The sequence below is a fragment of the Hetaerina americana genome, unplaced genomic scaffold (genome assembly GCF_022747635.1).
Source record: "Hetaerina americana unplaced genomic scaffold, ioHetAmer1.1.p SCAF_31, whole genome shotgun sequence".
Taxonomy (NCBI): domain Eukaryota; kingdom Metazoa; phylum Arthropoda; class Insecta; order Odonata; family Calopterygidae; genus Hetaerina; species Hetaerina americana.
Genome location: NW_027286886.1, coordinates 3,973,558 through 4,045,646, shown reverse-complemented (window position 1 = coordinate 4,045,646; position 72,089 = coordinate 3,973,558). Strand labels below are relative to the sequence as shown.

Genomic DNA, 72,089 nt, shown 5'->3' with positions numbered 1-72,089 from the left:
ACTCAATGAAATGTCGTTTTATATCTGTCTCCCCCCTTGCATCAAATATCAAGGGGACGGAGGGAGAGGACAATGGAACACAAACAGCTTCAGCGGCGTCATTTATGGAAGAAACCACTTCACCAATCATTTTTAAGGACAGTATAAGGGAAATGAACTTTAACAATAGATTATAAAATAGTGCAGAAGTAGGTAATCAAGTTCTTTCCAGCAAATTAACAAGCTAATTGAATGGTTGAGAAGGGTATTTTAACAAATTATATATATATATATATATATATATATATATATACTACGTGCACTACTGTTTCTTCTGAGGAAGGCAGAGCTAAATTCCGTCGAAATTATTGAGAAATAACGTGTGAGTGTTCTTTTTATGTGCTCTTATATTATTTGCTGCTGTCCAAGTATATATATATATATATATATATATATATATATATATATATATATATATATATACATTCAAACACGAAATCCCGCCAAACGGCGAATAAATACTCATATATACAGAAACATATATAAGGAAAAGGGATAGGAACACGTATAAAGGACGAACACAATAGAGGTGGGGAAGGCGGAATCGAACGGATCACAAGAGTAAAAATATTGTGATCCGTTCGATTCCGCCTTCCCCACCTCTATTGTGTTCGTCCTTTATACGTGTTCCTATCCCTTTTCCTTATATATGTTTCTGTATACATGAGTATATATATATATACATACATATATACATATATGCATATATACATATATAAAGGTTCTCCTTTGACATCGAAATACACTATGAGCTGCACAAATAGCGAAATCTCATATTATCTCATTCTTATATTTTACTCAACTCCCTTTTTCTTAATTTCCTTCCTTTACCAGGATAAAATGCAGCTCCTACGATGATGTGCAATTGTGGCTTTGAATGCTCCTGCTGCTCTCAAGCTAAAAATACCTTGCGCAATTCGGCGGAAACGTAAGAGCGATAACATAAAAAAATAAAATATATCTTGGACGTCCCTGTGGAAACCATGACTCCCCGCACCTTACATTCCGCTTTTCACGTCATGAAAGAGGTGCTGGTTTTTTAAAAATCAATCCGACTATTTTATTCGTATGATCCAACTATTTATATTAATATCTATAAAATCGTTCACTATGTCTTTTCGGAATTTTTAACTTTTACCATTCACTAAATTTTATCAGTTAAGAACATCCAATTTTTCATCCAAGTACAATATGGAAGGGCATCATACTTTGACAAAATGATGTCATAAACCTAGATTTATGTGAAGTGTACTTTAAGCCAGGCATTTGTGACATTAAATTATGTCACTATTGGAAGTAAGCTTAATTTCGGTAGTCTATAGAGGTCGCTCGCTGAATTTAAGGGATCAATTAGTGTAAAACAAGGTCAGCATTGCTGGTTCTGAGTATGTTTTTTAGTTCTCAAGCTATCCTGCTGCGTGCCATTCTCTTTCGTGTTCCTGCAATGTTTCTCGAAATGACTTATTCCAAAATCTACTTCAGTTTTGCATTAATCTGTAATGTTCCATGATATAATTGCTTCCGTTACAATAGTCAGTCGATTGTACAACTTCAGAATGCGTCCAATTAGTTTCTTCCATCTTTTCTCTTCTGGTAATTCATAGGAAATTCCTATTCCGCTTTGTAATTCTTCTCCGTGAATAATACAGTGTGTTCCATTCATTTTCAACATTTTTCTGTGAAACGGCATTTTAATCTTTTTTAATTCCCGTATAATAATAGCGGTATATTCTCTATGACCATAGCTAACCACTCATATATTATATTTGGATGAACCGCTCTCTGATTTCAAGTATGCGCTGTTAGCCGTTAGCAGTTGTTTCTCTAGGCAGAAATCCTTTGTCAATTCAGCTTACTGTTACCCTCTTGACTTCTCTCCCCTCGACCGTGAGCTTGCTGCCAACAGAGCAGGGTATTTTTATGCAATAGCTTTGGGATGTAAAAAAATAGGATTGGGAAAATGCAAATGTATGTAAAACGAATATCCCTCCGCAATCATCACCTTCTCGTAACACCTTGTACACGGATTCCATTTTTCCAGCACATATCACAAGTGAGGCAAGTTAAGCTTTGACCAGAAACAGTGAACGGTTTTTGAAAGTACTGAAAATACTGGGCTCGGTGGGGTTGCTTCCTTTTGCTGCCCAGCATGCACTTGCTAAGGTCCATCTCTATAGTTTTATGGGAAAAATCTCCATTGGCCCCAGTGCTTCGGCTCCTGAGCATTAATTCAATAATCTCGACGATTTACGTAGCCGTCACCTTCTCCATTCAACTTAGGGTTCTCTTCAGGTCTCCTGTACACTCCGCAGGGATATTTACATCGTTTTGCCATGCTTATGATTTTTTCTATATCTTTTAGAAGCCCTTTATCTTGTTAAATGGCTTCTCGAGGAGCACAGAAAACCAAGGAAGATAAGGAACAGTTCTCCGTTATTCCTTTCTTAATTTTAGTTTTCTCTCTACTTGCACCACCACCTTTCATCAATGCCGCCTGCATTCTCTATAGTGCGTGCATCAATCTGCTGTATCGTAGTTCATGGAAAACTGCTTTTAGATGTTTAGCAATATTCTCCCTTATCATAGAAGTTCGTCGCTTGTGAATTGAACCAGTTGACGACGGCGGTCCTAGTTCCTCGTCGTCATCAAACCATTATCCTTCGACTCACTGTTTCAGGTGCAAGGTCGGAATTGTCAATAGCTGTCGAGAAACGCTTGCTCACTCTATATTAATTGCTCTTTGTATTGGTGGGCTAGCATTTTCGATACCCACCTTGGACACAATATGTTATATCTGAGATTTTCCCAAACAATCATGTAAATAGCGGTGCGTCCAATAAGAGGGCATTTATCAGCCAGAGTACTAATCGTCAATCCGATCGCAGTTATTTGCCCACTTATTGAACACTTTCATCACTCTGAATACTGGGCCAGCCACTTAGATCTTCGTCATACGCATTTATGGGGCTATTTTTGAAGTCTCGACAGCATTACCTAACCTCTCCTTCACTTATTACTGTCATGTTATCAACTAGGCACAGCTCTTAATGAATCTGTTCAGCTGGTGATACTTTTGCAACCATGCGCACCATGAGCAACCATGCGCACAACGTTTTTCCGATACGCATATGTACAAATATAATAAAACAACCCTTGATTTTCGAATTTGCCTAGTATCTTGGTCAGCAAATAGCTTATAATCAATGCTCTCCTTTTCAATGGTTTCTTCCTAACTGCATTTCTTATACTAACTCTGAATTTCAAATCTCCATAATTTTGTCATGTATCATATGATCGATTGTAGGTTGCTCTGACTTCCCCACCTCTCATTATGCCTACTTCAATACCATCCTTGGCTCGGTCTCGTTTCATCCTGCTCATCAAGTTCTTGAATTGAACATGGCCCTTCCATCGTACTAGAATGGGGACACAATTAAAATCCCCTCCCGCCATTGGTATTTATTCCGATTCCTTGCCACCCGTAGGAAAAATGAAATTTGAAACCTGTCATGATAATCGGCTCTGCTGTTAATCTATTTAATCTCATTTCCATTCTATCTATTCCATTTTACAGCGAGGTTAGTAACACGTTTTCAACATCAGCACAAAAGAGACAAGCTTCTAGTTTATATTAGGTATATAACTCCGTGGGTGATTCCCAGGCTAGGTCATCTAATAATCTATAAACGCTACTAATTTTATCGTAATATCGTTTTTTAAATCCAGCTCTCCTTTGCTACAGACGATATAATTCGGTGATTAAACCGACTTTGTGAGGAATCCATATTTTAAAACAGCATATTTTAAGTGAGGCCTATCAAATGAAAAGACAACATTGCTCTTTGTTCCTAGAATCACTTTTACACAGTGTTCTTTTGAATAATACTAATTTTCTTACAGTTTGTTTTCTGATTACCGGTATGTTTCCCTATGCAGAGGTCGTAGTAAGAGTTATATCTAAAGTCTTGTTCCAAACGAAATGCAAATGTATGCTGGGCTTAAATGTTCACTTTTTAAGTCACGCGTTTAAAGTGGGCTCCTGACCATAGCATCTACTCCGGGGCGCTCCCGCGACATTCCCTACTCAAATAAAAGAACCGCGAAACTCAATATTAGATTCATGAATTAAGAGAGGAAATATGTATTTCCATATTCATGAATAATGTGAAGTAATTGAACTGGTACTTTTCGGGCGGTCGAGATTTTCATTTTTCATTTCGTTACTACTCATAATTTTTTCAACTTAATTTAGGAATTAGTTGAAATAATTTATTTTATACTATTTCAATTTTATATTTTTCAAACTAGGGTTTTGACGTTTTCGGATAAAATTTTGTGTTGGCATATTTGAAATTATAGTTTCACAATTTTAGTTTAAATCTTTAGTGCTAGGATTTTTTCTTTTCAATTTAATTTATCTTTGCGAGTAGCGCTTACATTTTTGATTTATCATACTAGTGTACAGGATACTTCCTACTTGCTCCCGTGATTTCCCCTTGAAGCGCTAGGGGGAAGCGCTGGATTTGCACGCATTTCTCGTAGCGCTTGCTCCAAGCGCTACGAGAAATGCGTGAAATTGTTGTATTGCTCACATTCTTAGGGTTTGAGTGCCCTTCACTTGGGCCCTGGTATTTGGGACACCCTTCGTAAGGTGGCCGACCCCTCCGATGTAGCCTTCAAGGTCACGGAGATGTCGTTTGGGACACGGGTTAGAGTGCGGCCGTATTGGTAAGTGATAAGCGATCGGCAAAAACAAAAGCCCTGACGTCATCTGAAGTGGCCAATGGCTTTAAGCAACCGCTCACGGCTGAGTGACGCGGAGCGCAGATCGCTCGGGATCTTTTGTTTTCATCGAACAGGATTCTGTTTTCTGATCGCGGTGTCACTCAGTGAATTTCGTGTTACGAAGGTGGAAATATGGTTGACACGAAGCTGTTGATAAGGTGCGTACAAAGTCGGCCATTGTTATGGCAAGATAATCAAAAGAATTTTACGAACCCCAGCTCCACAATAAAGCACTTGAATCAAGTTGGGGAGGTTTACGCTATTTCTGACTCGGAAACGATTTTAAAGTGCGCATACACGGGTGCGTCATTGGACAAAAGAGTGTATAAATCAATCCACTGAGTCTCTTTTAAACCTGAAGTCATCACGTAAACAGGGAGGAGGCTCAATTAGTCAAAACATTGTGAAAATATTTTTAAAAATGTTATTCGGTAAACGAACTATTTTATCACACCAAGGTGGTTGCTAGAGTTGAGGATTTTTTTTTAATTTTGACTCTTAAATGCTAAACATTATCGTGAGAAAAGGTGGGAGAGGAAATGATAAATTAAAATAAAAACAATAATGTGGTAATTAAAAACTCATTGCTCGATATTCCTGGTCTTCCTGGCAGAAGAATTCGCTGCGTCAATACTCGCAGCCTTCGGAATTGAGACTGCTCTATAAAATCATGTCCTTCCACACTCTACGGTGTTATAATTAAATTTCATGAATTTATGGCATAAACCACTGCACAAATTATAATAAATTAAATAATCATAAGTCTTTATATTCGTCAAGAAACTCAGAGCCAACGTCAGAGACGGTGACATAAAATAAGCGTAGTTACTAATGTGTTTGCGCGATCTGGGCAAGTCCAGATCATAAATGCAAAATAAATTTTTCGTTAAATGCGTGGTGCTTAAGAATCATTGAACTATTTCCAACAATTTCTCAAAGCGCTGATCAAGTTTCGAAAAACTGGGGGAGTTACCGTAACAGTACCGTTTGACTGAGTCATCCCCTTGATGCGCATTGTAAAGCAACAGTTTTATCTGGTAACAAATTATTTGCCTTGACCGAGATCCGGTCCGGCCGATTGGAATATATTCATCTATGTAATTAGCTTTTTCATGAACCGCCGATTAAGCATGCTAAATAATATGTCTTAACTGTGATTATTAAGGTGTGTATTTTAATACTTCATAAGTTTTTAATTATGTTATAGTTTAATATTATTACGTCTGGAAGAGACCAAGTGAGTCCGAGACCTATAGAAAGGTAGATGACGCCGGAACGTTTTTATAAAACTGAAAGAAATAGTTAAGACCAAATATTTTATTGATAAAAACGGCATCTTTCAAATAAAATAAGAGAATAAACTCACAGAGAGATGGATTTGTGTTCCCCTTCATTCAATTCTCGTTCACAATAAAATACTAAGGTGAATCATCCCGGTAATTTTGATAGAAAAGTCTAGTTGCCACCTGGTATCCTTTTCTGGAAATGTTATCATCTGGTCTTTCTTTCCTGATATTTCCCCAGATGTATAATCAAAGGTTGCCTTCCCAATACCCTCTGCGACACGCCTTAGAGCAGAATGTACGTATACTTATCTTAACAGTATCACAGGACGCGTTTGGTTGTTATCTAAAAATTTAAAGGACTTCGGGAAATGCCACAATAGATACTTTAACGGAATTATCTGCTAACGTGCACCTAAATACAGGTATTTCACAGTGTAAAAATTATTCGGCTTGACTGGGATTCGAACCCGAATCCCATAATATCCGGGTTCGAATCCAGGTCAAGGTGAATGGTTTTTAATCCGTGAAATTCCTGCATATAAATTAAGAGGTAATAAGATAAAATAAAATGCAGTCAACAAATTGAAGTTTGGTTTGATAGGCAATGTTAATGCTCACATAATACGAAGTAGAGCTCATCTAATCGTGCTAATGCCTAAAGCGAGTAAAATGCACACATCAGTGCATGGGGTCAGTTCATTTCCCTATGCCCCTTATGGTCTCCTTAAGTTCTAGAAGAAGTATATAACTCAGAAAAATGTATATTGTACCACTAGTCCTGATGATGTTTATTGTGTAAACGAAACTAGTCGACGAGTAAAGTCTATTCTGTAGAAAAGCAAAGATAAAATTGTGTTTTTTTCTCCTAAGTCCTTAAGTTCTGTTACACGTTAGTTCTGGCACAAGTTGGTTGAAGCTAAGGGTGCCCATTGGAGTGCCAAGGAATCAAACCTGGGACCTCCGGTCAGTAGCCCAGAGCCCTACTCATATAACTAACCCCATCCCCAGTAAGAAGATAAATAATTGAAAATTGAAATTTGTTTTTTTCACCCTGTTTTTCCCAGGCACTACCGATTTCGACGCATTGACATCATCGTTAGGTTTCATGCAAGTTCGTTCAAATGCCTATAGATGGAGGCAGGCGGAGGGGATTGCGGATAGGTGGAAGGCTATGGGCGATGAAGGCCATTGGTAGTTGGCCGGGTGGAGGCGAGGGCAGTCGAAGGGTGGCGGTTTGGACGGCGGCCTCTCTGCGCCCCCCTCACCCTCCCTTCACCCCCCCATCCCCACCCACCATCTCCCCATCCAATTGCAAACAGTTTTCCCCATAAACACTCAAAAAATCTTCTACTCCTCAACTTAAAAACCATCCCCTGGCCCCAAGTTTACACTCATAAATGAAGTCATCCAAGTTAAAAAATAAAACCCAAAAATGGCGACTATGTGCCTAAACTTGCTCGATTGTGAATAAATTGAGCGAAGTTACAGAATGCTTTCCACTTCCTCAAAATGGAATTTCAGGAGAGTTGTGCCCGTAATCATCGCGAACTGGCTGGAATATTTTTCAGAAATAAAAAAGATTAAATGAAATGGAAGGGAGCAAGAAGCAACGTGGTTAAAAATGAAATCAAAAGAAATAGTGTAGCCAGAAATGCTGATGTTTTCAATGTTTTCTTCGATAATTTTTTCAGCTCTAATGATTTTCTGTTGTCTTGATATCAGTCAGTAATATTAGCCGAGCCATCCATTGATGTAAATTTACCTTGGCATATAAGTATTAAGTTCTATTAATTTATCAAGCGACGAAGAAAACCACCGTCGAGGAAAACAAAAGCCCCAAATTTTCGCTACCTGATCACCAAATGGAAGCCAAGTTTCAACTGCCCCCTTAATAGGTTTTTTAATTCCACTTGTACTGAAAAAAGTAACAGGCATACCGAGTTTTAATTGAGTATTTAAAATAAATGAGTCGCACACAAAAGCTATCATCAAATTTTGGCAATTGACTGTCAGGGTACTGGAAAGTGGGACTGCTGGGTATAGTGAGCGAATGAACTGTACAGAAAGAATTACGTTTAATTTGAAAATTGCTATGAACTCGAAGCGTGAACTATTTATTGAGTGATCGATTTTCATTCGCGGAACTGAAAAGTTACTCGCTCATGAGGCCCTTTAATAGTGAAATGATCTTGGGGAATCTGAAAATTGTCTTCCAAACGTGCTTTAGCGCGCACAGGCGTGATAGATAGCTCCGTTGATCCCAAACAGAAATTAAGCAGAAATAAAATATTATTTGCTACCACGATTTCAAATTGGAAATTCAAGGGAAATAATGCTCATTAGATTTGTCAAATATTTGGAGCCAACACTGAATTTACGGTTGTAATATTTTTATTCATTCCGATGTAGCAATTTTTAGAATTTTCTATTTGAATTAGAGCATTGGGAGAGTATTTGATTTTGAATCGGTCTCCGGTACCGTAAACCCTCGCGATAAGATAAGGCCAGTAAGCCTATTCCGTTATCTGGATCTGCATGTATAATCTAAAGTTCGAAGAAACTGTAACCATAAAAACCATAAAAATTGCCCCGAAGTTTGGCTATGGTAGTTGAGGGAGGATCTCACCCCAATACTTTACATCCTACGCAAAATTCACACACCCCGAGCTCCTTTCCCTGCGCCACCATTTGGTTTACCACGAATTTTTGGAATCCAGAAAATCTTGGGAATACTGAGAGAATCAACGTAAACGGAGAATCGGCGATTAGAACAGGAGTCCCTGAAAGTTTCGAGCACAACACACTCGACGAACTAGGCTTCCACATTCCACACCACCAGAGATCTCACTACCCAAGCCAAACGATTTTCATTTGCTTGAAAAATTTTCCCTCCCTGCTGGAATTCTTTCCATCCATTCCAGCGAAAACTTCTTTTTACGTTTTGAAGAATCCCTTCCTCACAAACCTCTTGGAGTTGAGTTCAAAAAGAAATATAAAAAACCAATAATCCCAGAGCATTATTATTTTTATCCATACAAACTATACATTTTGATTTATAGCATCACCAGGTTATATCATCGCTAATTTTATCAAGTCGACTATTTTTTAATTGTTATTCAATTTTGACACCAAGGTACTAAATTTCGCTAATTGGGTCAATAACTGGACATTTGCAAATAGATTTGGAGCATTTTAGTTTATCTATTCATTCATTTGTCCAAGGACCAGATAGGGCAGAAGCAAAATTTCAAATTTAGTATAGGACACGTGAAATGGGAATAAGAAACATTTGCAACAAGAAAGGTGAAAATTTAACATTCTCTTCGGCACGAGCTTACACGGAGATCGGTATGCGGTGCGGTGGCTAACGTACAGACTTCCCACTATGAGGGCCCGGGTCCAAATCCTGGAGACAATAAATATTTTTCAGTAGTACCCCACCACCCTTCCTTTTCCATCCATCCATATTGGCGGAAATGACCTTAGCTGTCGGTCGCCTCCCCAAGAAAACAACAAAACTGCAACAAGCTTACACTTGAACGATGTAAGAAGCAATGAAGTTTCCATTGATCCACCAAGTATATTGTTGTACAAAATGAGACCCAAATTACGGGACCCTAGGTATGAACAGTTAGTGCGTAAATTGGAAATACGCAAGTTGCTAAGATCACCAGTTCTATAATTATATACATTAGCATTACTAGGCACTTTTGCAATATTATCTGTTACAGACACAATTGCAGTAAAAATATAAATACATGGAAGTGGTAATATATTGAACTTTCCGAAAAGGTGAAAACTTGGAGCATCATGCTTGACGTTGGCTATCAAACATAAAATTTTATTTTGCAGCTTAAACACAGGAACAGTTTGAGGGTAAAAACCTCAAAGCAATATGTTAGTATTGCTTTGAGGGAGTATTTGCTTTTAAATTTGGAGTAAAAAAGACCATGATAAATTGAGAGAGGAACGTTACCAGAACCAGTGAAACGAATACTGCGAATAAGAAAACACAATGAGTTAGGTCTCTTCAAAAGAATGTCAATATAAGAATCCCAATAATTTAGGAATTTAAACTAATGCCGAAATTTGGCAGACTCAGCCAAAAGCAAAGTTTTTTCATTAATATTTAATACTAGGATGGGTGGTTTTTTTTGTGAGCCAATCTCATCACTTTTCTGCAACGACTTTTGGAAGATTGTGACGAGCCAAAGAATTGATTTTTTTGGGTGACTAGACTGCAATATTAGGTAATGATACCCCGAATACCCATTGCAATGCATATATATTAAAGGTAGTAGAGCAAAAATATTTTAAAACTCTAATGAAGTCCGTTTTATATCGTAAGTTTTGTATTCAAGCCAATGCCTTAAAAATTTCAATTCCTCGTCAAAGCTACTCTCAACCAAATTCCAGTTCATGTGCTTTTAAAAAGGCTCTACAATGACCGCAGTTTGTGTGTCCTAATTTGTACACCCTCCTTCCTTACTCCTCCCATTCCCCTTATCCTCCCCCTTCCAAACAATACTATTCTTGCCTATTTAAGGAACCACCAAGTGGAGACGTTGTGCAAGGGGGGGGGGGAAGGAGTGTACTTGGCGGGTTTCGGGGTTTTACGAGAGGAGCCAGAGTTCGTTTTTCTGTCTAGAGCAACAAAAGGCATAGTTTTGAAACATCCGTTTCCACCGCTCAATATAGCAGGTGTGACTCACGCCTGCGAGGGATCCAAAGGAAAGTCTGCTGCTGGAAAGTCTGCCAAAGGAAAACGATCCCACTTCACCAGGAAGTGGTATTCTCCCCCAAACCCTTATTTGTACATTACTCTCCCGTTCCTTCCATATTCCCTCGCGATCCCTCCGCGGTGGCCAGTCCCACGACGATATGAACCGAGGGCACTTCTGAATGACAATCAATGAATCGAATCTCTTTCACCTTTTGTCTACTTGTTTCCATTTACCTCGGATATTTTCGGTTTATTCGACTGAAAAAAAGAAATAGCAATGACTACACCACGCCTCTCCCAGCATCGCTAACCCCCTGTCTGTGAACGTGCCTTCGAGTATTTCAAGCCTCTTCTCGGTTTTAGCTTCGTGGAGCAGTAGGGTCATAATAAAGAACAGGAAACGGAATTTTTAGAGCAAGCGCACATTCTCTAAACCATATAACATCCTCGGACCGCACTGCGTTAGCAAAACACTTGAAGAAGAAGAACTTTATGTCTTTTACTTCGGTTTTGGCTCTGCCTCTTCGAGTGGAGTGGAGTGGATAACTACTCCATGCTGTCGTCCAAGACGTTATGGGGAGGCCTCCGGAACGATTCCTCTTCTCGCCCTCGTCCGCCTGCCCTTGTCTGAGTAGACGCCTTCTCACCCCAGTCGAGTGATATATTTAATCGATATTCAATCGAAGGGAAACAAGACAACACGTCTAGATGTGGCACAAATTATTAGTTGATTAACGAAATAATTTATATAAATACGCAGAGCAAATTTCTTATTGCCAATATCATAAAATATGATTTAAAAAACATTTTTTAACCTTTCATAATGAGTAAAAATATTTAAGTTTTTAGAATGCAACGGAGAATTCTGCGACCGATGGGAAACTCATGGCATCCTCAAATTTAAGAGAGTTAGATTAACATGCTTGATTTGCAGGGAACTGATGGTAGTACGTATTTAAAATATAGCTCACATTTATCAATTGCTTAGCTGATCATTCCTATAATTGCACAGAAAATTTAACGGTAACCATCTTATATAAATTAATTAAGTAAAAGATGATCCAATAGGCCTCCTCATTTTCCAATTTTTACAGAATCCTCTTGATATTAGACGCGCGACTAAGTTTTGATTATTAATGAACAATTCTTACACATTCAGTAAAAATGCAATAACGAGAAAGGCAATAAACTATAGCATTGAGTTTTCATCCTCTTAGAAACGAACAACATGAAATGAGGAACGACATGATAAAAGTAACACCGTTATATATGGAACAGAAATCATAACGAAAACATAGTTATAAAAATGTAACTAATAATTAACCGTATTACTTCGCATCTTTATAATTTTCCTTCCAATTTGTATAGTCATTCTGCCATGCACATCAACGGGATAACAAATGTCGACAACGGCAACGCAGACTTTGCTACGGGAAAAGAAAACAGCTGAGTGATATGCTCATCCATCTTTAAATAAATTCGGTCATTAGAAGTTCGTGGAAATGCTTTGAAATTTATTGCTGGGAAGCTTATTTAAAACCAAAGTTAAAAAAGAAAGGTTGACCCAATCTATTCTCTATAGTTATCAAACCCCCAAAGAATAAATGGTTCTCAATCTGGTTTGAAGGCAATGTCAGCAATCGCATATTCGAAATAATCACCGAAGAAGAATTATATGTGTCCTTTTAGACCCATTATATTTAAGTAGACCTTTTTGATCAGTGTAAAGATGATGTGGGTCCCGAGACGATAAGTGGAATTAATGCACCGAGGTGTAGTAATTTAGAAGGGGATTATCGGACAGGTGACTCAAAATTTTAATAAAAGAACCAAAGAAAATTTTGACGTTTTCACAAACAATTGTGAATTTAAGATCTAATTTTGCTGTACACATTTTAAACTGTTACCACGCGAGTTTTTTTAATGTGGGAATTTTACATTTGACTAAAAATTTACATGATCTTAACTTCCTAGAATATTTCAAAATTTTTAAAAAGACTTAATGACACTTGAATGGCCATTATTAAGAAATACTCTCTCCTTGTTTCCTCCTCTCTTTTTTACCCCTTCTTTTTCCTCTCCTCCTTTTTGAGTTTAAGAACTACTATTCCCTTTGACACCTCGGTGAAAGTGTGAATTCATTTAAACTCGGGTCATTCGACATTTTGACTTTGTTTTTGATCTCCAATCTCCCATCGATAAATGTCATACTTTATTAAAAATTTGACCGCTGACTGTAGATTACCATTTAAAAAGGAAATAGTTAAAAATTTTTTAATGCTATTCGTTGAGACTTCTGTAAAACATAAATTAAGCGAAAGGTAACTACGGCCGCATGAATATTATGGGAAGAGTCAACCCCAGCCGTACTCTTATAAATGGGCAAAGGATGGACGAGGGAAAGTGGAGAGGATATACTATATGTAGTAAATCAATATTTTTTTATTTTATTTTTAATTTCAGTTATTTATTTATTGATTTACTACATATATGCTCTCTAAATTCCCTCACCCATCCTTTGCCCATTTATAAGAGTACGGCTGGGGTTGACTCTTCCCATAATATAAATTATGTAGCACACGTTTTTAAGCTGACAAATGTTCATCTTTACGCAAAGTATCCAAAGCGTTCATTATCCAAATTTGCTGTTTTTTCCCGTAATAATAACATGTAAGCATAATTTGATGCGGAATACGCTTTCATTTTTCGCAAATTTTCCTTTATGTTTTCTCGATTAAGTGACATAACATAAGCTAGCATATTGGTACATGATTAGTTTAAACGTGGAGAACATCTGGTAAAAAAATGGGTGTCAACTTACAATTTTTTCTGAGGAATAAGTATAAAGTTAAGAGTTAAAAAGTTTTCTTCTGAGATAACTTTCTTCAATCCGTAAGGTGTTAAGTACCAAAAGGCAGTATGAGACGTAAAATTGGGACGTAAAATTTGATAATGGTTACGTACGTTATCTACACGTATACTTTTTCACCCCGCATTATTCCCTGGCCGGGGCTTACGGAGTACTGTGAATATTTGGTAGAAGAAATATGAATTACAGGATCGGAAAATTCACCCATTATAGTAAAAGTTAGCCTTCTAGTGGTAGATGGTGGGTTTCACCGCAGGTAGAGCTGGACTAATTTTTACTGTTCTGTTCTAATGTGCATTTAGTGCGTGGATACCTTTGTCACGACATTTACAAATACGTCGGAGATGGTAATAGTACTTAAAATCTCTCAAAGGGAAAGAATTTAACCATCAGGAGGACTCGATCACTGGGCAAAGGATTTACATGTCGTGTGCTTCGCTTGAGCGGCCGAAGAATTTGTCCGGAATTTTCCTACATTTTATTATTTTTATTTTCTTTTAATTCACGGAGTAAAAATTTGCATTGGCAAAGAAAGACTCGCTCCGTGAGAAACAGATAATCCGAGATTGAAGTGGTTATGACTCAAGGCCAGTACTCCTTCATGACTGCCACACTGGTTTATACTAACGATCCACAGAGAATTAAAAATTAAAAACTGGCAATTTTCCACAAAATAGTATTTTGTGGAAAATTGCCAATTTTTAATTAAATATGATATTCAACCATATCACGCCTGAAACGTCTCTTTTGATCCATACCGAGTTGTGCTCATTCTGCAATGACCGAAGGTGCTTGACAATCTCATTGTATTACCATCAATCTCATGAATGTATTACTAGATAGACTACAAGAGTCTTGAAACATTTATCAAAAAACGAGTCGTTTGAATGTCCAAATCTATGACTCAATAATGAAAGTAGCATCATTGGTTAATTACAGCATAGCAATTCCCTTTCCTCATATCCCCTCAGAATGATGTTGGAATGTTCTAAAACATATTCTGGCAAATTTTCGGCATTTCAGAGGCTTTAAAGAGCCTCCTTTGCTCTGTCACCTCTTTCTCATTGTTTCTTGGTACCGTCTAGGTATTTTCCGAAACGTGTTGTTTTAATAAACATTACAGCCAAGGATTTAGCTTGGGGTTTTTCTAAATTCATTAATATTACTTCCTGGTTTGTCCTATCCAGGAATATATATTCCATTGTATAGGATTTCTATGAGGTGGAAAAGTGTAACGTAAGGCAGCCTGATACGAACTCAGAAGGTTCAAGAGCTCAGATAGTGTAACGGACATGTTGGGTATTCTGAAATAGGAGAATTGGCAAAATAGGAGAATGAGAAGTTGGTTAGGGGCAATGTATAGAATAGTTTAAAATGGCAAGGCATGGGAAAATTAAAGGTGGGAAAATATAAAAAAAAATTTGGAAAAATTATTAGAATTTTAAAATATAAATAAGAACACAAAGAACAAATAGAAAAAGTTTTAATTTTTTAATACGTAGAAGTATTGCGGAATGGGACCAGCAACACGGAGAGTTACTTGTGCCTTTTTCATCAAATATCAGAAATTTTGAGAACAGGTGTTGAGTAGCCACTGGGCAAACGACCGTGTGATAAACTCTGCAAAGGCTGTGGGCGATATTGCTGTGTATGTGATGTGGGCGGAGGGAAAAGTTGCTCGGTGATAGTGAGTGATATGTGGCGGTGAGCTCTTTTGGACAGTGTGTGATGTTGGTCGGGGTATGATGCTGGACAGTGCGTGATTTTGGATGCGGTGTAATACTGGGCCACGAGTTGTATTACTTTGGGTTACGCCGTGTTTGCTATTCCTTTGTATTTTCCTTGATTACCCATGTAGCGGCTTTGATTTGATTTTCTTAATGATTGTGTCAATAATTGATTTTTTAATAATCGCTTTTATTATTTCTGTACGAAATCAATCACGATTCCATGAACATGTGTACCACCTGAAAATTCCCTTATGCACATGTTTTAATTAATAATAACAACTTCCGGATATGTCGCCTAACCCTCCAGTCCACCCACATTTTCCACAATATATCCATTAATTTTGCCCACTCTGCGTAGTCAAATGCCTTCTCGTAAACCACACCAAGAATACTGATTATATTCTATACCCCTTCCTACTCATGCTTTCAGCACTCCAATGGCATCACGGGTTCCTCTCTCCTTTCTAAATCCAAACTGATCTTCGTCTAGGTTGTGCACTATTTTGTAGATTTTATAATATTGATTTTTAGAATTACCTCTGCTGCATGTGAAATTAAACGTCTTATCCTATAGTCATCACATGCAGTTGCCTTGCGCTTTTTCGGGATAGGGATCAAAATATGTATAAAGGACCAATTACTTCCTCATAAATATTGCGGTTATGTTTAAATTATTTACTCCTTCAATTTTACCTCAAGTTTTTAGGTATTCTGAGGGAATATTATCTACTTCTGTGGCCTTGTTGCACTGTCGACTTTATCTCCTTTATAGTTTTTTTTCCTATCTCGCTGTCTAGTATTCCTGAACCAAGGCTATTCTTGTCTATATCACAATTCTATTCTATTTCTAAATTTGCAGATGAATCATGCGGCACAGGTGCGATTAGCAGAGGAAGAATCGGGATGGGCAGTGGTTGGCAGGGGAGCGCGGTAGCGTACGGTGCGGGGAAATATTAAGGGTAACATGGGAAGGGTTGGAGCTGAGAATAAAAGTGGGTGGTGAGATGATGTAGTCATTTAAGTTTGCAGAATATCGAATAATAGTGAGCCAGACGGCCAAGGTATGGCATTATTATTGAATGCTTTACAGGAATAGTTAGAGAGACATGGAATGAGAATTGGGTAGTAGTAATATTTTGGGGGAGGCGACCGACAGCTGAGGTCATTTGCGCCGTAGGGGATGGACAGGAAAGGATGAAGAGTGGAGAGAAACCCGGCGTCGGCATTAGCCTACTCTTTACGAAAGGGGCCAAGGGGTCCGCAGCTTAACGTCCCATCCGACGGATGGCGTACTCACTCGAAGTGCCCTCCACAAAGCACCTCGAGTAGGGCTCGAGATACCTCTGAAAAATATTCAACACCACCGGGATTTGAACCCGGGCCTTCGGTGAGGTGGGAAGCTTGTACGATAACCACCGCACCATCTCGATCCCCATGAGAATTGACCCCAAGAAAGCAAAATACATGGGATTTACGAGAAGTAGTAAAGCTAAGTTAAGCAATGTGACTAGCAAAGAAGGAGGCAATAAACTAGAGTAATTAGGGCAGTTAATTTATTTTGGCAGTATTCTACTGTAAAAGGGGCAAATTCATGGGGGGACAGAATAAGAGAATAATTACGAAGCAACAGAGAAATTTGCAAGAGGAAGAGAATTGATGGCTGGTACACTGACTCAAGATATGACGAAAATATTAATACAAATTTTAATATGAAACATGATTTATGATGAGAGACTTGATCTTCGAGGCAAGAGGATGTGCGCAGATTGGAGACTTCCGAGATTTTTGTGTGGTGGAGAATGGAGATTGGGTTGCAAGAAGGCAAGCATAAATTGTAAAGAATTGAAGAAATAAATAGAAAGTTCCCTCAATACGTGGAAATAAATAATAGTTAGGTGCCGTTCAAAATCTACCTTCAAAAATTGAACAAGGATAACTTCGTTGGTTGTATACTACCGATCTATGTACATTATAAAATAGTCTATTATATCATTTATGTATTTTTGTAGAACTTTCATTAAACATAGTAAATACATTTTAGTGCAGTTTTAGGTTTTCATCAAACTTACAAGGATATGCCATTAGTCCCCGTAAAACATGTTGTTTGAAATATTTGTCCCTGTCTCTTAAAGGTTTTCCAAAACTTTTATCTTGAATACTTAACCACATAAAACCACATAACTTGATGTGAATAACTATTATATTAGAGTATTTCCGTATGTTTTCTCTCTTCTCCGTTGTACCATTCTACCCTAATCTTGTGTGCTTCGTTAATATGGGAGAAAACATACGATCTCACGAGCATTGTCCAGCTGGCAGCATTCTTAATGTAATTTTCAGGCCTTCGTAATTATTTACATATTTTCAAAGTATATTTCCCATTACCAATTACATTGCTCACACTTCATTAAACATCTCCACCAATCAGTAAGCATAGAAAGGAAATCAACGTTGTTTTCCATATTACAGTCTCACGTTCAGCTATCATGCTATTCACTGTAATCAGTGGTTGACTAAGCACCAGTCCTCAGCAAGGTCCTGATCAATGTATATTTTTGTTGGTCACAATGCCATGGTTTCATTTGGATCGCATGCCGTTCTACCATCCAAAGCCGTATCAGCCTTCCCTCCCGCCAAACCTCAACCCTCTACTCCGTCCAAAAAGCAAGATGCCCTTCTAGCCGAGTTCGACTGCCATCGTATCGCTCTTCAGCCTACTCGGTCAGAAGCCTTCCAAAATCTTTACGAGGTCGCGCTTGCAATTTTACATTTTTGCCGGCAGCACTCGAACTGTACGTCCTAGGCGTGAGAATGTTGATTTGCCTTCGCGTTATGACTTGATACTTTAATTCTTCTAGCAAGCCATGCTTCTCGCGGGAAAACCAGGGAGAGCTGCAGCTCCGTAGCTCTTATGGAACACTAGCTATCCTGTCACCATATTATTAATTATCGTCTTAACGATTTTATAATATAATATTTGTGAAGGCTCCTCGATAAAAGAAAACTTTTTCGCTCACGAAGCTATCAGGTCAAAAATACATCACCGGTTTCATGATATTTCACATTAAACGTGGCAATATTGCTGGATCACTTAAAAGCAATAAGCTTCTCATTTGGCGCTCAAAGTTTATGAAGAATGGAGCATGTCTCACTCGCACTGATTCGAGAAGTTAACCATTCTTTCCAAGTAATAGTAATCATGATTTGAGTTCTTGTGAACTTAATGAACTTCAATAAATTGAATATTTTCCAAAACATAAAAGCGTGTTTCCATGGCAATACTTGTCAAATGAATGATTTTTTTTACACTCTGAAATTGTTGCCTTGTATGGCAATACTTTGTTTTTAGTGACGCTTTCTTGATTAAAAGCCGATGAAGGACTGAACATCATGGGCAAAAATAAGGGAGCCATTACGCACCTTAGTAGTGATGCGATGAACCTGATAAGTATTTTTTACCACGCTGTTTGATACATTCGCAAACTTATGCGAACTATGGCCAGGTTTCTGTTACAGAAACAGTTATTTGCATTCGGCCGCACTCACCTTTTTTAAATTCCTTTAAAATAACTTGATGAAAGTAGTAAGGTCATTAAAAGAATAATTTCTTGATACATTCGATATTTTCAGGCTTAAAATTGTGGAAATCCATTATCACTGAAGTATAAATACCAATGTATCTTTCCACTAAATTTTTTATTCTGTACAACTAGTTACGATACATCGGCGTCACCCTCAGGTACTTCCTGTGCCATCCCAAAGTACGTCATCCTAAGGTATGGATGACGCGAATGCGTCAAAACTAGTTGTACCGAATAAAAAAGTAAGTGTAAAGACACATTGGCATTTTTTACTTCAGGAATGTTTTTCTAGTAAAGAAGCTTTTGCAAGACGTTGATGATGGGTTCCATAAGTAAAAATTTAAGAAAAAGCTAGTGAAAATTTAAGAAAGAAAGCGTGGTTTTGTGTCGATCAGAAACTTAGTCGTTGAGACAAGAGAATAGGCGTGGAGTTGGAGGCCTTATAGATGTGTGTGGAGAAAGATGAATGAAAATGAAAATCAATAAATAAAGTCCAGGAGAAAGAGACAGCTGTTGGAGTAATTGAAAGAAGGCAGGGCAAGTGGATGTAGGAGATGCTGAGGGGTAATAGAATGCTGAGGACAGTATTAGAGAATGATGGGAAAGCGATGTATAGGGAGGAAAAGAACAAATATTTTGGATGGATTTAAGAGGGGTGGAAAGTATTCGGAACTAAAGAATCAATTATTGCTATACGCTGACAACTCGAGGGCTTTTCTATCGCAGCGCACATTTAAAAAGTTTGCACTGAGCAAAGTAGAAGAGCCACAGTCTGTACACTATCACAGCAGGATGCGTACTGAGTGTAGGGATGTTTAGATACAAAGATGGTGGCTCTAATCCTGCTCTTAGCTACCCTAGGCCGAAGCGTTAGTTACTTTCTGGTCAGCCCTCGTATATGCGTGGTTTCTATAACAAGCATCGGAAACATTTTCGGAAAAATAGATTTATTTGCAGATATAGCTACAATGCCTCAAAATTCTTCAATGTATATCCCTTGAGCTTTGAAACACTTAAACCAGCGACTTTTTCACGACTCGAAAGCTCCCTGGTAGGCGGATTCTGGAAGGTCCTTAGGGTACGCGTGCAAACTTCTTTGATGGCATTTAGGGTCCCACGGTAGTGTCCATCGAGGGAGGATTTCACTTTTGGGAATAGTAAATAGCGTTCTGGTGCCAAGTCAGTGCCCACTTCATTGCTTTGCAGAAGGTCTTTGCCACCAGACACTCGACTCTGCTTTTGGTCGTCCGTCAAGACCCGCGGGAGGAGTTTAGTGCAGATCTTTCGCATCGCCAAACTTTCGATGATAATGGTGTGCACTGTCACCTTATCAATGCCAGTACGATCTGCAATCATGCGCACACTTAATCGATGGTCTGAGTTCAGCACTTCACGCACCTGACAGGAAAAAATTGTTACTTTTTTATGCAAACCTTGAAGGGAGAGGTTTAAAGATATTTCGTGTGGTTTTGGTAAGGGCTTCGAAGTACCATAGTAAGTTGCGTCTGGTTCTATTGGAAGCCTAACCTAACCGGAAGAGTACTACTAATATTAATGTGCGCCTTTAAATGGAAATTTTGAAGGAATCGCGAATGAGTTCTGCTTTAAATACCGCGACAACATATTTTTCTCCAGCCTGGGATGCCTTCGTCGAGGAGGATGTTTACCCATCTGTGGATGTCGGTCGGTTACAAAGTTCATACATGTCGTAGAGATTGGGTTGTTCGGTGAAGCTTCCTCATACAACTATCTTTTACCCCCACTCACAACTACCATTATTTGGTCTCAATAGTGTTTAAGTCCAAAAAGCGTTCACATAACTTTTGCCGATTCAGATTGTATCTCGGAATTGCACCGCGGAATTATATGCATTCATGTCACCGTATCAATTTTTCTTCTGATTCCGTGAATTGGAATATCCACTATAAATAAATGGTAATGGAACACATCATTTTCTCGTGATTGATTACTATCAGACGAGAAACATGGGTAATCATTGAGAATGAAACAATGAAATCAACTGGTCAGATTTTGTATGGAGGGTGCTATGGTCTATTACATTACTAGAGAAGGGAGGAATGAGATATTGATTTTCAGTTTACACGGTGGTTAGATCGAGAATCTATAGAAGATAGATAGTTCTCTGATAAAACATTTCATATTGATAGCAAAGGGGGAAAATCAGCTGCGAGAAACATATTGTGTAGATAAACACTCGTGAGAAAGAACGACGGCTGATTTTTTTCCAATTTTTAATATGAGCGAGATAAATTGCAGGGTTGTACACATGAGAAAGAACGTCATTTCTAAAGGTAGGCGAATGAACCTGTATGCTCGTATGTGACGTGATCCGTGCTAACAATAATGTGAAAAACTACAAACATTCCACTAACAAAGCAATTGACTATTATATGGAACCAACCACTAGCCAAGGGGAAAATTCGGCTGCAGCATAAGATAATTAAGAAAAAAGGAAGCATTTTAAGATACATAGGTGCCAGAAGAGAATGATCAGGTTGTCTAAAATTATAAATGAAAAATATGGAGAAATGTATTTGCTTAAATTATTGATTTAACATTTGTTATTGTTTTGAGCTGGTCATTTCTGTTTATGGTTGCTCAAATAAAACATTTCTCACGGATAATTATCATATGTTATTCTGCAGAATAAGTACTTTTTTTAGACTTTTTCAGCAAATCTGCCAAAATCAAACAATTTCTGCAATATTAATGGTCATTATTGCAGACACAAAATTTTCAGGTGAACTATAAGTTTATTTTCACACTCTATGATTATTTAATTCCTCTTTTCCTAGAAAAAAGCGTTTTACATCTCATATTTTAGTTATTTAGCATGTATACAGCAACAGTACCTTGGAGATTCACGGAAACCCTTGGAGTGACTTAGCTAGTGCCACGGGATGCGTGTTAAAACAGGAAGGGACTGAATTTTTCACGTAAGAGACAAAAGTAATTATATAATTCTCCGAATGAAAAGGTGAATGATATTTAGTTATCTGATTTGCCTTTCTTTTGGCTGATATAAAGGGTAAAAAATAACCAACTAAACAATACGCTATATCTTCTAAAACCTTATACTTGTATATAATATATGCGTACTGAATTTATAGCCTGTTACTCAACAACGTTTTTGGTACACAAGAAGGGAAATGAAATAACCATTGATTGTTTTAACCTTAAATAGAACACGCTTCCATTGAAATTATTGTAGTTTAAACGCAAAATTATTTATTAAATGCTACATATTTACCGTGTTGAAACCTTTGAAAAAATATCGCGAGGAGATTTGAAAGTTAATCAATCATACAGAGAAGCTCTCGAAAATGTTTGGGGGCTGTTAGCAAAACGTTATGATCAAATCTTTGAGATATATTATTCTCCACTTCACATGAATCTTTCCGCCGGAAGCTCTTAAGATATAAGCAATTGACTGACCATAAATACGACCAAATGACCCGCAGTAAAACCCTGAATTCAAACACATGTATCCTTAAGTCACTTTATCAAAAGTCTAATTTTATAACACGCATCTGACATAGGGAAAATACAAGCCCATATTTAGCCCATAGCCTTGTAGCCCATATTTTGATCAGGATTTCCTGGGAAGCATTGAAAACACTTTGGAATTCGTATGCATTTGAGAAACTTGCTTAAATACAGCTGATACTTTCTGAAAACAAATTCTTGAGTTCAATAACTGACGATAGTCTATAGAATGTATCAAGATATGCATTGCAAATGTTCACTACACACAGTGGTATTAACAATTTTGAATGGCTGCTAGTAATTGAACATTCTCCCCTGGTGTAAAGTTTTAAATAAGAAGGCTTGATAAATTGCATTTGTTTGCATCGGTCTGCATCGGTTGAATTGCAATTCATATGTTTTACATGTTATTTAAGACTTGTATGACTTAGCTCAACAAGGTGGGAAGTTGCTCTAGCGGATGTTACCATTCACTCGTACTTTGACGTTAGCCCGGTGAGTAACGCTCCCGCGCGCTAATTTTAATTTCGCTGGTTCGATTCTTCACGCAGGCACGGATGCAATCGAGAATCTTTCTTAGGGAATCATGAAGATAATTGAAGGTATATCTGGATTTCAGGAGTATATGCACGTGTGCGCAGTACTTTCGAAGGTAAATAATATAAAACTAAGGATGTGAATTAATGTGTACCTGTAGTTAGCGCAGTGATTATTAGGGGAGTCGACCGATAGCTAAGGTGGTTTGCACCATTAAGGATAGATGGGTGATATGGTAGAGGTAGGATTTTAAAGGAATAGGAGATAGATAGATACGAGATTCGTAGATTGATAGAGATCTTTATTTGGGCGAAATTGAGACGAAATGACCCAATTCTTCGATTTAACCCATTGTCGTATACATACTATATTAGGCATAAAATTTATAAATACATTCATGCATACACATAAAAACATACAGACAAACATACATTATGCACAGATTTGCACATCAAAGTTTTCACATTTGCACATCATAGGAGAAGGATGGAAAGAAACCCAGTAAGAATTTTTTTAACAAAAGTCACACAACGTCCCATCCGACGAACGGCATACTCCACTTGAAGCTCAGCTCAGCTTTGTATGCCGCGGATTCTTGTGTTCTTCACTAAAACGTGTACTCCACGATAGGGATTCGATTGGTATTGATTGATCTTTCATTTCCAGGAACTAAGTTACGGACATCGATATCGGAAGGCACACACGCACACACACAAACACACACACAGACACACATACACACACAAATACACACACACGTGTGTATGTTTGTGTGTGCACCTTGTACTAAAGTCTCAAAGGTGTAACTAATATTGAAAACGAAGGAGCGAGATGACGATAGGCAACAAAATTATGCAAAAATACATAAACAAGTTTTCCAAATACGTGTGAGTGTTCTTTTTTGTTTATATATTTTTGTTGGCTATCGGTTGGTATTTCGAAAACTTTGGGATATGTGTGATCTCAGGAGTTCCTTTATTCCGCAGAGGTCTTGTCACTGAAAATTTCGGAATACATGTAAGTGTCCTTTATTATATGTTTTTCTATATTTTTGTTGGCAAACGTCATCTCGCTCTATCGTTTGATATATATATATATATATATATATATATATATATATATATATATATATATATATATATAGAGAGAGAGAGAGAGAGAGAGAGAGAGAGAGAGAGAGAGAGAGAAAGAAAACCATAAATACAGTAATCAACCCGAAGGTCGCTTTGGTAGGTGATGGTAGAGTTCACCCTGTACTAAGCCCGACGGCGTGTGAAATTCACACATCAGGGTAGGGGGGCCAGTTCCTTACCCTGTGCTGGTTATGGTTTCCCAGGAAGACCTGGTACCCGAAAAATCACATAGCTTGGGTGGAGCTGCAGGTGCCCAGAATGCCTTGCCCGGGAATCGAACCCGTGACCCTCCGGTCAGCAGTCCAACACTCTACCCACTGGACTAATATAAATATCCAAAATAGCCAAACTATCATAAACTTCTAAAACAGAAGTACGTGCATGCATCTTTAAATTTTACGTCTTAATTCAATTGAATTTCTACAATCTGCAGGTACATAGAAAAAATGTGGCATTTGAAAGTTTGGGTGGAATGCTGAGGTATGGAGTACCTAAATATAGTATAAATATTGCACTCTGCCAGGTTTTTCCATGTTTCAAAACTCATTCTGAGCGATGGGCGTCTTCCTAGCGGTTTCTGACCAGTGGTATGAATAAATAAATCCAATGTCATTGATTGACCTGGTGCTACTTAGGGCCTGAAGTATAATAAGTTATTTTTGTAGAACTAAATCCCAAGGGTCACCATACATAGGTTTTTGGCCATCTAGGTAATTTTTTAAGAATTCTCATTTTCATCTTCACAGGGAATGAAATACCTCCAGAATTGGAGCACCGTAGATTCGGAAATGAAGTGTTGCTAACTAAATCAGGAGGTATTTCGGTCTTTTAGGTTCCATTTCATTTATCATTTTAATCTATTCTGAAGGTTTGGAAATGGAAGCAGGGACTTAGAAGTATGAATTTCATCTGAGCGCCCAAAAAATAAATTGGACCTCAAATAATCACCAGTGCGTGCACAAGATTTTATTCATGTTGTTCAATAACTGAATTAATCCAGAGTAAATTGTTCATTTTGCCAAATGAAAATACTCATACGTGCCACAATTGGAATTGGACAATGGATTGTTATAGTATGGTATTTTGCGATCCACAGCATCTATACGTTATTTTCACGCCTTTATTCACATTTTAGGGGAATAAATTGCTTCAATGAATATCCGATAATGGCCGATGCTGAATATTTGTTTCTTCCAAATGCAATCCGGTAAGTGCCATTTATTATGGTTATGGCATGAATTTGATAAAAGTATTACAAAACACATTGTATATCAGCAAATAATACCGTATCTATTGTATATATACCGTATTTATTGTATATTGTATATATGTATATATACAGGTATATTATATATATATATATATATATATATATATAACGTAGAAATATAGTTATGAATGACTGACTGTGATAATGGCCAACACCGCTGCAACAAGTTAGGTCTGAGGACATTCTTCTATAAGGTGCCCGACTGAAAGCAATATCATCGACAAAGTTTCCGTGCTTTATCGTATTTTTAACGCTTCAAAAATTAATATATTGGGGCCCTTAGTATACAGTATATTTTTAATTTAACATGCTCCTATCCACGGAACTTTTTTGCAATTTTCGCTACCATTTTTCAAGTATATAATTCACGTGTACAAAAAAATATTCCGCTTTCACCTTCACGTGACCCCTAGTTTAAATAATTTTCATTTTATAAGGTTGGGAATAATTTTCCTCTCGATGATTTTTCTTGCAGTTCTCGAAGTGACCGTCAGCATTTTCAATCAGCGATTTGTTTCAAAATCCACTGCAAACATCAAATCCGTGGCAATGTAATGAATGTCATTTAATATCTGATGAAATATTTCTCTTGTTTTCATACGTGCAACCTCCGTTATGTTCTCGATTCTGACACACAGTGGAAAAGGTAACGGAGTGTTTCCCAGTCTGTCTCACATCCGAAACGTGGTGAATGTGAATAAGTGATGGACATGAAATCATCCAATTTATATTGCGCCGTTCCATATAGGTGCAGTTGGAAGAAATATATCACACATGGACAAGGGGTCTCCGCATTAAAAATGGAAAGCTTTTCGGACCAAATGTCGGGTAACAAACATCGCGACCTAGCGACGGGACATTTTGATTGACAGTGATTTCACCGTCATGCGAATTCTACTCAACTTGCTCCTGCATAATTTTATCACTTCTTGTCTCTGCCTGGGCGCGCATAGAACATCCTGCATTATTTCACGAACTACCTCGTCGGTGGGAAAACTTCACCACCTGATTTATCGACGAGTAGCGACGAGAGAGGCAGTAGCTCCATTACTTAAGCCATCGTTGGGCAAGGGTTTGGGTTTGGGTGGGAGGATTGGGGGAGAGGGGGAGAGAGAGAGAGAGGGAAATGATATTTTGAAAAAAATCACAAGCATTTTAATCGGAATGCCCTGCAGGAGTGGGCCCAGGAGGAATCATCTAAAGGTCGGAGTGGGGGCCCACGAGCATGGGGTTGGGGCAGAGAGAGATGGGACTCCTCTGGGGGAATCGGGGGTGTGTATGAGGTCGGGAAGGGGGAGCTCAAGGGGAGGAGAGGGGTCGTGGGCGGAGGCGGGGAAGAATACGGCCCTACCAGCCCCGCCGTTCGATAACTGAGAAATGTAGGCCAGCGTCGCTAGAGCCTCCTAGCGACAGCGCTGGAAACCTCCACGCACGATGTATTCCGCGGTGCTCATGAAAAGCGGGGGGGGGGAGCTATCCCCCCTACTCCACGCTCCCTCCCGCTCCTCGCCCCTCCCGTAGCGACTCCGGGCCCGAGCCTTCGCCCCTCCCGCCCCTGTCCCGCAGCGCAGCCTCGCCTCTCCCTCCCCGCAGCTCTCCCTCCCTCCCTCGCCCTCTCCCCCTCGCACCGGAGGACTAATAGTGTGGAGCCCCATATTCCCTATTCAGCGAGCCGACTCCGCAGCGATCTCAAGTCCCGAGCCCCACTCCGACGGGTCCCGCACCTTCTCTCGCCCGAGCAAGCACCGAGCCGTCGGCCAAGCTGGCTGCTGAGAGCACACCACCGGCTCAAGAGGAGAGCGGACAGAAAGGTGATCCGTCTCTCCGGAGGCGAGAACGGTGGTCCCAAAACACACGTAACCCTCGCTACCCCACCCCCACCCCCTCCAAACCCTGACGACTCTTAAGACGACGGAAGACATCCCGAGAGGTCCCGGAGCAGCCTCTCGGGCGATGGACGATTGGTGGTCACCATCTGCCCTCACGGACGCAACTGACGAAACCCCTTTCTGCTAATTGGGCCGGGAGCACAAAGAATACAGTGACACGTGAATTTGACGACCACAAAGGGACCATCTCCCACCTGAGCGCTCAAGGACGTAAGCTCTCGCCGTGACAGGCGCAGATCATTTTTGCCCCCGGGCCCGAAATCCCGGCCGGGACGTGCCGTCCTTTTGTGGACCCCTCCCCCCAACCCCTCTACCACAACCAATTCCTCCTACTCCTCTCGAAAATGTTACGCTTGGTGTCTCCCGGTACGCCAAAACGATAATAAACTTCTCCGTATCTAGAGAATCTCACGTGTGGAACTCTCCCGAACGCGAACAGATCTCAAATTCGTGTGTTTTTTTCCGTTCCCTTCTTTATTTATGACATTTATTTTCTCCCGTTCGTCTGCCGACTCGTTTCCGGATGCAAATTTTCCGCGAGAACGCCGCAGGGGTGGGTGACGGTGGGAATGGAAACATAATGGCCTCACCAATGTCACGGTCGTGGGGGTTGGGAAACGGTCGGGGAAACGGGATGGACTCGGTTTCAGTTCTCAGTCCAAGTATCCCCAGACATTAGGTATTTCTGCGAGGATTTCGAGTCGATCGCCTCCCCGACGGGGGTTGCCTCGCTCTCGCCCTCTCACCACACTCGCGATGCAGTGTTTCCGAACCAAACTCCGAGGACCACAAACCAGTCCCGCGTCTTGGGAAATTTTAAGCGATCGTCCTCCGGCGGAGTCACTTATCATCGTTTGTGCCGAGGTCCTTAAGGATTGATTTTTTTATATTCCCGACTTTAACTGACTACTGATTTCGAGGAGGGTGTGCAAAAGTATTGGCAAAACCCTGCCGAAAAATACGGCTTTCGACTCATCCTCCAACACCTCCAGTCTGTTGACAAACAATGCCGAGGTCACTTTTCACTTGAATGCCCTTCCCTTCCACCCCTCACCTTTAAGCTGGCTTCGTTATGCGCTGCGCGTCATGCCAATCCGCGGACAGTTATTCTAAAATTGTTGTTGGTACCCCTCTGGGTCTGCATTAATTCCTCGCCTGTTGCACATAATGATAATGTACAGTGCGTTATGCATGCCTCGACCTGAGGTTACGTTTCTAGCATTCTCCAGTCACTAAATCCGACGTGGAACAAAGTATTGGCTGACCAAAGACAAGACTCCACCAATTTAACCCAGCGGATAGAATAGTAATTAATGGCCCCTCGGTCGAAATATGGTCGTCTAGGAGTCATAGCTCTTCGCAATTTCATGCCTGAGGGATCTCAAAATAATTAATGCACGTCAATGGAGGCAAAAATCTACGAAACTCCAAGCAGTATACGTGTGAATGGTAATAATTGCTTGAAAATTCCATCCCTCCGAGAGAGCAAGTTGAAAGACAGGATCCATTACACTCGAAGCCATGATTAATGGAAACAAGGGGTACGATACGAAAATATATTTCACCATTTTTGCTTTGGGACGTTCCAGTTCTTCGCTCACACCATTCGACCGTCATATTTTGGTTTTAGTATTTTCCACTCTAGGGAATCCCGTTTCCGTGACAAGGATTTTTAAGTCCGCGCATGTACGAAAACTCCGGGCGTTCTTGTATGTTGAGCATTTCAAAGCTCGCGAAACTTCGCACACTTTTAAATAGGGAATCGGAGTTTTCCGAATCGTACTGATCACGGAAATTCGCACGTATGACGTTTTCCTCGTGTGTGTGTATGTTTGCATATATAAATATATATATATATATATATATAAAAGGACACATTTTAGATTGTTTGAGCTTTCGGCCTTCTCTGACGCCTTCTTCTGACCTGAAGAAGGCCAAAAGCTCAAACAATCTAAAATGTGTCCTTTTACGTGTTATCTATGTTATTTGTGTTCTATTGTGCCGTCCAAATGCGTTATATATACTATATATGTATATATATATATATTTATATATATATATATATATATATATATATATATATATATATATATATATATATATATATAGTGATCGCTCCCACAAATTATTAGGCGTTTTGGTCCTTTCCCGTCATCTCCCTTATCTTGGATTTGATTATTTTTTTTGCCTCGAGATTGCATCACCGGAATTCTCTCACCTGACCGCCCGTCTAATTATCTGCATACGCCGTGGGTCTCGCTGCGTCCGATCGATTACAAATTCCTTCGCCCCACGCATCGTGTCCCCCTCCCCTCGCTAATTCTCCAACTGGGATGCGATCCCTCAACGGCACGCGCGCATTTCCGCAACCCTTCCCCCGCTATCTGCTTTTCCTCTCCCCCAACCCCCCGCCTCGCCTAATACTCCTGGGGAGGTGGGGGCAATTTGGTCAGTTGCTTTCATCGACCTTCTTGGTAGCAATCACACACTTTGACCGCTGACTCATGTGAGACGACAGATGAGTTACATATATGATAGTTCACTTCCATTCCCTTTTCTCCTCTTCTTGGGTGAAATAAAATGGTGATTAAACCAACGCTGCAATGCGAGGTCCGTCGAAAAAGGAACCGTTCTCATATTTTCCAACTCAGGGTAGTGATGCTAGGGCGGCACCACTGTGAACAGTGGAAGGAGACGGCCTAATGTGCGCGCTTGATTTATTTCTCCCCCTTCGAGTGAGCCAGTCGCTGCCAACGAGCGAGGTGCTGTCATTCGAGCTTGTCGCTTTCCGATTTCTCTCAAGATGTTTGAACGAGTTGTTTATGCTGGGTCATACCCGTACACCCGTGACTCATCTCCATTACAGGAACTCCTGAACACTACCAACACTGATCCCGAGTTTCATAACTGGACGACCCAACAAAATCAACTCGTTCAGTCGTCTTGAGAGAAATCGAAATGCGATGAGCATGTATGACAGCACCTCGCTCGGCGACCAGCAGGCAGCGACTGACCCACACGAAGGCGGTGAAAAAACTCAAGCATGCACATTAAGCAGTATCATTCCAGCGTGCACAGTAGAATTCGACAGCTCTAGCCCCATCATCAAAACTGGGCGCGGGAAAACACAAGGTTGGATAGTTTTTCAACAGGCCTCGTATATTTCAACGTTTGGTTTGGCCTTACTCATCATTTAAACGGAAAATATGTATGTGTTAAATAAATGGCTATATTTACTCAATGCTTGCATATTGGTGAGCAATATTTGAAATGAATTGGCGGAAGTAAGGATTACTAAACGGAGAAAAATGCTGTCGTTCGTTATTGTGTTGCAATGGAAAGACATGAGTTACTCCGTTCATCGGTGAGCTATCGGCTTCTTTAAACTTTACTCGCTGCCAGCAGTTAAGGTGACAATTACAAATCAATATACTGTTTTTCCTCGACAAACGCGCACTACCTGCCTTAATTTCCATGGGCTCAACTCTGACGTGGGACTAAAGCACTGAGACTTGTGACTGACCGGACGAGGAATCCATTTTAAAAACAATATTTTGTGGAGGAAATGTGAACTTCTCTTTATGAAAATGTTCCTTTCTGGGTCTCCAATTTTCTATTCCCGACGACCTTACCCTGAAAGTTTATTTTTTCCTCACCGCCTCTTTTTGTATTTGTGATATGTTTTTTGTCGATGCCACAATCAAAATTTCGTATTCTGATCCAGGGCCCGGCATCTAGAGGGGGAAGAGGAGCTCTCTTTCCATCTCCGTGGTGGACAGCGTGTTTAAAGCTGCAAGCACATGTGGATTTGTGACTGAATTCATTGAACAACATGAAACCATATTTTTTTAAATTTGGTCTTGGTCAGTATTAATTACTATGATTTCTTATATAATCTATTTGTATTATTCGTATCATTTTCATTAAGTTTATTCAGTTTTCGCCTCATTGTGTTTTTTTCGAGCCACCATCATGAACGCAATACATTTCGGAGGAAATTTAAACATTTTAATAATTTAATTTCAAATTAAAATGCACAGTACTGAAATGCTTAATTTCTGCTCATATATTCAGTTTTCACACACGGAAAAATCAAATTCTTTAAATAGTTAGGTATTCGATGCACTTTCTATTTAGCTAAAATTTTGTAAATAACCTACATGATTTTATTTAAGTTAGATACTTAGATTTTAAGGCTTTGTTTGATTTCCATCCACTTCTTTACACATTCTATAGTCAGACATCCATAATTTTTGAGGCGCCATAATTTAGCGGTGCTTAGTGTCTAATAGTTGCCTATAATTCATAGGAAGGTAACTTTTCATTCAATTCGTAGCCTACCCCTTCTACTTGTACGTATGAATTCAGGATAAAAATTCGTACTGGGTGATTTACGTAATAATTCCACCGATATAAAACCCGGTTTAATTCTCGAAAATCAATGGATTGTACTTATTTTTGAAGGCTTCGTGTGCATATGAGTGTGTCCTGTAATATTTCACAAAGATATTCCTGCCAAGACGATTGGCGGTTTGGAAGTACGTGATTCAATAGTATCGTCCCGATAAACCCTCTGAAAATGGCGGGTGAGGTTTTTGACGGATTAATGTATTTGACGTCACCTGTCGATCGTATTCAATTTCGATGGGAGATGATGGGAAGAGGGAAGATTGATGTATATTAATGCCTCCGGATAATGATTTTATCCTTTTCCATTTCATGTCTAGTTTTTCCACATTTCTCTCCAGTCCAACTTCCCTTGGAAGCCTGAAAACATGTTCCCTTTTCATCGGGAGCAGTGGTTTCACTCGACGGCCACTACTCTTGTTTGTCCCACGGCTTGATTTATGTTAGGCTATAGCTACTCTTTCTGCCACTATCAACATTTTAATGCCCTCTCCACACTTTCGTCTCGTTTTATGACATGCATCTGTGGTTGGAGTAAATTTTAAGTACTAGAAAAAAAACAACAATCAGATCCTTTGTTACTATGCAAACTGTATAGTAAAAAAATATTTTTTTGGGGAGCACTGATGTCATAGAATTTATGACCGCCGAATCGAGTGTCACTTCCTAGTTTTGACCGATTTATTTTACTACACTGGCGCTATGAAGTTAGAAGAGGATTTGGGCGGGTAGATGGTGTGGGACTTTAGTGCTGAGGTATTTAACGCTGAATGAAGCCGAGGGAAATATTTCATTTCATACTCTCTCTCTCTCCACTCACACACACACACACACACACACACACACACACATACAAAGACGTTGATTTTAGAATATTTTTCATTTAAAATTTGGATGGAGTGGGCTGATTTATGTACTTGTCTCGTAAGAGGTACGAGTAACGTTCCCTCGTAAATGGTCACCCCATGGAAAATTCGCATACATAGTAAAGGCCGTTAATCGTATGGCATCTCAACCTCAATCAAACGAGTATTTTCTTTTCATTTAGTCTATTTTACTTATAATAATTTTCATAAAATCATTTCTTTTCTATTCGGCATGACTTTTAGTTTATTTTTCATTTCCCGTAGAACATCTCAAACTTTATGCAAATTAATATATCCACATGTGTATATTTATCACGACTCATGCACTCATTACATTTATTCATTCAACTTAATAATTTTAGTGCGGTGGGGTAATTATCTCAATAGTGTCATCAATTCGCTTCCAGGTATCATAGTCTGGTTTTTTATCAAATTCATTCGTCTTTCATGTATTGCCGGACTTCAGTCGCATCTCGTCTATTTTCGAAAATAGACAGCAATATCAATGCAACAATTTCAGAATGTAAAAATCATTCGCCCGACCCTGGATGATTTTGATGAATATTTTTTTATGAATGGTTTTGGCGAAAGATTTTCACACTCGGAAATTGTTGCATTGAAATGAATATTAGCGGATGACTCCGTTAAAAGTCACTGTTGCGGCATCTCCCGCAGTTTCTTTGGAATTAGACAGAAATATGTTGAAACTCGGGAACATGGAGCACAGAGAATGCTTTCTTAAGGAAGAAATAGAGGGAGTCATTTATGTCTGTGGGAATGTATATTGAAATATTTAGCAACTAGCTTGCATTAGGCAAGCGGGGAATTGCTTTGATAATTTAATCTGCAATAAACTCAATTTAGTTGAATAATGAAGGCGGCAGAGTAATATTAGGTTTTAATGCATGTTTTTTTTCAGTTTTATTTGTTCGTGGAAATCATGTTGGTTTTTAAAGTGAGCGGATTTCTCATCTTAAGGTTCACCAGGGCCTTTAATACTCTTTAAATCATCCCAATTAATTGCAAAAAATATAACATCACCCTAATTAACGCTGCATGCCTTGATAAACAAATAGGGAAAAACGATATGATCATTTGAGGTCCTTATTCCAGAAGATATTTTCTCCTGTATTGCGAGAAAGGTGGGAATCAGAAGCGGGATTCGAACTTGGGACCATAAGATTGGTCGCTATATCAGACGCTTCCATAAATGAAGCATATATTGTCATAGCTGATGTTTTTACACTTAGCTGCATCATTTTTACATTTATAAAGTCTAATATTTTATCACTTGCCAAATGGTAGGTAATTCGCCTTCATTAATGTAATCGAATGGATGTTATGACGTATTCTATGAATTGTTTGTAAAATAAAAAGGACCACGGATCAAAAAATGACGCATCAATCAACATTTGTCTAGTAGTAATCCGGATATTACGAAGTTAAATTAGAGTTAAATGTATACACTATCTTACGAGTTATTCTAATGATTCACTTCCCTTTACCGGTAGCAGTGAACCCGAGTACTGCGTATTTTTTCTGATTCTCGATTTTCCTGCCCTCGTGAATGAAGCCACTTACACCGTAGTTACCATAATTTCCAACACTCATATTTTATTTTCGCGACAATCTTTGGATGACTGAGCGAATTTCATCCTACGAGCTTCCTCCATTCTTTCGCACCTTCCACGGTGGACATCGGTAGCTTGCCGATTATTCTTAACCATTCGCCAACAAATCTCTCTATATGCTAGCCGCATCGGTCGATTAAGGAGTGTACCAGGCCGTCACTGAAACACCCCAGAAGGCCAGAGTGTGCCTGCAATCCAACACAGAGCAGCGTTGGCAAACAATTCTCAAAGACCAATTTTAGCTAGCATTACCCAACTGTGGCGCCTTCTCGAAGGATCCGCGTTTTCCTGCGATAGGCCCAATGCCGACACCCGTTGGACTTGTTTTATTTAAGGCAAGGCGTTTAAAGTCGAAGGAGCCCGGCCAATGCAAGCCGATTTCGTGTCGACCGGCGCTCGGGAAGAGAGGGGATGGGATTGGCCAGGTGTGCGTGTGTGCACTCGAGGCACGCTCGTCGACCCCATGAAGGCGAACGCCTTGCACCTTTAAACGGCCGATTGAGTTTCTTCTCTCGCTTCTGCGTGGTGTTGGGTCGCGGGGGTCTGGGGGGGGGGCGGAGGAAAGGGTAGACGGGGGGTGGGTAGGGGGTAGAAGAGACGGAAGGGAAACGTGCGTGGTGTGTGGGTGGTGAGGTGCGAGGATTTTAAGGTTATGTCTTTAACCATCGAAACCTTTTTACGGGCACGGGGATTCCCGTCGTCACCCCATGCAGCCTGCCTCTCCCCTCTCGCCGCGGAAATGTTAGCATGCAGCCCGTGAGGCTGAGCGTGGGAGAGTGTTCGTGCACTGCTGCTCCACGTAACCCGGTGCGAGATTCATGTTCCAGAGTCCGTTCAGTCCTAGAAGGTGAGTTTGCGCAGGTAAAAAAAATGGCGATATATCATCGATTTTTTTGTGAACGAAATGTTCAGGTATGTATGTATATATATATGTATATATATATATATATATGTATATATATATATATATATATATATATATATATATATATATATATATATATATATATATATATATATATATATATATATATAACCTTTACCTCCGAGATGTCACGCGCATGAAAATATATTCCTTTGACAGCGAAATACTTGAGCCGAAGAACACCGTGCGTTCACTGGAATGAAACTTGGCACTTCGTGAGGGCAAGCGGGCCAATTTATTTTCGCTAACGCACTTACCTTCCAAAAAGGCTTCATGGGCTCCATTGCTACTGGGAGGGCTTCATTGCTTTTGTACGGACGGTAAAAGGAATCATGAAAAGGAAACATTATTCGAGACAATATTTAGCTGTAAAATTGAACCGTGATGGTTTCCTTAAAAAATTATACATGAGGCCCTAATTTTTTCTGATAATAAATACCCTAAGGTTAACACCATTTTTAGGGCAGGCAGGACAAGATTAAAGATTGAATTGCAAACAAGTACATTTGTTTGTCCGTATAATTTTAATGTAGCACAAGCAATCCCGAGTCGCCCAGAACTGGAGTGTAAAAAAGGAAACTTTCTGAAAAGCTACGATATCATCAATGAAAAAGGAAGGGATATCCAATGCCTTGAACTCAAAACTAGGGTAAGCCAAAAAATAATCCCAGGCATTGGGCAGCTAATCAAATGAGCTGGTTTCCGATATGATATCTTATTGCTCTTCTCCAGTCTTCTTTTATGCAACTCCAATATCTCTCGAGTCATCATTGATGATTTAATCGGTAATATTCCGTGGCAGAGATGTCTCAGATTTTCTGTCGATGAAACGCTAAAGCAATCCCTTGGGCGAGCGGGAGTCAGGCGTGGCGTGAATAGAGCATACCCTCGGAAGTTGTGGGCCCTTCGGGCACCAGAAGGCCATCCGCGACCGAACGTCTAACTATATTTTCCAACGGACGGATTTTCCAGTTTCCAGTCTTGAGATAAGTACTAAGTTGTATCCTGCCCTGCCGAGAAAATCCCAGTGTCGTCATGAGCCATTCTCTTGACGAAAGTAGCCAGAGGGTCAACAATTTAGTATCCCATCCGACCGACGCCGTACTCCCCTTTAATTGTTCACCAAGTGTCACTCAATTATGACAGGATACCACTGAAAAAATGAGTCACTCTCGAGTTTCAATCTTAAAACCACGAGGTGGGAAGCCAGTATTTACTGCACTATCCAACGCACCAAATCTTACCCGAATATCATTCTCGTTATTATCAAAATTGTAATATTACCAGAACCGTTGCGACGTGTTAAAATGCAAGATGTTTCTCTCATCGTGGGCATTTACATTTATTTACCCGGTAAAGGAAAACGTCAGTGAACGTATTATCGTAGTTAATCACGGTTGTGGGTTTCAAGAACTTAACCTTGTTTTCCAAAAGGGTAATAATTTTTTTCTTGCGGTTATGAACTGTGCGAGAGAATACGAGGGCTTCCGTCTATCAGCTACGGTTTCATTGCTTCTATTACTTAATCCGGGTGGTCTTCTCCGCCGACGCAATGAGAAGCTTTTGTGCAAGGGATTCCACGAGTCTTTTGCTACAAAGGAGCCTCAAAATGTCCGGATTTGCTCGTGAATGAAAATGATTGGCATTTGATGTTTCTATAAAAGCTGGCCTTTGATCTCAAATCGTAATTTATTTCGTTAACATTGCCCAAACTACGAGTCTAAAAAATATTGACTGGTTGAGGTCCTTTGAATTTTATCAAACTCCGTATTAATACCTGAAGAGGACCCCGATTATTTTTAGCATATTTTTATGGGTGGCCCTACTTTCACGTTTTTTCATAGGTTAAGCCTCAACTCTGTGTATCACTCCAAGGACTAGTTCATAGCAGCTTTCCAGAGACCATTTCCCTGCCAATTCATTCCATCGTTAATAGCTCCTTGTACCGGCATTATCCATTAAGTGCTTCCGTTTGTCAACGACCTTTCCCCAGAATTCTTCCCTTCCCCATGTTTCCTTCTATTTTGAACATCAGTAAAATTTCGTACCTCAGGATATGTCCCATTAATTTTCCTCTCCTTCATTCACCCTTCATTTGTTACGCTGTCCATCCATTTATTCTGAGCATCCTACCATAGTAACATAGTTCCATCGCCGCCAATTTTTTTTCTCTAATTCTCCCATTGTTGAGGTCTCACATCCATAGAAATTGAACTCCATAATAGAGTATAGTTAAATAAATCAATGTTCATTCAAGGGGACGTCCTAAGATTCAATATTAATAAGCCATCGAACGTACGAGAATGTCATTAATTCAAATGCCTGTTTAGCTAACCGGTAAAAATCAAAATTGGGATTTTGAACTACGTCTGCAAGCCTTATATTTTCCTCAAACGTTAATTATTGTAATCCCTACTACATATATTTCTAGCTTGGTCAGCCATCAACTACTACTTGAATTTCTCATTTTTTCGAATGCTTACTGCTCACTTACGCAAGAAGGTATCAATGTGTTCGAGGCGTATTTCCATGATCGATGATGAAGAATAGACGTATTTCAGCCATCCATTTCACAAAGTAATCGGCAAATTTAAAATTATGTGCTCGCACACCCAATTTGCATCTTTTTGCGTGCATCGCACTTCCTGATGATTTCACCTAGATCTAAATTTATTACCTTGATGTATCAGTTGCCATTAACCTTCGCGCCTGAGCCAGGAATAGAAATTATTGCCAAGAAGGGTAACATTTCCCGGAGTTGGATGCGCAGATGTGTTTACGCATGGGAGCGGCGCGCTACCTCATCCCCGAATGCACCTTAACCTCGTACTCGCATTATCTTAAAGAAAGCCTTTTTGTCGTGTTGGGAATTCCAATGCTTTTGAAGTTATCGACATCGGAGCTGTTTGAAAATCACTCCACCGATGTTTCGTGATTAGGTGGACATCAGCCACATCGGTGACCAACTTAACCCGTATCGCCGCTAGTGTACATACTGTTTGAATGGCATATCTTGTATGCTTTTCCTTCAGTTATCGAAGTGGGACGATCTAGAGTCCATAGAGAAAGTAGGGCAAACGGCTCAGAGCAAAACAACAACTATGGAATTTTTTAAACACTTAAACAGCCGTGACACCAAACTAGCATCCGTGATTTGCTCAGAGGAGTCCGCAAAAGTCAGTGGATTGCGTTCTTGCCAAATACATTCAGCAGCAGATCGACGATGATGTTTGCAAAACTCTGACCCTTATTACGTCCGAGCGACAACGCAGAGCGAAAATATTAGCATAGTTTAAAATAGTTTTTCATGATCTGGCATTCGATGACTAACACTATGTAATGATGGAAAAAATATCCTTCAAAATTCCGAAGTCTCGGGGGATATTGGGAGTGGAAATCAAATATCATTTGCAGAAAATAAATGTATGCAATTTTACACAAAAATATTTACTCTGGGATCGAGATGGTGCAGTGGATAATGTATTGGCTTTACATCCCGAGGGGCCCGGGTCCGAATCCTGGAGGTGGCTGAATATTTTCTATATGTCTCGATGGACCGACTTTGGGGGCTTAGTGGAGAGCACTTTTAGTGAATGCGCCTTCCGTCGGTTGGGACATTTAAATTGTAAACCCCTTGGTGCCTTTCGTTGAGAGTAGGCTAATGCCGACGTTGGGTTTCTCTTCACACTTCCCCCATTCTTGAATATCCTACCTCGACAGAATTACTCCCATATCCCTAATGGCGCGAATGATCTAAGCTGTCCGTCCTCTCCCCATAATAGCTACAGCAACTACTAAATTATTTGCTCACAGTCCACGTTTCGTCGTAGGCACATCATCTGATCTGGCTGACCTAAAGATGGTGAATCTAATAAGTAATAAATTTCCACTAATAAATAATTTTGCATGTGAAAACTCGCATGCTTAAATTATCAGCAAATAGATCACTTTTTGTCAATGATTTATTTTAAAATTTAATAGTTTCACGTACTATTTTAGACTTTTGAGCATAAAATTAGATGAAGTAAACATGAAAGCAGATATAACTGCTATCGGGAAGCTTCCACATTACGTAATTTCGGTGACATGCAGACCTGTACTCTCTTCAATCACACGGTCACTTCGTGTTTGCCGTGCTGTTGTAGCGGCAAAGGCCTCAGCACTCGCTAGGAAATGCCCTCCCCCCCTTCGAGATGCAAACAAGCAGCAAGTAGAGTTATTGCATTGGAAAGTCAAGGACGTGTTATTGTGTGCCACTTTCTTTTTTTAATGAGTCTCGTAAAGGTAATCATTTCCAAACCAAACCCTCCCCTTACTATCTCGCGTAGAATTATTTTATTAAACTGTCTCATCTATTTGGAAACCATCTAATTTGTCTTTCAAATGGATTAGAGTCCCTACATCCGTTTTAAGTCATCACTCCGGGTGATAAAGAACTAAAATCAATATTCAGAATTTTGATGAGAGACACGTACACATGCATCGTGTTATTGGACACCCGTGAAAAATTACGGGATTCCAGGCTTGCAGCTATTTGAAAATAAAAATGTCCAGGACTTTTAACTGGATCTTTTTATTTTTACCATCACCGACGCAGATGAAGTTTACACATTTTAATTCAAAACAAATGAGCAGTTATCATATATAGTGGCGTAGTTGCATATGTCAGATCGAGGATAGCACCTGAGGAAGATTTTTAATTTTTTGCGGAAGGGTTTCACTTTCCACTGTTGTTAGACCTGCATTTACAACATCACAAGCGTAACATCTCTAAGTGTATTTAAGGGCTTGCCTCAGATGTGTTTGTATGGATCACCTTTGATAAACACGATGTTTCCCGCTCCAGCCCCGCCGTTTGAGCATCGATGTAAATCTAAGGAAAGCCCTTGAATATCTCCAGAAAAAGCGGGGATGGAACGGATGGAATCAGGGTAATAATCAATTAAGTGGTCGGAGTGAGGGCGTTGATGTACGGAAATGGGAGAAGGTAATGAGAACGGTGTGGGGGAGGGATTTTATCGACCTAAAAGCAGAAAACGGGGGTCGGGGAAAACGGTTGGGGGAATATTTTTGGAATGTTATTATGAAAGGTCAGGCAAGAGCAAGGTCAAGTGGTGGCCAACAGCGAATAAACCAATGCCACTTGGTCATTGATCAGAGGTAAAATTGTGGAAGGGATAAGGGTGGTGTGGAAGTAGAGGTGAATATTTTTAATTGGAGAACAGAGGGGATTATTTTCAATTGGAGATTTTGCTGACCGAGTTAACACGCCGGTAATGGAGTCCCAGCACAAATTCATAGTTATCTGAGAAATCCAGTCAATCTTTGTCAGAAGCGTTTAAAATAAATCTCATCGTATACCAGCTACAAGCAAGTACTTGTCCAAAACCGATTCACATTTGTGTCTTCATGTGCTTTTCTTCACATCCAAATTTAAACTATCCATCGCTTGGCCTACATGCATCAAGATCGTGGCATTTTCCGTAGTATTTCAGAGCTTTAGTCATAAGTGTTTGCATGGAACATCATCGCTACAAACGAGTGAACGTTAATACGGTGGTCGGTGGGAAATGGAGATCATACGGACGAGAGGAATGGTTTAAATCTCAGGAACACTGTTTCAAAAATTAAGGCCGGAAACGTTTGGTTGATAAAAGGAAGAGGTGTTCAACAGAGTCCAGTAAATAGAAACAAAGAGTTTGGTGTGGTAAATGAAAATATGAAGCAATATTGGGCGATGATAAGCGTTCATGGCAAATTGAAGGCAAGAGGGAGAATGTTGGAAACAGTAGGAAGGAGACGAGGAAGGAGAAGAGCAGGCTGGTCGAACGGCATCAGAAAGGATAGAACGTATTTGGAGTTGAAGGAGGGAACGGTCTAGTAAAACGTTTAAACTGAATTCTTTGTAAGTACACGCCAAATTGTAATAAATTTCACATGCTGCGGGAATTATTCACGATGGGTATTCAAATGCCAAAACATCCATTGTAAATTGATCTTTTGGCATTGGTATTCCTCCCCGATTTGCTAGATGTTGAAAATTTACAAGGCAGACTACTTTCTCATAAAAGGCTCGATTTAACGGAAAAAGTTTAATTAAAACAGATCTTGAGTCCGAAGATTTCCGCCGCAATGAATTTACTCATTCCCTCCTAAAACATTTGCTGCAAACCCCTCCTCCAGCTCCCGCCTCCTCCTCCAGAACAGCTACTCTCTATGCGAGGTGTGTAAAAATAAGTAACGGAAATGTAGTGATTTCGCACAGGTATAGACACAAAATAGTGCGCCATGAGTTCTTGCCATAAGGTCAAACGATCAATAAAGAGTACTATTCACAAGTTCAACGCCGTTTGCGTGTAGCAATACGAAAAAACGCCGGTATTTGTGGCGAGACAATTCATGGCTTTCGCACTACCATGATAACGCATCTCCCAATCAAACTGCTCACTGTGTGTTCATGAATTTCTGTCCAAAAGCAGCACTTTGATGATATCCCAACCTCCATATTCACCGGACATTGCACCGTGTGACCTTTTACTGTTCCCAAAAATAAAAAGAACCTTAAAGGGCCGTTGTTTTACTAGCATAGATGCGATTAAAAACGAATCACTGAGTGAGCTAAAAGCCATACCAAAGATCAAGCCCCAGAATTGTTTCAACGATTGGAAAAAGCGCTGGCGTAAGTGTATAATATCTAATGGGGACTAATTCGATAGGAATAACCTTGGTATAGACGAACAAGTAAAATTCTTTCCAAATTGCTAAAATTCCCGTCATTTATTGAAAAGCCCTCGTGCAATAAATTGTGCCTCACACAACCACCCACCTTCTTTCTAAATGATGGAATTTCCCTCTGCTCTCCAGTCAGACCATTAATACGATTGAATCACTCGCATGGCCACTGCGGGAATCCTAAATGATTCCGTTTCGAAGCCCAGTGGCAGTCGCTGGGACGAGAGTAAACGTGCGCATCTTGGCAAAATTTGCTAACGGAACCACTTCAGCCTCGAACATACCAGGTGAGACGAAACCATTTTCGACACCAAGATGGCAGACAAGTTGAACTTCGACACGAATGGAGTCATCAAGTGCCGACTCGTCCAGCCTCTTAGGCAAACGAGCCTACTTGCTTACTCCAAGGTTCTGGGTTCTAATTCTGACTCACTTATGGGAGCAAACGCTGATGATCCAGCCTTTAGAATTCGTTGATAACTAGTAAGAATTTCCTCATCGGGATACTTCACATCGGGAACTCGAATTTCGTTTAACGCCGAACACGTCCTAAAAATTCCAAACTTATCGGTAAATTATGCATCGCGATACCCCTTGATCAACATAACAGGGATGGAATCCCAAACTGACTGATCGAAACAAATTTTCCCTCAAGGAATTCACTGTCAAAACGGAAACAGACAAGCTCGCCAATGACGGAGTTCTCAACATTGACGTTACGGATACATAAATTTGGTTTGGACCTACTCGCGTCTCTACAATCGCCTAATGAAACAATTCTTTCCGATTCCCAAAATATTGAATGATTGGCCGGTGTCCAAACATGCCTGCAAAACGCTTCGGTTGTAGGGAACGGGACATCACGGCTTTTGTGGCCATAGGTTCGTGAACACTTTGTGCCACGATCCGTAAAATCGTGTGCATAGTTGCCTTCGCACTCACGGCCCCATTCACACACTGCTCTGATAGTGCTTTGTTGAAACGCAAACATCCAGCCGAAAGCCATAGACGCAACGTTACATTGTTTCTTGTTGCTAATGGGTGTGGCGCACAAATTCTGACATTTATGTACCAAGCAGGAGCATGCATGCTAAGGCCACCGTAGCGTGTTTGCGGGAGGGTGCCCAGATTATTTGCAACAGGAAAGTAAATGCCCTCTGTGAATTATCACAAGTTATCATTCGAGTGAAAGAACCGAGTGGAAGTTGATTTTATTGTACCTACCGTCGTGATTGATTGCACTCTGAACTCGAGTAGTCATTTTTAACTTATTTGTCTTCAATTATAATGAAATTTGTGAGCAAAATTATATTATTCTGGCATTTGATTTCAGTACTTTTTATATTAGTCATACATTTATTGTATTATTATATTTTAGTCATACATTTGCCCTATAGCGTGAAGACTAATGCCTTTAATACTCGTGGAACTAAATTGGTTTTGGGCGACAATCGTGCATCGATTAAAAGTTACCCTCCGAGGAAGCCTTATCGCAAAATAGTACCGGCATGTCGACTTCTCGTGCGTGTATATGGTTTCCGATTCGAGTACTAGTAAATATTGAAGGTGGTCGAATTGACTGCTTTCCTGAAAGGACTCTGCTGAATATGCCACAAATAACTTATGAAAGGCGAAGGGCATGGTGATCCTAAGATGACCTTGGAGCCGCGGCTGGATTCTAAAACAATATCACGCATCGAAGATATTCTTTTGGAGCGCGTCATTCATTCAATCGATTATGATAATGACTCTCTGAGCAGTTTGCGTGTCTTTTGTTCTTTTTTGAAGTTCTGCCGCAACTTTCTATTACTCACAGTTGATATTAAAAATATCAGAAGATGGTATCCACATACTATATTTCCTCAGCGTAATAGCTGCAGTATGTATTTTGGGAGGCGACAGACTGCTGGCGTCATTTTCACCGGTATATAGAAGTGTGTAATGAAGAGTTAGTAGAAATTTAGGACTTAACACAATTAGGCAGTATACTGTACGGAACTGGTCATAATAATTAGAGCATTAGGAGAACTGCTTGAATAAGAGGACAGCAGAAGTGTAAGGAGAAGCCGGAGGATATTTACCCCTCCGTTAACGGAAGGCACCAAGCGACCTAGCGAGTCTAGTCCAGCTGACGCATGGAACTAATCCCATTTATTCTCTTCGCCCAAGTGTGGATGGAAATACAGGTGGAAACTCTATCGTCAAGACTGAGACTTACTGTGCACTCGCCCTTGCAGAAATCCGATCCCCTTTAAGAGTGAGTATTTACGAAATGGTCTGATACCCATTATTGGTGATGACCACTTGGAAGACGATCGGAAAGAGCATCGTTCTCCCACCACTTAGCCAAGGAATGATTACCTGACAGGGTTTTATCGGCCTCGGACTCAACTGGCTAACCGGTCAGTTTGTCAGTTAATGTGTTAGGTCAGTTACGTACGTTCAAGAGTGGTAAACTGAGGTTGGAACAGCATAAAAAAACAGTAATAGTCAGAGTTTATACAAACATGATCTTCATTTGTGTACTTGGCTGATTTATCCTCATCAAATTAAATGTATTATAATATTCTTTCGCACATTTTTTATCATGAAACAAGATTTTTGTCAACTAATCATTCTCATGAATGAATATTATTCAAATTTATATTGGGATTTTAAAAGAAGAGCAGGTACTTATCATAAAATCCTCGTGGAACTCGGAGGCACTGGTAACTAATCCTGAAATCGATTAATCAATCCCTTTTTTATGATATTACAAAAGTTGAGGATATTACGAAAATTTGGAGGGTTTGGAGTCCATTCTGTCACACCCCTGGCTACGACGCTGCTCAGTAAACGGTTGCATTTCATTGTAACTTGAGTCATTTCCGGATTTAATTGCGTTCGTTCCCTTCGCCCTGTCCACCCAACGCCTTAAGTAACATCGGTGGCTTAAGTTTCCAGCCTTCGGTGAAAACAATGTGCCTCTTGGCTTTTTTGCAGGGTCCTCCAAAATTTTTGAATTGGCCCAGCGGGCGCACGCCAATTTCAGCCTTCTTCTTCCGGGAATTCTGGTAAAATGGGAGGTATTTTCGGTATATTTCGGTGTCCCGAACACGATAAGTAGCCATTTATTTCTCACAATCATTCGATTATTCTCATCAGTCGGCTTTTTGATTGGTGGGTGGCTTCTTGGGCATTTCCCAAAATCTAATTGTTTCAAAAATATCGCACTCGGAAGATTATTTAAGTTCGTCCCTGCCTACAAATGAGTGCACCATTGATTATTTTAATATACTTCCCTAGATTTTTTTGTTAATAAATCAATACCTGATAATAGTGTGGATCGCTTGGTTGTTTTATAATTATGTTTATCTTGAATTTATTTTCCTCGTTTTCGCTTTTATCTCACTCTGGGTATTTTACCCTGTTCTAAGGAAGGTTCGTGTTTACGTCCACTTCTGACTTGCCAACTTGATCGCGTTTAGGATGGCTGAAGTTTAAGCGGTTGTTGTCACTGTACCGTAACATAGGGTTACTTCTAATAAATCAAATTTGCATGTCGTGCAAAATACGTTCAAGATTTTAATTTCTTGTCCTTTGATTTAAACGTTTTCCGATATTATTTTTTTTAGCCCGCTCTTTTTTTGATATTTTAAAGTAAAAGTGCTTTGTAATTAATCGCTCACTTGGATTTTTAAACACTATTAATTCAAAGTTGAGTTGAATTATGAGGAAATAAATTAATTTTGCGGGCTCATATTCCATAAATCCTAATGTTTCGCTGTATGACTATTCGGAATTTCAAATATTTCCTCGGGGAAAAATGAAATATACTCGTATATGTGACATTACGACTTTGAATGCTATAAAAAGAAGGTAGAAGTCGTTCTTGAACTTTTGAGGTAGGCGCGCAGACCCGAAGCCAAAGGATGGCGTTACTCCGAGGGCAAATTCCGCTACGGAAGTACACTTGAGGCTTAAATAGGTTATTGGATATGATTGGGTAAAAATTGTTTCCATTGGAGAAGTTTACGTTGCCCATGTAGATGGCTAAGGTTGACTTATGGGTGGGTGCATTAAAATACGATAACGTTTATGGTCGTGTTGGTCGCTTGAGGTTCTGCAGTTCAATTAATATTTCCAGACTATATATTGGTTGGGATAAGACTTAATCATAAAGATTCAAGTCTTCCGGGCTTTGCTCCTCGCCGGTCCATAATGCTGTGACAGTTTCACCAGCGTTGCATTAAGATGTTTTAGCGGAGTTGATCAGTAGTTTGGAGCATGTTGACCATAAATTAATAAGATATGCAAGCATTCTCAGATTTTATTAGTAGTTTTAAGAAATGGGCTTCGCTTACGTCCGCAATTACTTGCTATAAATGTTTTCGCATGTAATGGGATGAAGGAATCACATTTGTCCGAAGTCTAATGTGTTACGCATTGGAGTTACTCGGTAACCTATGTGCGACACAGAATGAAATGAAATAACGCCATCAATGTTTAACCTCAGCCAAATAAAATGGTGTATGTCACCTCATTTCATTTTGATGCTTTGTACTTAATGGGGAATGAAAATGATCCCGTGCTTAAGAGGACGATATTGCTTACGTGGCACATTTCTGCGCCCAAGGAAATCGACAAAACGGCATGCTCATTTTCTTAAATACCTGTACATGAATCGGTACTGGATGTTCTGCCTACGGCCTATAACTGAAATCGTTTAGAGATAGTAAAGGGATTCCTCTAAGTAAAATGTATCTTATCTTTGATGTATTGGGGGAATTTTTATGACAGAATAAGATCAGAGTCCTCAAATTAATTCAATAGTGCACACAAAAATTATATTTCACGAAAGAGCAAACCTACTACTCACGTGCAATGGGTATCTTTCCTGTACTTCCCTCATTAAAATCTGGTCGGTTGTAATCGTTGCCTGTCTAAATGCAAGACCCTATGTTTTATGAGTTGTTACATACTGGCTCTTAAGGTTGTATTGGCCTAAGTGGTTTATAGGAAACCTGAGAAAAGCACAGTGGCTCGTATATCGGTTACCTTAATGAAGGCACGCCCCAAAGTACTATTTTTAAATTTCATTAAGACCTCATTAAGTGTTCCTAGTGCAGCCTCCACTCCCGTAGCACCGTAAGAGTTTCCGATGGCTTGGTTAGTTTCATTTCTCTTTTCCGGCTATCATGTTTTCACTCAGGTTAGCAAAAAATGAATGTTTTAGATATTTTGAGGACTTCTTGATCGAATAAAATTTTATCAAGGCAATTTTCCCGTCCAGCAAGCGCCTTTAATGAAACAGACCTTGGCTACGTTGGGATTTGTCCGAGTAATTCCATCAAGGGGTTCAAAAGCGAAGTGGTTGCGGAGGTTTCCAGACCCATTTCCATTAGCAAGGGAAATCTGGGTATCGTTCATGTGTCGTGGTGACGGACGTCGCCGGAAACCTTCGGCGAGAAGAGTGAATTGACCAATTTATTCGGTTGGATTTTGACACATCATCATTTTTCGATCGTGGCCTCGAGATTTGCGTGGTCGTTGAAGCCCGGTCTCATTGACACGCGAGGTCACTCATTGAGGCGACCGGCTGCCCGACCTCACTCTTGTCGTCGCCTCCCCGCTGATATATCTGCCACTCCTCGCTCAGAGTGTACCCTTTAGGGAAAGTGAGAGGGACAGACACCGATAAAAATATCTTCCTTGGGATGTGGTTTGCTTCACATAATTTCCGCATCCTATTTATTCCCGGCGGAAAGTCGATATTCTTTCATTCCGCTGGGGAAATTCTTCTGGAATGAATGACGAAAGGTTCGGTCTTAAAACTTCCGTCATTTTCCAGGGTCAAACTTGCTCGTGCTATTTGGAGTGAAAGTAAGGACGCAATTTATCAGGAATACTAACGATTAATACTAGGAATGGCACGTTATTAGGTTCAATACGGAGGAAGCCCCCAGGTTGATAATGGAAATTGAGATTCCCGTTGTAATGCATTAAATGCTGTAACGTTGAAATAGACCAGATTTAATGCAGCGAAAGAAATTTCTCATCAAAGTTTGGAATTCCACTGAGTTTATTGACGATCATTTCTTCGACGGATTTCTATTCTTGGGATACAAGTGACTTGAAATTGCCATCGCACATGTCGATATCGCGATCGAAAATTATTCAATGCAGCGGGATTGGGAGAAATAATTGTCCATGTCCGGAATTTTTCTCCACCATCTTCGAAAATATTTGAAAATATCATAAGGTACAAAAATTATTTATTTATCGCGGCACCTTTGGCGGATGGACAAAGGGAAGTAACGCATAGCTGAAAGATGAATTGGGAGCGCTGAGCATTATTGAGTTGAGGCCCGGGCTATGCTCGGGGGGGGTTGGTGTTGAGATGCACCACAGGATACGCTCACTCATTTCCCCACTGGTCATGCGCTGATGCTCTACAGAGGGAAGGAATGTGCCACACCCATCCCCCACGAGAGGGGCTTTGGGAAGGGAGTCAGCAACACCACTCCCACTCCCTCTTCCTTCCTTCACTCCCATCGCACCATTTCGAGGACTCCATGCCAAATGGGCGTAATCACCGAACCAGAATTTTTAAGGAATTACGTCGACATACTAGACTATAAATACGGCCATAAACCCAAAAGAAATACCTTTTAAGACCCATTATTTTAAGAAGCGATAAGGATTTTTGCCTCTGGAGTATAAACTATTCAGAAAAAAAGGCATAGAAATAAAGTTTCAAATATATCCCCTGAAAAATCCCGGGGTAAGGTGAAGCTATCTGGAACTTCACCTTACGCGATGTCCCAAAATTCACCAGTGTGACAGGGGATGCACCCCCCCTCAACGGGAATGTACTGTATGCGAAGAGTTGCGGTCACGCACCGTACACGGAGGGCTAGTTGTTGCAAAAAACTCTTTTCCCCTGAATATGCGCTCTCATGATATAAAACCTTCATGAATATTATAACTACGATGGCTTCCGCGCTATTGTGAAGCTACTCAATTCCTTCCGAATATTTTCCGTATCTCATTGAGCCTTATCGATGGGTCGGATAGTTTCACAGCCTAAAACGTTGTATGAATGCCCCGAACTTTAAGTCGAACTCAAATAACCATAATATTATTCAGTTTACTGTTAGGCGTGTGGGAAATTCTCGGGCCAAATCCCACACTTCTCAGCAATCGAAGTGAGCGTAATGCCGGGAGTGTGTATTTTGGGAAGACCGTAAAAGTACTTTTCACCTTGCGAGCACCCGTCTTTTTGGGAAGCTTATAGCACGCCGAAGTTAGCACAAGTTTCCCGTAGCCGTGGCTCCATGGATAAAATAGAATGATTGTTTGTGCCGTGGCGTAATACAACATAGAACACCTCGAATTGAATGCACAGAGATAAAACGAATAGAAATAAGGGATTCAAATGATGCGTGAATATTTCTGGAAAATATTCACTTAAATTTCACAGTCCTATGGTAGATTGGAAATAGTTCATTCATTTTAATCAAATTTTCGGATTAAAATTAACACTAATGGCATGAGACATTGATTTGGGGCTAAACATAAACACAGTAATCAACCCGAAGGTCGGTTTGGTAGACTCTGGTCGAGTTTAACCGATACTAAGCCCGACGGCGTGTGAAATTCGCACATCAGGGTGGGGGGGCAGTCCCTTTCCCTCTGCCGGTTATGCTTTCCCAGGATGATCTGGTACCCGAAAAATCACATAGCTTGGGTGGAGCTGTAGGTGCCCATAGAGGCTTGCCGGGGAATTGAGCCCGGGACCATCCGGTCAGTAGTTCATCGCTCTACCCCCTGGACTACCGCGACCCACGATTTGGCGCTCTGGTGATTAATTTAAGGGGAATCGGAGGTAAATCAAGGCATTTCCTGGTCTGGAGTGAATTGCAACCATTACATGTCGGTCCCATTTAACCGAAATCGAACTGAGTCGGACTTTTTGAATCCAATAAGGGATCGAGTCGATCAAATCGTCAAAAGCATAATGAGATAGGGGAAGCTCAAAAGAAATCGGGGGCTGTGAGAAAGCAAAACATTTATATCAGTTTGATCCTGATTATCTAGGTACCGAAACGGGTGAAATTTAGGCGAATTGCGGATTTGCGAAAAGTTGAACCAAAGAAAAACAAAGCATTGATGACAAACCAAAGATATCGCCGGCATTGGGTTGCAAACTATTACATCACTATGCCTTCGTCATTTTTATGAATGATTTGATCAAGTTTCGTCTTTGTACGTACCCTCGGGCAATTATTGCTTAAACCGTATCTTGGGGCCCCCACTCACGAAGAATGTGTGATTAAACTATTTAAAAATTCGGTTTTATTAAAAATATATGTGCGGAGAAGTATTTACGTAAAGAATAGAAAACCCTGCTATCTCTTTCTTTTCGCAAACCGTTTGGAATAGACCAATACATGGGTGGGGTATGGGATCTAATTGGGAAAGATTTTATTCAAGGGGAGACAACACACAGCAGCTCGATTAGTTCAAAATTGTCGTGACAATATGTAAAAGTGTCCCTTAAACGGTGCAAGAGATGCATGGAAAATCATCTTAGCGTAAAAAAATTTACCCATGAGTGAAATCATCGTTTCGCATCTGGTCGGTTCACTTATGAAGTGAGATTTTTTTGTCGCCCAACTTATTCGGAGATCGGATCCCAAATACAAAATTGGAAAAAGAACCAATTTTACTACGGGAATAATGTATTCCGTGAACAGCAGGCGGAAGAGGTTATTAAACATCCCATTTTCAGTATATTCCATTTGTTATATTAAACTCTTCCCCATTTCCCAACGCTGGCCTAGTGCGCTTGCACGCCCTGTCTAGCAACTTGGAGTTTCTTAGAAGGGCATGCCCGTTAGCGAATATTTAGATCTTTTTTCTACTGATTTTACGCAATGCAAGATTATTCCACCAATAGGAAAAAGGTCGCTACAGCGTTTATTGAAAATGGCGAGTGAGCGAAAGTTTAAAATGAAAAAAATTTAAAACGATGCACTATTAATAAACCATCGTTCCCCAATGCCAGATGCCCCAATGCTGAAAAATCCGAATAAGGAGACATAATCAAAACATGAATGATGCATGTGACTCACCGTGTATTTGACTTCCATTTCAAACTTTATTATTTTCATTCAATTTAAACATATATGATCCACTGCCGTCGCTGGAGAAGAGAAGTCTGATAGAGGAGGCATGATCACCGAAACGTTTAAAGTAATTTTGTGAATTCTCCAATCCTATTCTTGAATATTTTTGTGTGTGTGCGTTTATTTTTTTCTTTCCACGGATATAAGTATGGGATGTCTCATGAAATAATTTGGTCACACTTGCGTCGGATAAGGTGGGATCAAGTTCGAAATACATGTATCTGCGGAGCTTAAATAAATATTGCTCCATTGAGCTAATAGCGGGGCAGTACGTATGTGGCGAGAAACTTAAGGAGAGGTATTGTTTTGCGTTAGTTCAAACAATACCTGGCAATGCCTTGAGCATCCGGCACCCATCGCGAACAGTGGTCATTTCCGAATGAAACGAAATACCACGTAAAACCTCCCGGTCCGTTGATGGGAGTGAAAGGAAAGCATTTCATGTCTATTGGAAAACATTGGAAGAGACACTGGAAAATAGATGGCTATGTACCAGACTTAGATTAATGGAAAAATAATAAGTGTGCGAGTTGAATGATGGCACCAGGCGAATCACTTGTCATTACGCTGATATGCGATACCAAAATGGGAAGTCATAGAGCAGAGAAATGGGCCGACTCGTTTGACCCGATATGAGACATTTGACGAAATTTGCGACCAGAACAGCAGAAAAAAAATGAGCACAACTATTGATACTAAATTTAAATGAGATAATACCGAGTTTTCCTCCGTATACCACAATCGAATTGTAATATTTATTTGATAGTCAGTGAATTAACTCCGCAGCCAAAACAAATCCAGCGACGATTTGATGGTGAAATCTAGAGCTAGTCATGATTTATTTAAATCTTATTGTTGTTTGCTTCGTCATTGTTTTAATGACCACAGTTACTTCTCTTCTCGTGCTTCTCTAGTTTATTCTTCAGCACTTAACGTCTTTATTGCACCTTCGTTGTTCCACAGCCCGTTTTTAATGCTAATGCGGTGAGATATATTCGGAGGATGGTATTATAAGCTTAGCGACAAAGAAAGTCTTGAATGGTGAAGGGAGTGAAATTGGATTTCTGAAAGCCTTGGCGGGAAGAGGGGTAGCCGGTTTTAATGAGGGTGCGTCGGAAGCCCACCCGAAAACACGCATACCGATTCCCAACACACGAAACCTTCGACCCGATGGTCAGCCTGTGAGTTGAGCCTGGTGGCGAGGTCAAAGGCAGCTGGGATTCGCATACCCTAGGAATGGGGGAGGGGGGAGGAGTGAATTTCACCAGAATGCCCTGGGACTCAATCACACGGCAAAGGGTGCCCAGAGGCGTTTTCCGAATTTGAACCCTTAACAATGCGGAATGCCTGATTTTTCCCCCTCTCTCTACCTCGCCTACCGAACATTCTCTCCTCTATCACAAACGTCAATAGTTCATTGCCTCTCAATATCCCTTCCATCCACTGGCCCACTTCACCTAGTACGTCTGTATGGTACCAAATCTACAAAATAACGGACGGACGGAAAGGAAAACAAATCTGTGTGAATTCTATTCTGTCTATTACATTACTTTTTCATTTCTCTCCGTGCATCCATATTTCGAAATCCACCACACTATTTAAAATCTTACCAGTCTTTAGCGTACGGTATGAGATTACATCTATTCTCTTATTTTGCATGCATTATGAGGATGTTCCCCGTGCTGTACGCATAGCCGGTGGGTTGCAGGGATGTATCATGAAGATGTAGTTGAATCCAAACCGTCCACTCACTAGACTACCATTCCTCACTCAGTTGTTATGGTCACAGGTTTTTGGCATATTTTAATTAGAACATGCTTGTAGATTTAGTCATGTAGAACGTGCAAATATACATAGTGGATTTTTCTAGCATATTCTAGCGCCTATCGAGTTGCCATTAAGGTGGTCACTGATAGGAAAATGTTTTCACTCTCCGAGGGACGAATCTTGGACTCCCAAGAGCGTGTATATACGTGCACTTGTCTTTCCATTAAAGTAGGTATAGGTAGGACAATTTTTTCACTACCCGAGGGTCGAATCTTGGACTTCCAACATGATTAGCTGCGCTTTAAGATGAATTCACCGCCATTACAATTCCGCCACCATTCACCGCCATTACAATGAAAATTGTGACTCACGCTCAAATTAAGGTCTCATTCAAAGCGTTAAACAAGCAGCGTATATCTATATATATATATATACGTGTACTTGTCTCGGTATACCCACATCAATCCCTTTTCTTGGGAAAAATCTGTATTTATTAAAATACTCTCCAATATGTTCGACGCATGGAAATGCATGTAGGTACTACTAAAAGTGGACCAATCATATGAATTTTTTAATATACAAACTGTTTACGTTTAAAGAATAGATAGCAATTAATGTATGGTGCTATGCATCGTGCCCTTTGCAGAATATACGCGTAATATATTATGAATGCGCGGAAGCATATCGAAAAATGAATGCAATCCTATTTTGGAAACATAAAGTGTTCATGAAGCATGCATGTCAGCTGTGTGGTTTCTTAAAAGGCGAATAAACGGAGATTGTTAGCCGATCGATCTTTTAAAATTAAAATTCATCCTGATATGTGAAATGAAGCCACTAAATAGAATGTTTATCGTCAGAAATAATTAATTAACTCTTAATTATTTCCCACCTCTCCTCCTTGATTTAGGAAACTTGGGAAATATACTGGTTAAACTTATAGTACCCTCCATATAATTGGTTTATATCAAGCATTAATTGACATATATTCATGTGTCAATGGGGCATATACATGTACATTTAGTCACGTGTACGCATGAGATATGACCAAAGATTGGGAATCATTTCATTTGTATTTGTTAATTTGATCTCGGAAACTCTTACTTCCTTCCTGAGATCACGAAAGAATGGCAATCGTGTGAAATTTATCCTGATCTTTACTTAGCATAAATATTCAGTGAATTGCAGCAGTAGTTATACGTTGGATCAGTTTTGTCGTCATTTGCGACCATGATAACGGAATAGTGCATGCCCACATCAAGTATGTGTCCTGTAAAGGCTGGGCTTTAGTGCACTGGCAAGAATTCAATTTTTTGGGAGACGGGGTCCGCACGGCTCTCCGGATAGTCCCATCGTAGCACTCAAGTGTCCTTCCTGCCTAGGGTCGAACCGAGATCTTTCGATTTGTTCGACCTGCGCAACTGCGGACGAGTCTGCGGTTAAAGAGGACATCCCGACTCCTCAATTGATCCGAGCGATCATCCGGAGAGGGCGCTTCGAGACTTGGGGCAATGCGGATAATTCCATGGCACTCTTCCATGGTCACTCTCCTCGCGGGAGAGGCTGCGTAGGAAGGAAGTACTTGCTCACATTTGAGAAAATTCCCGCCAGTGTTTTGGCCATCAGTAATGACGCGCACGGCGGCCTTGTGGCTCCCATTTGTGGCTGGCGATGCGGTCGTTTCAAAGCGCCTGGGGCACGATGCATATAAAACGAACGAGTAATGGTTAAACAGTCACTCGATGACATATCCTTACATAAAATTATCTTTGTGTCCGTTAGTGCCCTTCTCCACATTATTCCTGCATTTGGTTTGAATTAAAGATAAGCGGTAAACTACATTGTGACCCCCCCCCCTTAGACTTTTCTAGAAAATTATTTTCCTTAAGGTCTGGATTCGAATTCATGAGACATTTGAACTTTTGTGTGAGCTCACATACAATTTTCCATTTTTCCTGAATTCGTTGATTTTGATTCTTTCATTTATTAATATGCATACATGAGAATCGATTTCCTATTTTTTTTCACCTTACTCGACGGCTAAATCTCCATTTTAGTTTTGTGATACTTTCACGTTATGCGGTCGGGTATTGAGAAAAATGTACAATTAATTTTGTATTTTTCGTCCACTTGTAGATTAATTACAGTAGTTTGAAGTCCTCCTCGATCATGGTTACATCTCATTTATGATGGCCTAATAACAGGAGTTCCAAGTAACATCAGTTATAAATCCCTTACGACGTAGATCCAAAATAGCGAAGATGATAGGGTAATAAATAAGCAGGGATGTGAGTGAATTTTCAGTTTCCATGTACATAGATAAAAAGGACTGTATTGAAATGACTATCCGGAGAACAAAATGTTTAATAGGTCAGCACGGAGATAATCGGATTACAAAATTATCCTACCAGCTCATTCGTGCGAAACCTAGTACCGAAGCCTTTGAAAAAATTTTGGAGACCAAACGGTGGTTTAGTGGCCAAAAAAATTGTTGAACATGATGAAATATATGAAGCAAATTATTCTTGGTAACATAAAAGCATAGTCAAGATAGCTCATAGTCATTTCTTGGAGTCTTTCTTCATTCTTACTTTCTATGGGAGAGTAAGAATGGTAATCAAAGAAAATTTCTACTCTTATCTTTGACTGACATAAATATGTAGTAAATTGTTTAGGGAGTAATTCACGGTGCTGGTTAGTGGAAACCTACAATTGGATAAGTTTTATGGTCGTTCATAAATTTATGAACCTGATCCTAATGAAAACTGAGGCCAAATAACCAACATGATTTCAAATATTTTTGTCATCAACGATGGTTTTTTCAATTAGGCTTCGTGGAAATAAGGCATATTCTCCTTTCTTACACTTATCATGCTTTGGACGGCTCTAATTCCGCTTAGTTTTAGAGATTAGAGCACTAGCTGTGCACTAAAAGAGTTGTAACCATCTAAGCCAAAATGGAATGTGCTTTTAAACCACACTAACCATAGTCCGATAATATCGTCATGCTCTCCTTGTAGATAGCGTGGCACGTCTCTTCTCTTCGAACATTTACCTGTTAATATCACGCGGTAGAGGCCTGAAAGCATCAGATCTTTTTAGCCGTTAGGGAAAAAATAGAATACAACTCTATAACGAGATTTCTCAACGTCCGACCCCACCTCCCTCGCCCTCTTCCTCTTCCGTGGACCCCCCCTCCCGCCATCCACCAAAAGGTCCGGCGATGCCCCGCTTGGAGCTGTGGCGGCCGAAGAAGAAGGCGGAGGGCGAGGGCTCACCGGAGGCGAGCCGCCCGGCGGCCGCGGCCACCGCCGCCACGGAGCCGCGCGTCTCCACTTGGCCGCGCCTCTTCCGCCTCGCCTCGCTGCTGCTAGAGACGTCGTGTTGAGGGCGCGGGGAGAAGGCACACGCTCTCACCGACCCCCCTCCCCCAGACGCGGCCCCCCCTCCGCTGATGGCGGGACGCGACCCCATGCCGGCGTCCATTGCGGCGACCGCACCCCGCGGCCCTTCCTCCTCTTTCCGCGGGTGCTCGATAGTCCAGTGGCTCTCAAACTTGTGTTCCGTACCTACTGACGGTTTGGTCGTTCGTCAGCCACCCTCCCCAAGACACGTGGAACCTGATCCTTTGATTTCCTTGCGCGGGCTGGCTTGCAGTGCAGACGAAAGTTCACCTTCGTTTCGACTGCGAGCAGCCCTGGCGTCATCCGACATTAAAATTCTCTTTGGCAGCTTGTTTTTTGCATTCAACTATGCTCCCCAGTTCTGTTAGAAATTGTCATTAAATCTCTCCGCTTTATATATGCAACTTGGTCATGGTGCATTGCATTGCTCCCATTAACTTGAGCTGGAACAGAAATAGAAGTACTAGGATAACTTCTCAGTTTTTCTCATCCTCCATTTGCCCTTATTAATACCATTTCTAATCATCCTTTATTGTATTGTCGTCCGGACAAGTTTTAGAACCACTGGTTTAGTATAGTACGCGTTTATGTACAGGGCTTTTTTCTAGTGGAACTGCTTTTCCGGTACTTTTCCTTTTGTTTAATAAACTGAGAAAACACCAAGGCTCTGACTGCAGTTTTCTTTCCGCTGGTGGCTTTCAAGAGTAAGAAATTATGTTAGTCTTAAATTCTTGGGTACCTATATCCAAGCGAAGGGGTCACACAAACTGGGTATACGTGAGAACGAACTCACTTGTCACTGAAACTGGTCTTACCGGCAAAGTATTTTCAGAAAAAAGCCCTCCGTATATGTGTCTATGTATGTATACGTATGTCTATTTATACGTACATATATATGTATGCATATGAATTGTATGTAGTGATTATATGCCATCGCATGCTTTTGATGGTAACCTACAAAGAAGCCCGATATAATACTGTTAGAGTTAGCAGATACCTACAGTGAAGACTAAGCATGTTTATTTTGAAATCGCTCCATTCTATATTTCTCCTTCGCAGCCCACTCTCTCCATTCACTCCCGTTCTCTCCACCGCAACATGTGTTCCCAGCGAACTGGACCCGCATAACATTTTATGCCGATGCTGCATTGAGAACTGTCCCCCGAGGGAGACTTAGGGATGTTAAAGGGGAGTTAAATTATCTCCTGAGTTTACATGTATTATTCAGTGAAATGTTTGGATATCATTGTATATTTTAGATTGTAAATTCTGTTGAATTTATCTGAATCTCACAAATTATACTATAATTTGGGGTGAAAACGTTTTTTCCACAGCTACAGTTGTATTAACAAATTATGTATGACCACATTCGCCCGAAATTACTGACAATATTATCAGAAAACTGATTCCTGTAACCATGTGTTCTGTCGCAGAACCTCGGTAATGTGCGTATTTTATTCAGTATTTTTTCATATTTGTACTTCATTCAAAGATTTCTTTATAACGTCGCAACGTGTTTCTTCAAAATAAAAATGTTGTGACGGTAGTATATTTTCATGTAAATCATTATATTAGTTTTATGTATTACTTTTTAAAAGTTAAAGAAACCTTATGAATTAGCATTTATGCTCTAACTATGAAAGTATTTATCTAATGTCACCATCATTTTCAACAGTGCTAAAAGCATTGTTTGCTTTTTATTCATTTGTCATTTGAACTATGTCTTCCGTGATCTTTGTATTTTAAATATTTCACCTGATGTGATCGAAGGAGAGTCGGGGAGTTGATTCTCGTCTTTCAATCTTTTTCGAGAATTCCTTCGGGAATTCATTGTGTATTTGAAAGCAATTAAAAATAATTTTGATATCAAAAGACGGTGTCTTGTGTCATAGACAGTATTTTACTTGTAATTTTGTTCTATCCATTGATGGCTCTGGAAGTGGAAATATACTGAATGTTATCAGTGAGGCATTCTTTATGCCACTTATTATTTTTGTCACGTTTAGTAATACTACTTTTTCGTAACTTTCACTGACGTAATAAATTTATGCTGTTTAAAAATCACATAATTGGTAAATAAATAAACTATAATACCAATAATTCCTACGAATTCCAATGGATAGTATCGTTCAAGGTAAAGTATTTTGAATCGTGTTTGATACTGGATATTAAGTTCAGTGAATAGATTATTACCTTGTGCGGTTATTTTTCTGGTTTGAAGATGTTGTTATAAAGTAGCTGAAGGAGCCGCTCCTTCATCATACTTAATATAATAAAATAATTGTTGACATTAGCGCTAATTTATTTTTTAATTAAGTGAACCTTCTCCTCTCTTAGACAGTAAGACAGCTAAAAAAAATGGCTCGCCCAATTGCAGTCCTCGTTAATCAATACAACTCTCTCTCTCCCTCCAATTTCAGTGGCTATGCATAGGAAAATGTGTTGCAACATGATGTTGGCGAGACAAGCTAGGAAGAATCAAGGCTTGAACCAATGCTATTTTCTTAACCTTAATTGAGTTGATAATAATTTATTTCGGTAATCTAATTAAAATTTCTTATTCCTTGAAATTAAATTATTTAAATAAGCTGCAACTACTTTCTTCGGACAAGGTACAATGATCGAATATAAGGAATATATTTATGAGAAGGTATTTGATAGTTTGGCTACCCAGTCGAAGCAAATCCCTGTCTTTCATCAGTCTTAAGCACACTTTACTATAAGGAAAATAATTTCAATTTGGCACATGAACGATTTATCGCTTGAAATTGTGTGGGAACATTTTATTTACCGTGTCGATTGCATCACCTCTCTAAAAGCTAAATTCAGAGACTAAAGACCGTAAAGTATACACCTTATAATGCTACAGTTTATATTGAATTACAGCTGTTAGTGCCGAGAAACAACTAAATCGTTTCCACCAAGAATGCTATCTGTCAAGAAGAAAGCTTTGAGGTACAAGAGCTTATTTGGAAGATGTCAGCTACGGTGGCTATTAAAGACTGTCGATGTACGTTGAGTTGGGGAAGTGTAAACTAATGTCATGGAAATTATGTATAATTCCCATTGACACTCACTTCTAATGCACCTTAATTAGACCTATAGGAGATGAAAACAGTGTCTTTTGATTAAAAAATAAATCATGGCCACTTAAAGGAAAAAATATAGTTAAAAGCCATCTTTACTTATAGATTTTTTTGTAAAATTATATGTAATATTTAATTTTAAAAATTGTTTTAATGAGGAACCGCAAAACTAAATTCGCAATGAGATTGAATATTGCAATCATCTAAGGAACTATGATAGCAGCTTCAGTACTTTTTTCTTAAAATCCACACTTGGGCTAAGATTTTCTCTCCTCGTATGGAGCCAAACAAATGTGGTCTGCTTAGTGCAGAGCGGGCCGGGTGAGTACCCAATGTTAGCGCTGGAGGCTTGCAGTTTTCCCCGATCAATTGTGCCATTCCACCTACGAAGGGGGACTTGTGTGCGGCACGATCCCGTGCAATGCAAGCAAAAGGTAGGTAAGAAGTGACCTAAATAATCCCTACAAGGCCAAGCGTTGAGAAATCAGTTCTTGAGAAATAGCATAGGGACCTGCATGGAGAAGGAAAGGAAGAAGGGCGAATGTTCATCGATAATAAGACGTAGGCGTTACCGAAGAGATTAACTTCTTGATGATGTTAGCGCCAAGTGGTGGGTGGGTATTGTATTGGTCACTAGTTCTGTTTATCGCCCACGCCTTCTTGGTCAAATACTGACTTACTGATAATACCTCAACGACTCATCCACGTGGGAAAACTTAATGTGCAGGTTTAGTGGAAACATACCTCAGCAATAAGTTTATTCACATTAATTAGCAATTTTTTTAATTGTTCACTCTCTCTTTTTTGCAACGTTTATTTTCTCTTCCTCTAATTCTTTTCAATACTGCTTACACCTTCCAACTAATACGTACATTAAAACTCATGCAATTCCACTGCCGCGTATCTTTTTTAATATGATGTTGACAAAATTATTTTTTCATTTACCTTCTGTTTGTCATCTAAGTGCTTTCACTTTACTTATTTTGATCATATAAACCGCTCAATCGAAGGCTTGGACTACTTATTTCGTCAGCTGCATCAGTATTGGTGCTCTGGTATATGTGTGAAGAATATTATGTGGAGCGAATTAAAAATTTAATAATTACAGCTTGCATTCCCTATCTAAAAATTTTTCGAGGTAAAAATTCAATTGGCCTTTAAATTAGTAAGAAAGTGAATGTGATAGATCAGGGTTTCCCAAACCATGTTCTGCGGAGAATTGGTGTTCCGCTGAACTTTAATAGGTGTTCCGCGACAATTTGAAAATATTTTATACACTGCAGTACATTTAAAGGTCTGTCAATGCTTGTTCCTTCTACCAATGTACAGCCCTTCGTACCAACCACTCACGAGTTCCTACGAGTTATAATTTACTTTGGTAACTCAATGCGGCTCACCCTAGACTACTGGTTCAACTAACGCACATCTAATCTTGGATATTTTAGTAGAAACGAAGATCACTTTCCATCCTTGTATATTTGGAAATGTATTAAAAATCCAGCACAGCTCTCCTCCAATCTTCATCAAAAGGAAGTCTTCGGCATCAGTGCGTAAATTCGGGAGGGAAAGGTCTGCGGGAAATTTCATACGTAAGTCCGTGATGTTTTTCAACTTTAAAATTTAAGGAAAAAATACCAATACCTAAATTTTGTTGTTGAGAATTTTGTCCTTATTACAGAATTTAAATATTATTTAAAAATTTAGCCATGGATTTTGGTTAAAAACTTGAACTTTGAAAAAAGGAAGGCCAAGTAACTCTATTGATATGTACAATACTCCCATCATTGTAGAAGAAAATGACCAAAAACCCATGGTTTCTTCAAAACCTAATATTAAAGAAAAAGAATCATCTATGAACAGACCAAAACGGAAGTATGATAAAAGTTATCTAAACATGGGATATGCGTGTATTGGCGATTCGGATGTTCCTGACGCCATGTGTTTTATGTCATAAAATATTCGCAAACAGTTCTTTGGCCCAAGCAACTCCGTAGGTATTTCGAAACGATACACTGTGATTATAAAGGAAAAGAATATAATTCTTTAAGAAACAACGCGGCTCACTAGAAAAATCAAAGCTTCAATGATTGCAATGGATGAAACTGGAAATTAAAATGCAAAATGGGAAATTAATCGCGTGAGTCATGGCATTGCACTTAATGGTGATGCTCATACGATTGGGGAGACTCTCATTAAGCCATGTGCGAAAGACATGGTGTCACTTATTACTATCAAGCAGACTGCTGAAAAAATAAATGCAATACAATTATCAAATAACACTGTTTCACGATCCTTAAAAATCTTTCTACTAGCACAGGAAAAGAGTTAATTCGTTGTATTGGACTTTGCAGTGAATATGGATTGCAAATGGATGAATCTACAGATGTCGCCGGACCAGCTGTACTATTAGTATTTGTTCGTTATCCATATGATAAAAGTTTTGAAGAAGATTTACTCATGTGAAAATATTTACATGGTCAAACTACAGGAGAAGATATATTTCACTGTTTTATTGATTGCATTACAAATCAAGAGATAGGTTGGGAAATGTGCATTGATATTTGTACAGCTCGATCTACGGTAGGAAAGATGAAAGGTGTTGAACCACGTATCCAGAAAGTAGCTTCAAGAGCCACTATTATTCATTGTATTTTGCATAGGCAAGTATTTATGGCTATAAAATGTTCACAAGTTTAAAAAATTTAATGGATGATACGTGATAAACTATGTAAAATCAAGACTATTTCAATCCAGATCATTTCAAATGTTGTGCGATGAAATGGGTAGTGGACACATAGCACTTTTATTATACATTGAAGTTAGATGGCTATCCAGAGAGAAGGCACCATTAAGACTTAATGAACTTTGAAGTGAGGTATTGGTACTCACGAAGACAAAAAATAATTCAGTACAAGCACAAAAATTGCTGAAGTTTTAAAAAATCCATCATGTTTGATAAAACTTGCATACCTGGCAGAAATTTTTACCAAGTGTTATTAAGTCAACTTATCATTGCAAGGAAAAAGTATTGAAATTTTTAATACATGAGATAAAATTGTATCTATAGATTAAAAAAACAATTTTGGATTTCATCAGTTAAAGCTAATAATTTTGATTTCTTTCCTGCCTTACATTAATGTTAAAATTAATTATATTTTTAAGCAGATTATGATGTTTCTAAAGTATTTTTAGAACACCTGTATCCCTCGAAATCAACTCTTTTACAATATTTTCTGAAAACTACTTAGGAATATTCCTGGATTGGAAATCTATTTTTCGTGACAGATTAACTATTAGACCTAAACTTAAGTGACTATGAAAATCTAATTGATTTAATCAGTGATTTTGATTAGAAACAAAAATATGAGGACCAGTCTTTAAATCAGTCTTTTGGGCGAGTTTCTCAGAGGTGTACCAAAATTTATCAAAACAGGCTATTACTGCTTAGTTCCATTTTCTATTACATATTCATGTAACACGGGATTTTCAGATTATGCTACAACGAAGTCAAAGTGCAAGAACAGGCTCGACGTCAGACCAGATATTAGAATCCAACTTACTAATATTGTGCCTGATATCAAGAAGATATGTAATTCAAAAATTCAAAATCATCAAAGTAATTAAATGCTTCATCTATTCATATTTTTATGTGTATGGTAAAGTTTTATATTTAAAAATAATTACTAGATAAATAATTTATTCTGATAAAATGTCTACTAAGTTTTAACGAGTAGAATTACCAAATCTAAAATATGAGCTATGCATTCCGTCAAATATAACAGTTTTGCGAAGTGTTCCATCGCAGAAAATGTTGGAGAAACCCTTTGATAGATAATAAAAAAATAATGACAGAAACGATCTCATTCATACCTTTTTAACATGAAATATGTTTAAAATGTCTGCTCTAAGTGCTCAAGGCTTATTGTACGGTGTGCATGGACTTTGCGGAAAGATGAAGTAAAAAAGAAAAGAGATCTTCGAAATGCGGATCTGGTGGAAGGATGGAAGGAATTAGATGAAAGGGTAGAGGAAAGAATGAGGAGGTGGTGTTAAAAAATCAAGAAAATAAGTGTGAATTGTTTAGGACAAATAGATTGAGGCATGTGACTTTGAGAGTCTATACTAAGGAAAGTATTAAACTAACGCCGTTCCATTAGACAGTTCATGACCAGGCTGCAAACATGACTACTCAAGATCTTGAATTATTTTTCTACCAGTAAAAAAATACAAATAATTTCACGATAGCTTGGTCATTTTTCACAATCCCTTCCACCACAATCGGATCACATAGGTGTCAAGGTAATAGGACGACTGCCACCTGAAGGTTGCACCTGAATGAGTCAATTGAATTTTTAAGAAAGTATATCTCAAAAATGGCTGAGATCGAAGATTTAAGAACAGAAACGGCATCAATGAAAGGCAAAATAGCCTCGGAACTAATAAATAATTCAGAAGATGCGACTCTATAACCTAATTGGTGATAATTATCTATGTAAACATATACCTAATGGCTTAATGAAGAATTTAATCATCCGTATGCAAAAAAATTAGAGCGCGAAAAATACGAAAACTTGAAATCCATTAGCTTTACGGCAAATGAATCGAAGATAATGACAAGAATATTTTACCGCAGAATAAAAGAAGAGGTCAGAGTTCTTAAGTGAGTAACAATGGGTTCAGAATGGTCAAGAGAAGTCCAGCTAAACTGTAGAGAAGACACTGCGAAACGATCAACCAGTCTATGTTGTATTTGTCGATACTGAGAAAGCTGTCGGCAACGTTAACAGAAACACATTTGTTACACATCCTGAAAGAAATCGGAAAGAACAGCTACGACCAAAAATTGAACCTAGCTTGTAGAAAATGCAGCTGAGATCGAATGTAGTGGAATTGGATTGCTTGTCAGAAGGAGTGGCAGAGTAGGATAGTTACCTCTATTACAATTTTGCGAGTTTTAAAAGTTTTCCGCGTGTGCTCCCAGCGCTTGGACCCATACGCTTTGTCGTTCCGCTCGTTGTCGAAAACTGTAGCGAAAGGTTATCGTCTGAATTTCTCTCTTAATTCATTCTCCTAATTTTGATACTTTATTGGCAATATATGTTCTTTTTACATAATTGCACAATTGTGCATTCGCCATGGGCTCTAAAAAGCGTAGTGAGGAAAATAGGAGTTAGAGGAAATCTACCATATAGCAAGAGGAATCTACAATTGAAGTTAAGAGAGACCTTATTGCTAATCATAACCGCGGCACACATGTGGAAGATCTCGTTACTATGCTCGGGATGCCTAAATCGACTGTTTGAGGGATTTAGAAAAATGACATCAGAATGGCATCAAAACAGCTGATGTGCTGGTAGAGGCTACAGTTTTGACTTCTAGGAGATAAAAAAGCATGGAAATGGAAAAACTCCTCGTAGTTTGGGTCAATGAAACAGAGCTAGCTGGTGACGTGATCCATGAGGCGATAATTTATGGGGAAGTCAAGGTGCAGGGAAAGGAATGCCTAGTGAAACTAGAGGATGGTTGGAGAACTTTAAGAGAAGGAATGGTATCCATAATGGCTCAGGCTTTCTCCGCGCAGGTTCGGGCGTTCCTCCGCGTCAGGGTCTGTGCCTTGGCGACAACAGCTTTCTCCAGCCATACTGCTGGCGTCTTCACGTCAGAAGTGAGGGTTCGTGCCGATAGCTAGAGGAGAGTAATCAGGATTGGCAACCAGACACCCGGCTGACCAATCAGAGCCAATACTGGGTTTACATTCTCCTACCTAAGATTGTCGAAATCGACGCGTAGATACTTGCCGTAGGGACTTCAGATTCCATTTGAGTTCCATGGTGTTGTTATGTACGGAGAGGTTGCCAGTTCTAATGCGGAAACAGCATATACGTTTGAAATGGTCTTTGAGGAATTTCCGAATAATGAGGGTTATCCTCCGAATCAAGAGTTCCATTGTGATGGAACGGGGGTATTATGGATAAAGAAGCCCAAGCGAACTTCCATCTCAAAGGAAAAAAAGTCTGTACTGAGCCTAATCCAATGAAAGACTCCCTTAATCCCTTACTCTCTTGTGGGGACTGCAAGATCAAACTTCCGCTGGTGTGCCATTCGGAGAATAAACGAGTTTGAAGAATTGCAACATTACTAAGAGCAAACTCGATGCCATGTGAAGATTGAATGTGAAAGCATGGTTACCAAACAGTGTTTCACTGAATGGAAACAAAAGGAGTTTGCGTGCCTCCAGGAAAGGCTTATCTGCAAGAAAAAAAATCCCTGAAATAATACTCTTATTTCCCTAGGCAATGTTCCTGCACATCCACCAGAATGAGAAGAAGATTTGAAGGGCGAATACAGCTTCGTCAAGATAAAATATTTGCCCCCAACACCACTCCTTTTAAATCGTGACTTCATTGAGCAACATGTGATCTCATGCTTAGAATTTGCTCTCCAAGTCTATGATGATTTTGGAGATATTTTGAAGTTAAAAATGAAACAGAGCTAACCCCCATTGAGTCCTAGAAGGATCATTACAATATCCTTCATTGCCAAAGAATTATTGGTAAAGCATGGAAAGAAGTGTCATTGAGGACAATGAATACTGGCCGGAAAAATCTTTGGTCTGAGTGTGCTGCTGCAAGGAGATTGAAAGGCTTTGAAGAGCCACCTGTTGTTTCTAATATCTTATCTCTGGGATCGTTCATAGGTTTGGAATCAAGCGAAGAGGAACACGAGGAATTGGTTGACGATCACAAAGCTGAGCTGAAAATGGAAGAGCTTCAGCACCTTAACTAGCAGCAGAAGACTCCAAGACGCCGAGGATATTTCTTCAGGGGAGGAAGAGGGGGACGCTGGAAACATTCCCAATGCTGAAAACAAAAATTTTATCGGTATTCGGTCAAGAATTCAGGCCGTACGTGAAAAGTGACGCCTTGATAAAGCCCTAGTTAACAGTTGTGTTTACTTGTTTCAAGATAACTTCATTTGACGTTTCACAAAAGTTCAAAAATGTCAAAACATCAGATCACTTTTGAGCATTGGTTCTGAGAAGGCACCTAGGCTAGTGAGTGCAAGCCCTCTACAAAGTACCTTAGCAAAAGGAATGAGAAAATGGAATGCAGGCGCCAGAGCCACCCGAAATGCAGCCACCTGATATTATTATTGAAGGTGATTTGCTTTCCAAGCAATGATCTCTCTCCTCTTCGCCAGCCTCCACATGAACCAACATCACTACTGTTAACGGAAATACGTACATGTATTCTATTTTGAATTGTGTTCATTTATATTTTTATTCAAACACGTCCGTCGGACCAATGGACGGGTTAATTCAGCTTCTATTATTTCAAAGGGTAAAAATTGTCTTCGAACTTGAACGAGATTTTGGAATGTTTTCTGTTTCTATTCTATAATAATCACTATATGTTCACTGAGATGAAAATTTTACGAGAAAAAATAAAGGATAAATATCGCTTTACAATCACGCAGAGAAAAGACATAATGATTTAATGGAGCTTCTATGCAGCTGTGCTTCCAATGAAGGAGAAAAACCTTTCAAGGATACTAGCCAAAATGGAGAAGAGATTAGCAGCCTCAAGAGAGACTAAATTTAAACTAGTGTAGCCGACTGCAATCTAAGTAGTAAGATTTCCCTCTAGGGAAAAACACACTGTGAAAGTGGAATGGTTTCAACATTCATGCAGCAAGATGGTGTGAACAAGAGGGAGATAATGAGATTAGAGAGGGAGAGGTCTTCCCCCAAGAAGCAACAAGTAGTAAAGGCAAATTGCTCTATGTTAGACATAAATAAGGAAGCGGCTTAGAATTGAGCTTGGAGTTTTCTTGTCTACTGGTGCGAGACATGAACTTATACGATTAAGGAGACGAATATAAGCAGCGATGGCATACAGGTAGTTGTTATTCGTGATTAAGTCACAGCTATTGACTGAATAATAAATTAAGAAATACTGCAAACAGTTGGTGAAGAATAAATACCATGGAGGATGGAAATAAATTGAACAGATTCTGAATCACGGCAATTTACCCGACGCAATTATTGAATGAGCCATCAAACGTTTCCTTTGGGAGCATAGGTAGCGGAGAGGTAACATAAATCCTGATGTTTTCTGGCCTCTGCAAGTAAATGAATATGTATCTGTTGAACCAAATGCCCAGAGTTAGAAATCAACCTTGGGTCTGTGTGATGGCTCAATTCCTGTGGTTTTAAAACTGAGAGAACCTAAAGAAAAACCTAGAAAGTTTAATTAGATTCAAGACCGCCGTTAACAGTAAAAGGGGTGTCAGTCAGGTATAGAAGCAATAGGAGGCTTAAGTTAATGAACCGGGGACTTCTACCATGAGGAAAATGGCTGTTTCGCAGGGAAATAAAACTAAAAATCAGAAATGAGTTGGAAAAATAAAACAAATCGTTGTTCTACATGTAGACAAAATGAAAACAGATTTTTGGAGAATAGGATTTGGCGTCTTCAGTCCTACTATGAGAAATGAGCAAAAAATTCCAACAATTAATAATATGTACATCGTGCGTGTTGATCATAATTAATAAGGCTATACAATGGAATGATTCTTTTTTTATATATTTTCCTCATTTGTTAATTCATATTGACTCGACAGCTTAAAAAGAAAAATCTGGATATGAGAAAATACTTTTAATCAATTTCCAAGAATTACACAGAGGCAAAGGATGAATTATGAGAATCAGCTGATATATGGTGTCGGAATGATGATCTTTAAAGGACTGGCAACTAACAGGAGTAACAACATTGCTTCTATAGCTGAAACAAACCAATTCTCGGATTGATACGAATGAGTATGGTGAAGTCCCAATATCGGAGACGACTTAAAATGTATGTAATAGTGATGCATACTCAAACCTCTCATTAAAGTAAATTGTAATATTTCTAATTAGACCTCGTTCGCCATTCTACAGTGTATTGAAAGGCTTATAATTCTAGAGGTGCTTCCGGAAAATTTGAACACAATCTTTAGTTCCGCTCCTGGAAGAAAGGGAGGGATTCACAGAATAAAATTGTCCAATCAAGGGACGTTGGTGTCGAGAAGACGCGTTCCGTCGAATATTTCTACTCATTCAATTACTCGACCAGCACTTCGATAAGAGCTCTTAAGAGATAAATCCATCCAAATGGAATAGCGGTTCATGCGATAGTAGCGTCTTTGGTGACTTATTTAACAATGATTAGTTGTGAGGCAATGATGAATATCGTAAAACCCTCCGCTGACATCATGAATGAAGAATTGAAATTCTCTGAATCATGAAAATAATAAAAGGCTGCTTATCTAATGAATAATTTTCATAAATTAGTTCGTAAAAAATATATTGACTATTTAACAATGCATTAGTGTTTCGCCAAAAACTCCGGAAAGCCCATCCCCCTATGTATGCGGATTTGATGCTCGCATCCTTTCCGTCACATATCTGCTGCCTACCAGAAATAATTTCGTCAACTAATGATGATGCGATTGCGCGTCACGCAATCAATACAAGTGGGGCCGTACTCAAAGGGAGGAGACTCTAGTAGACGAAACATTTTAGCATAAAAGCCTCAGATTTAACTACAAGCAGTTATCCTTTCGTATTATTTAAACGGATGAACGAATAAAAAGCATTAACGCTTTCCACACAAAACAACAATGCCTTTGTAAAACATTTCATTCATGGGAAATGTAAAACAGCCATTTCTATAAGTGTTTAGGGTTAACATTTTCAAATGTAAAAAAATTGAATTCTCAATCACTATATTCGTGAAAACATCGCCTCCCGTTGAAATTTTCCCCGTTTCCCATGAGGAGATGCGCTTTCCTTTGAAGACAACCGCGGATGAGAAGTACAGCGAATGGCGAAGGAGCCATTTCGATAGAAAACCACGGAACGACAGTCTTTCGGACTTGCTGGTGGTTGGCATTTTTTTGCTGACGACCTTGGCGGCCCAAAGTGAGAAAACTTTTAATTAAAAACTCCGAACCCGTGTAAATAAAATTGGGACTTTTCTACACCGACGGGTATCCAAGAAAGATGACATAATGAATTGAGGTGTTTTTTTTCTGAACCGATTTTATGTAGGATGCGGAATCGGTGGCGAGACGGCACAGGACGGCAGCCGTGATTTGAGACCCTCGCCACGGGCGGGAAAGAGATCCTCGCTCGGCACCGAGGGAAGCAGTAATTCGAATTGTTCTCTTATTGTTTTTTTAGGACTATACTCGGCAATCACATTTCAGGTAACCTGGAAAAAAATTTTCCCCCGGAGTAATATTAGTGAAATGATATATGGGAGGGCGCCATGAAATCACCTCAACCGAGTTAGCCTTAGTAACCTTGAAGCGCCCGCACTATCCCAGAATGACTGTGGCGCAAATATATAGACCCATGTGAAATCTCAAAAGATCATTCAAACTCCACCAAAGTTTCCAAATATATAGGTAGAATGTTTATGCAAATAATCATGGATAGAGTTATCAACCCGAAATCATGTTTGTTAGATTATGGTAGAGTTCACTCAATACAAGACCTATGCGGCGTGTCAAATACACATATGAAGGTGGGGGGGGGGGCTTCTTCCCTTGTTCCGCCCAAGCTTTCCGAGAGAAGATCTGATATCCGAAAGTTCCCTCAGCTCGGGTGAAGCTGAGGGTGCCCAGAGGCGGCCCCCCGAAACTGACCCGGGTCTTCCGGTCAATAAATAGTCCAACGCTCTACCCATGGACTACCACATCCCTAGAAGAGTGTTTACACAAAAGTAAATTTGGATTTTAAAACGTGATCATACGTGTACCAATTAAAAATATTCCTATTCATAACGTGAAATAACTTTCACCATCAGCCGAGAAAGTACCGGGCGCTTCAAGGAGCGTTATTCGGCTGAGGTGATTTTATGGCGTCCGGCCTTATAACATATCATTTCCCTAATATTCTCTTGGGAGAAAAATATTTTTTTGTTGGTACCGGTAATGCTTAAATGTGAATTCCAAATACAACCTTGATAAAAACAACAAGAAGGCAGTCCGAATTATTACTTCCCTTGGCTCCGAACGAGGACCTACCCCTCCCCCCCACGTGGAGAGAGTCTATTATCACGGTTGCTTCCGTGTCGCCTCACCGCCGATTTCGCCTCCCACATAAAAATCGTGATGGGAAAAGCAACTTAATTCATTTTGCCGTTTTTCTTGGATTCCTATCGTTGCAGAAAAAGCCCAATCTCATTTACGTGGCTTCGGAGTTGTTAATGAAACGTTTTCTCACTTCGGGCCGCCAAGGTCGTCGGCAAAAAAGTCCCACCACCTGCAATCCGAAAGGCTACCGATCATATGAATCGATTTGACGCATAATAATAATAATAATACTTCTTACGTCTGCTGCCATCGACATTGGAAATATAATATATGCATGCGAAGAATATTGTGCTCGAACGAGTTAAAAATGTAATAATAACGCCATTTTGCATTCACTCCACAATAGCGCAAACCAAATGTATTCTGTTTAACTTCTCTTTGCCTTCATCAAACGGAAACAGGAACGAGATAAATGTTGATGTTAGTTTATTTACAATATCCATGTATAATTATTAAATGGCTATTTTAGAAGGTATCATACACGTGCAATCTATGCATGCTTGGATTTTAGGGGGACTAATGGATATGCATCGGAAACACATCTTATGGAATCTGTAAAACAAATATATACCATGGAGGTATCCATCCATCAGTGGCATGCAAACTTTGTATGCACAGTGGTTGTATGGGCTGGTGTCGTATGGGAAGCCTTTCCGAATGCAGGCCGATAAACAATTTTTGACACTATAGCTGTATTTGATGGCAATCATTGTGGAGTGGTAGGTAGGAAATTTTGTAGAAGTGAGAGCCATGGCTAGAACAGAGTTCGTTGGACATATACATCGTGTGGGTTGGGTATTTACTACGAAAACTCCTGAGATTCATGACGTTAAAGAGTGGGAAAGTGATTCTTAATTAAAAATTTCGCGTATCTTACGACAGCTGAGTGAGCCAGTTCACACGATACCCATCCATTGAGAAAAAATCTGTCAGAGCCTAAGTTAAACTTACGTAAACGGAGAGGCTATGGAAGATGATGAAGCTTTTAAAACGCTAAGTGAACTACACCCCAGGAACCTTTTATACAGTTCTTCAGGGGGGTGGGATGACCTTTCTAGATAACGTGTTTTTCGCTCGATATTTCGTTTAATCATTAATATAAACCAAAACTATTGATGGATTCTACCTTGAGTAGATAAAACTATCAGAAATACTCACCTATATAACTCGCCTAAAATGGCAACATCGTCTCGAGTAACAGTTGAAAACTCTGCCTCAGGGATGCTGCTGCAGGGTAGAGGGGAGAGAAATGTGAACCGCGGAGAACAGTGTTCCAAAATTGACGCAAGCCACGTTCAAGATTGGCGATGCAAAGTGGTGCAGACGGGTAAATCACCGTCATTTATATTTCAAATAGATCAAAAAGATAACTTAACGGCAAGTTTTTAACATGGCCATAATATTCAAGTAATTTTAACGTTTAAACTAAGAAAAGGGCAGTACTACTTTTATTTGTTTATGCAATTGGATGCATAGATCTAAAAATTACACTATGAAAATAGTCATCATCAATTCCAAAAGCCATGGAAAGTCTAAAAAAAATCATTTAAATTAACCAAAATTTCAGTTGTGCTGAAAAAACTCTGCCACCATTTTGGACTGAATTATGATGG

General features: G+C 39.6%; 1 long non-coding RNA gene across 1 annotated transcript; it reads left to right on the top strand.

The window, feature by feature from the left end:
* The first annotated feature begins 27,105 nt into the window (after positions 1-27,105).
* LOC139691260 (uncharacterized) lies at positions 27,106-58,551 on the top strand. The gene is made up of 3 exons (XR_011701577.1): positions 27,106-27,271; positions 31,074-31,212; positions 56,063-58,551. It is a non-coding gene; the product is annotated as an uncharacterized lncRNA (long non-coding RNA).
* The last annotated feature ends 13,538 nt before the right edge of the window (positions 58,552-72,089 follow it).